This window comes from Ambystoma mexicanum, chromosome 12 (assembly GCF_040938575.1).
Source record: "Ambystoma mexicanum isolate Mex_15411 chromosome 12, UKY_AmexF1_1, whole genome shotgun sequence".
In the NCBI taxonomy this organism is placed as follows: domain Eukaryota; kingdom Metazoa; phylum Chordata; class Amphibia; order Caudata; family Ambystomatidae; genus Ambystoma; species Ambystoma mexicanum.
Genome location: NC_090936.1, coordinates 976,105,087 through 976,177,175, shown reverse-complemented (window position 1 = coordinate 976,177,175; position 72,089 = coordinate 976,105,087).

Sequence of the window (72,089 nt, the reverse complement as noted above, 5' to 3'; positions counted from 1 at the left end):
TATGCGAAATGACCCTCCTCCCCAAAATAAAATGATACAGTGCTTCGAAGATTGTGTGATTTTATTTATTTATGTATTGCTAATGTGTTTTATGGTGTTACAATTCAAGGGGGAAGGGATGACAAAACAAAAATGGTCCTACTAGGTTTAGTGACATTCGGATCGTGCAAGTGCAGCAACAAGAAGTGCGGTGGAGAGGGGAGGCGGGAAATGCCGGTCAGGGCATAAGGGTCTGTGGGTTAAGCGAGTGTCAGGGCAGGCCAGGTGGACAGAGTGAGGGGAAAGAAGAGAGTGGAGGGAAGATTGTCCACATGCTAAGTGCAAGAAAATGAGGCTGCGATGGCTCAAGGGGAGCAGGCCCGGCCAAGCTAGTGCAGGGGAAGAGAGCCTGTATGGGGATGTGCAGGTTGGGGGATCTGAGACCAAGTGCATGGGTGACTGGTCGAGTTGGGCCTGGTGCCCAGGAAGAAAAAGAATGAACCAGGCAGCCAGTGAAGAGGCAGAGGGGGATATTAGTTGGGGAGGGGGAGAGGGAACGAGTACGAGAAAAGGTGGGTCTTGAAAAGCTTCTGGTACTTAAAGAGCTCCGGCTCAAGTCTGAGAGGGTGGCAGAGCGGCTATTGCAGAGGGAGGCACCTGCGTAGGAGAGAAATCTGCCCCCACTCCCTGTTTGGAAAAGCGTCTGATCTGCAGAGAGTTGGAGCTAGAAGACTGAAGGGCTCTAGCGCATGGAGGTATTTAGGGGGAGAGAGTTGGGTATAGTGGGGTCCTAGGCCCCATAATGCCTTGTGGATGATGCAGGGGATCCTGAACATGATCCTCGCAGCAAGCAGGGGCCAGTGGAGAGATTTTAGGGCTGGAGATATGTGGTCCCTGGGCTTGAGGCCAAGGATAAGACTTGCAGCCCTTCTCTGGATTAGTTGAAAGGGGTGAAGGAAGAAGTTAGGCAGGTTGAGGAAAAGGCTGTTGCAGTAGTCCAGCCTGGGGAGGACCAGAACTCTTGAGACATTGAGTTTCTTGGGGGAGGTGAGGAAAGGGAGACTGCCTCTGAGGCTGTGCAGCTGAGGGTGGGCCTTCTTGGCAAGGTCTGTGATGTGAGGAGAAAAGGAGACAGATCAGTCGACATGACACCAATGATTTTAGCCACACAGGAGGGTGAGGAGAGGAGGGAGCTGGGGTCCCAATGAGAAGGATCTCAGTCTTACTGGCCCTAAGGCAGAAATGTATAGCAGTGCACCATTGCTGAATAGCAGGCAGATAGTCAGGAATTAGAGAGGAAGAGGAGGAAGAGGAGGGAATCTTGTAGAAGAGCTGTGTGCCAATCTGCATAGCACTGAAAGTTAGGAGAGATGGTGGAGATCAAATGGGATAGGGGGCAAGGTAGATGTTGAAAAGCCAAGGCGAGAGGATAGAGCCCTGAGTGACACCACAGGTGGAGAGTGAGATGGAGGAGAGAAAAAGGCCCAGTTGAAACTGGGCAGGTCGATCAGTGAGGAAGAAGGTCAGCTGGAAGATAGCCAGCTTCTCCAAGAGTTTGCCAAAGAAGGGGGTAATGGGGATAGAGTGGTAGTTAGCCAGACAGGAAGAGTCGGCATGAGTCTTTTTGAAGAGAGCAAGCACAAGGGAGTGCTTGAGGGGTAAAGTGAAGGATCTAGTGGCAAAGGAGTGATTACAGAAATACGCCAAAGGCTGGAGTAAGGCTGGAGCAAGGGAGACAATGTTGTCCTTGATAGTTCTGGAGGAGCAGTGGAGCACCTGTTTGGAAGAGACTTTCATAGAGGCAACGTCTTCTTTGGGATGGAAAGGTGGCTTCAATACCATAAATCAAGTTCAATACCATGATTGGCATGTTTATTTTATTTTAATGATTCTATAAAGCTACATTACCTTTGTGACGTTTAACCTACACTTTCTATCGGAAAATATAACTGGCAAAAAACCTTGCAGGGACTTCCTGTAATGCATTACACTTAGGTTTACCATATCACTCCATGTCACTTGGACCCATTTTTCCAGTCCTGGGATTTCCTTTTATAAATCATTATCAGTTGTTTTAGTTCAATTGTTTTACTTGGGGCAAACCACGACCACCACCCCTAGAATTCATTGTAAATCAACGTCCAAAACATTTGAAGGGTCCCGGCGTCGCGACTCATGTGACATTACATTCTCAGTATACAAAAGGTAAACTTGAACAATGATGTCAGAAGCTGCACTTTCTCATCTGCATTTTTGAGAATTTTGCATTGTTTCAGATCTGTGCACTATAAGGTAAGAAAGTGCAAGATGATAGATGCCACCTGACATCAAATAGAGCAATCACTCTCTACCGTATCCTAGGCACCGATATGGTTCTATGCGAAAATATCACATGCATCTACACAATAAAATCATCCTCATTTAGTCCTGTTGTAACACAAGAGCCCAGTAGCTGATCCAAACCATAACTTAAAAATGATCAAGGTCCTGGGTCTCACGTAATTAACGAATGAATGGATAGCTAAGTACCTAAACTGATTAATAAGTTAGATCATAATGTTTTCATTGCAAGGACTTCAATAATTAGCAAACACTATAATAATTGCAAACCTTCCACAATAACTGTAAATACATTATTAAGCCACACATGAAACATGTGTTGCACTGTTGAACAAAGAAAAACAAAGTTTGAAACACATTTAAAATGCAGGCAAAAAAATAATTGACTTTTGCTGACAGTGACACATGGAGAAACCTGTTCCTGTCTTTATGGTTATGTCAATGTAAAATAACCCCGCTTGAATCGAACAAATGACATTCATTAAAGTCCCCATCACATAGAAATATGGGGAGGGCAATATTGGTGAGAATTAAATTAAGAGATGAAATAGAGTGAACACAATACATTCCTTAATAGGATAATTAGTTAGAATGCACTGAAAATGTTGCATTACCATAATAAAGTAACTTCATTTAAATCTGGAAAGGGACATAGTACCACCAATATGCACTGAAACCTACAAGGTGAGATCTGGCGGAATCAGTCCAGCAACTGCAAATGAGTGTCAAATGTTGCGGGACCTTATTATCATTCCAACACCTGCCTGCTGGCACAGACTAGTTCACATGTGCTGAGCAGAAAAGCAGTTTCCCTTAACCCACAGGAACCATGGGAAAGACAGATATCAGCGGAAAGATTATATCCATGGGATACATATAGAAATGCTCACAGTTTTAATTCAACAGATAATTCAAAAACATTATTTTGTTAAAAAAAACAGCAGATGGACATATAGAGAGCTCATATTTATACAGTCAATAACAAACAATACATGGGGCATTCGAAAATGTCTCCAATCTGAACATACAGTACATATTATGAACAAATATTTCCAGTGGGCCTCATTACGAGGTTGGAGGTAGCCATGGCGCTATTAGCATCATGGCTGCCTCCAAACTCGTTCCGACTGCGCCCTGGTGAATGGAGCAATTACCGGTCCATTCCAAGGTTGGCGGGACCGGTAATTCCCCATTCACCAGGCCCCTTCCCCATTCCCATTTGAGACCCCATAGGGCTCAATGGGAATGGGGAAGGCGCTAATAACGGGTCTGCAAATTACGGTACGTTATTAGCTCCAGAGTCCCTTTGCGGGTCCTGTCCTTAACCCCTGGAAAAACCAGGCGTTAAGGGAGGACCCGCAAAGTGAACTCGTAGTAGGCCAGTAAGGGATTACCGGTACCAGTGCCCTTACCGGTGCCGGTAATCCCTTACCGCCCACCTCGTAATGAGGCCCAGTGTGTCAAAACATTGATAAAAACAAAATAGTCTATCAAAACCTGAAAGTGCTATAATGCAAATATTTAAGAACACACACCACACTTAAGTTAATGTCCACTACATTCAACAGCAGTCTCAATCGCCTCTAAAATTATAGAGTCGTCAAGAGATTATTTAAAAAGACTGATCGTTTTCAAACTCATCCGTGAAGTTTAATCTCGACTGCAGTTGTTTAAGAAAATGTATCGTTGTCATCATAATTGATAACATTTTATGTGAATACCGACAGGTTTCGACATGTATAGCTGAACATGCAGCGTGTATCCAGGACAGAGTGCCGTAAAAGACGCAATTAGTTCTGTTTTGGCACGCTGTCCTGGATACGTCCTGCCACACTAACATCCACATATGGGAGGTGTTTCCCAGTCAGTGAAAAACATGTACAGGGTATGGCACATGGCCCTGTTCCAAAGACCACCAATAAAGATGTTAAATTCGACCCTGACGATCAGCTACACACCTCGAAACCAGTTGGTGTTAATATAAAATGTTATCGATGATGGTGACAATTATATTTCCTCTCAAACAACTGGTGTCGATATTAAACTTCACAGATGATGTTGAAAATGATCATTCTTCTTAAATAGTACAAATATTTAAGAACACGCACCACACTTAAGTTAATGTCCACTACATTCAATTGCAGTCTCAATCGCCTCTACAATTCTAGAGTCTTCAAGAGATTATTTAAGAAGGCTGATCATATGTTGCTATTTAAGTGCATAAACTGGTCGTCCCAGCCCCTTCTGATAAAATTCAACAGCCTGTGCTATGCCCGTAACCTACAGGATTTGCCTGATAGCCTCTGTGCCATAAATGTAACCTAATGTGCCCGTAACCTACCAGATTTTCCTGAGGGCTTCTGTGCTATACATGTAACGTAATGTGCCCATAACCAACTCGATTTCCCTGACAGTCTCTGTGCTATACATGTAACCTAATTTTCCCGTAACCTACCAGATTTGACAGTTAGCCTCTCTGCTATATATGTAACCTAATGTGCCCGCAACCTACCGGACATGACTGTTAGCCTCTGTGCTATATGTAACCTAATGTGCACGCAACCTTCTGGATTTGCCTGATAGACTCTGTGCTATATAAACAACCTAATCTGTCGTAACCTACCAGATTTGCCTGATAATCTCTGTGTTATATATGTCACCTAATGTACTTGCAGCCTACCGGACTTGACTGATAGCCTCTGTGTTATATGTAACCTAATGTGCCCTTAACATACTGGATTTGCCTGATAGCCTCTGTGCTATATATGTAACCTAATGTGCCCACAACCAACTGGATTACCCTGATTGTCTCTGTGCTATAAATGTAACCTAATGTGCCTGTAACCTATCGGATATGCCTGATATCCTCTGTGCTATAGATGTAAACTAATGTGCCTGTAACCTACCGGATTTTCCTGTTAGTCTCTGTGCAAGATAAGTAACCTTATGTGCCCGCAACTAACTGGATTACCCTGATAGTCTCTGTGCAATATATGTAACCTAATGTGCTCGTAACCTACCAGAATTGACAGTTAGCCTCTGTGCTATATATGTAACCTAGTGTGCCCGCAACCTACCAGACATGACTGTTAGCCTCTGTGCTATATGTAACCTAATGTTCCCTTAACCTACTGGATTTGCCTGATAGACTCTATGCTATATAAACAACCTAATGTGCTGTGACCTACCAGATTTGCCTGATAGTCTCTTTGTTATATATGTCACCTAATGTACTTGCAATCTACAAGATCTGCCTGATAGCCTCTGTGCTATATATGTAACCTAATGTGCCCGCAACCTACCGGGTTTGCCTGATAGCCTCTGTGCTATGTATGTAACCTAATGTTCCCACAACCTACTTGATTTGCCTGTTTGCCTCTGTGCTATATAAGTAACCTAATGTGCCTGTAACCTACCGGATTTGCCTGATATCCTCTGTGCTATATAAGTAACCTAGTGTGCCTGTAGCCTACCAGATTTGCCTGATAGCATCTGTGCTATATATGTAACCTAATGTGCCAACAACCAACCGGATTACCCTGATAGTCTCTGTGCTATAAATGTAACCCAATGTGCCGGTAACCTACCAGATTTGACAGTTAGCCTCTGTGCTATATATGTAACCTAATGTGCCCGCAACCTACCGGACTTGACTGTTAGCTTCTGTGCTATATAAGTAACCTAATGTGCCCATAACCAACTGGATTTCCCTGATAGTCTCTGTGCTACATATGTAACCTAATGTGCCCATAACCAACTGGATTTCCCTGATAGTCTCTGTGCTACATATGTAACCTGATGTGCCCGTAACCTACCAGATTTGACAGTTAGCCTCTGTGCTATATTTGTAACCTAATGTGCCCGCAACCTACCGGACATGACTGTTAGCCTCTGTGCTATATGTAACTTAATGTGCCCTTAACCTACTGGATTTGCCTGATAGACTCTATGCAATATAAACAACCTAATGTGCCGTATCCTACCAGATTTACCTGATAATCTCTGTGTTATATATGTCACCTAATGTACTTGCAGCCAACCAGACTTGACTGATAGCCTCTGTGTTATATGAAACCTAATGTGCCCTTAACATACTGGATTTGCCTGATAGCCTCTGTGCTATATATGTAACCTAATGTGCCCGCAACCAAACGGATTACCCTGATAGTCTCTGTGCTATAAATGTAACCTACTGTGCATGTAACCTATCGGATTTGCCTGATATTCTCTGTGCTATATAAGTAACCTAATATTTTTGTAGCCTACCAGTTTTGCCTGATAGCCTCTGTGCTATATATGTAACCTATTGTGCCTGTAACCTTCCAGATTTGCCTCATAGTGTCTGTGCTATATATGTCACCTTATGTACTTGCAACCTACCGGTATTGACTGATAGCCTCTGTGCTATGTGTAACCTAATGTGCCCTTAGCATATAGTATTATCCTGATAGTCTCTGTGCTATATATGTAACCTAATGTGCCCGCAACCTACCGGATTTTCCTGATAGCCTCTGTGCTATATAAGTAACCTAATGTGCCTTTAACCTACCGGATTTGCCTGATAGTCTCTGTGCTAGATAAGTAAACTAATGCGCCCGTAACCTATTGGATTTGCCTGATAGCCTCTGTGCTATTTATGTAACCTAATGTGCCTGCAACGAACCGGATTTGACAGTTAGCCTCTGTGCTATATATGTAACCTAATGTGCCTTTAAGCTACCAGACTTGACTGTTAGCCTCTGTGCTATATGTACCTAATGTGCCCTTAACCTACTGGATTTGCCTCATAACCTCTTTGCTATATATGTAACCTAATGGGCCCGCAACCAACCAGATTAGCCTGATAGCCTCTGTGATATATAAGTACCCTAATGTGCCTGTAACCAACCAGATTACCTTGATAGCCTTTTTGCTATATATGTTACGTGCCTGTAACATACCGGATTTGCCTGATAGCCTCTGTGCTATATATTTAACCTAATGTGCCCTTAACTTACTGGATTTGCCTGATAGCCTCTGTGCCTTATATGTCACCTAATGTGCCCTTAAACTACCGGATTTGGCTGATAGCCTCTCTTCTAAATGTCACGGTTTATTACACAGCACACGCAAGCCAGGGAATTCCTTCCCCTACAATGAAGATGGCACAAATAAAACATTTATTTTTAGTAAACTACGGATTCTTTTGAGTAGGCCTCCCACCGTTCTCGCACCCAACCTCCACAAACACCATGTGTCACAATGGACCAATAACCTGGCCGGTGTTTATCAATAAGATATTTATTCATTCATTATTTAATGAACAAGGAAAATCAACCAATGGCACAGCCATCAATGTTGTGACAACACAAAATGCAATAATCTCTACAAAACAACCATGTTAAGATATAAAATCACAGTTACTTCCTTTTTTTAATGACAGGACAGAAAAATAATAATTTACCATAAAGTGACAGCACCTACAGTTTAGCACTCCCCCTGCAACACTCACCCCCAAACATCAATCAAACTTGATGGCTTTGAATGGAAGGCAGTGGCAAGGGGTAGGAATATAGGGGGGAAATCGGGTTTGGGGTGAAGCCCACCACCACAAGATGGGAAGCCAGCAAAGAAAAGGAAACCGTTTTTGGAGTAAAATGGAAGAATGTGGTTTTGAATATTTCTCACAACTGCTAGGGGACAGAATAGAAGGCAATTCATATTGCTTACACTTAGGAGATAGGTAAAGGTTTAGAGAATACTAATCAGCACACCAGGGCTGACTTCCCCATTTGTTGTCTGTCCTGAGTCCTAGTACAGTCCCCCTTATATAGCAGAAATGACATCACTAATTTTACAATCTAGGGTGAGAACTCTGTAATTATCCCTGCTGCTCGGATAGGACAGTTACCATCCCTCTCTCCGCCCCCAGTCAGGATTGGTTCAGGGAAGGAGAGCACCATCTGTCTTTTTCCATTTGTCATCATCCTTTTGTTCTGCTTACAACTTTTTGGCAAAAATTACTTATGTATCATAACTTCATACTTCCAGTAGACACTGCCATATAATACATATATTCGGCTTGACCTCATCATGAGGAATTAGATAAGCCAACCGCCAAATCTGTATGATCTAGCAAGTCCATGTATCACCTTTTTGTCATTTTCAGAACATTTACAACAGTTATGAACATGTAAGTTATCCAGCATGTTCCTAATTTCATTTTCCATCTTTTCACTAACTATCACAATTGTCACCTGTTTAGATCAGCCAGCAACCTAGTCTAACTGGCAATTACAGTTCACAGAGTCCCAAGTAAATGCAATGTATAACCCAAAAACACCCTGGAAATTACATAAACCATAGTATAAAAATAAAATCAATTCACACTATGGTTGCTGCGCAAAATCTCTAAAGTGAACATAGTCTTTTAAATCAATTGTGAGTGTTTCTGTTCATTAAATAGGAGGGTTTCTTCATCCCCCACAGCCATCTGTCTCCCTGGGCTCAGCCTGTGACCAGAGTTTTTTATGAGTTTGAAGTGGATGCAGCAAGGGCTCACACTTTTTTGGCATGCTCCAGCTAGGGATGTTTTGTCCTTGAAGTCTGTTGCTTTAACTGCCTCCAGGGACAGCCAGTCTGCAGAATATGGAATTTTGACTCCCCCAGCAGCATCACATTTTATTACAGGGTTGTTACTGGGAGTTGCGACATCCAGCTGTAAGTTGGACATTTCATGGTGAAGTTGGAACTCAGCCAGAACAGGGTTTTCCTGAAGTGTCTCTTCACAAGTTACAAGAGTTTTGTGGGTGAACCGTAATATACATTTTCTTTGGTCACCACACATATCATGTTTAGCTTTCCTGACATTTTTCTGTGAGCAGTGATATCTTTTTCTATTATGTCTTTTTAAACTCATATTTATTTGCAAACACATCTGCAGGCCGTTTTTGCTTTTAATGCTTAAAATTCCTGTTTTCCATGTCACAGGATTCTTTGATTCCTCCTTCTTGGGTGAATTACACTGCTGTTTGTCCATTGATGATGACAGGTAGGCCCCTTTCCTCATGGTTCTTTAATTTTACATGAACAAAACGAAAAAGCCAGGCCGTTTTTGTTTCAGTGTTTCAATTCTTGCCACTCATGTGAAATAAAAGCAAAAGCCAGGCCGTTTTTGGTTGCAGTGTTTAAATTCTTGCCACTCATGTGAAATGAAAGCAAAAGCCAGGCCGTTTTTGTTGCAGAGTTTACTTCCTGCCATTCATGTGACAGGGTAAACAAAAGCCAGGCCCTTTTTGGTTGCACTGTTTAAATGCTGCTGTTCAGGTGAAAGGGACTTCTGTTTGGGGCCTTTAGTATATATGGAACCTAATGTGCCCACAACCTTCTAGATTTGCCTGATAGCCTCTGTGCTATATATGTAACCATATGTGCCTGCAACCTACTGGATTTGACTGATAACATATGTGCTATATAAGTAACCTAATGTGCTTGTACCTACTCAATTTGCCTGATAGCCTCTGTCCTATATATGTAACCTAATGTGCCTGCAACATACTGGATTTGAATGATAGATCCGTGCTATATAGGTAAGCTAATGTACCTGTAACCTACTGGATTTGACTGATAGCATCTGTGCTATATATATAACCTAATGTGCCCTTAACCTACTGGATTTGCCTGATAGCCTCTGTGCTATATGTACCCTAATGTGTCTGTCACCTACTGGATTTGACTATTAGCCCCCGTGCTGTATATGTGACCTAATGTGCCAGCAACCTACCAGATTTGACTGATAGCCTTGTGTTGCTGATTTACCCAACTTTTCTGGAACCAACCTGATTTGACCTTCACCCAATGTAAGTAGCGCTGAAATGCCTGAGAGCTTTGTGAGCTGCTATAAATGTAAAAATAAATAAAGCACTGTGAATGACTTGGAGCTATTCGAAAATGCATGCTGTCCCTCTGTGTTGTTGCTATTCTAGGGAATGTGCTGTCCAGGGAGATTTCGAGTTAGAACTGGTGTATTCTGGTTCTACTTCCAGAAGTGTTGTGCTTCCTCGTAATTAGTAGTGTAATTGCGGAGTAAGTGCAAGGGTCTGTTAACGTTTCTTTCTGAGTGAGGCCTGGGATTTTGAGAGTTACACTTAGTATATCCAGGTTGGTACTATGGAGCCCTTTTGTACCCATTGTAGAGCTCTGAGCTTCATTGGCAAGTTGGCACACTTAGGGTAGGCCTTGAGAAAAAGCACTGATTACAGTTTTGTTCATGAAACAGAGACAGTGCTCCATGAGGCTGAGGTTCAGAGGTCATTTATTGCATGTTGTGGAACCGGCCGCACCAAACCTAATACCGCCACTCCACTTCTGCCTTTAATTCGGCATGCAAAGGAGACTCTTGTTGGCAGAGTTTGTGTTTCTTCAAGGTGGGTATGATATGTAATGATACTATAAACAAGTGTTTCAAGGTGCAACCTCTGGTCCATTGCAAAAGTAATTGGGTTGTCCCCGCCAATTCGCTTGGTGGAGCATACACAAGATTAAAGTAGACTATTTGAGGCAGCCGATGGAGGCTCTTCATCCCTGCATTCATAATGTCATCTTTTCAAGATGGAGAAAAATTGGGTTGTGCTTTTATGGACTGTTCAAATATTTCTTATGGTGCGTTTACTGACTCCCATGTCAGATGTCAAGTCTGGACAGGACGAGCACATAGACTTCCTTTTATGGAGAAATGTATTTATTTATTTATTTATTGTGCGTTACCATACACATTTGCACGTTTCACACATTCTCACAAATATAGATTTATGGAGAAATAGTTGGGTTCTGCACAAGCTAAAAACGTGGTAGGCAGCACACCCACCCACTACACTCGCTTTGGTCCCGAAAGTGAGCTTGGTATTAATGGGCAATCCCCATCACCAAGTGTGGGGTGGGGGGTGACCAGGATTGGAGGTCGGCCAGATTCAAATCTTCCTATACACATTGTCAGACCAGGCACCTGCGTTTTTGAAATATGTCATATGTTACCTTCAGAACTGACTATCAATGCTACATATATTGATCAAATTTCGTATTACAAGGGTGCAGTGAAATGCACCATAACACAAAATAAGTGTGAGGAGCGAATGCCCACAACTGCCCCTAGCCCGGGGGTTGTGGTGTTGGGTTTGCTGGCTACAATATTAGGGATGCCCACTAGCCCACCATGCTGACTCACAAATAAAGTCTGTTTATTTATTTAAGTTAAAGTGTGTTCCCAGAGGCATTGAATTCCTGGCTGCAACCCGTTCTCTCTCTCATGCATAGATGGTGCATTGATGACCCAGAGCAATTAAGTTAGCCTCTACTGCCCTCGGTATTCTCTCAGTCTAGTAATTCGCTCATTAACTTCGCCTCGGTTCATGGCTATTTAAATAAAAGGTGCTAAAATCCCTGAAAGAGCTTGTAGTTAGCTTCTGCTGCAAGGATGGTTCTAGAACAACAAGGCAAAGGTCAATACCACCTCGGCCCGCTTCCTCGGCACAACCCTTAACCCCTTAAGTGCCAAGGACGAGTATGGTAGTCCTTTTTGCATAGACTTGCATAAGAGCTTGGCAGTATGGCGTCCCCCTCCTCGAGACACGTGCCCAACCGCAGCGAAATTAACAAAAGAGAAACGTCTACTAACGCATTTCTGCCAATTGTGTTTTCTTTTCTAATTTAAATCCCTCAAAGGTGAGGGAGGACTACAGTAAAATAATAATTTTCAATTGGAAATGGCATATTGAGTGGCCAGCAAATATGGCTATGTGAGGGCCGCTGCTGTTCACCAGCGCTAGTAGTAGTTACACCTCAACAAGCCATTGACAGTGTGGCCATAAAATATCCAGAAATTAAGTTTGACTTTTATTTGAAGCCGCTATGAGTATGTCAAATGCATGTGTGACGTAACCTTGTCTCCGGTGCGATGTGTCACGCTGGACTCCAAAGGTAAGCTCTACAGGTGAATTTATTCCAGTTCCTTTACACTTGTAAATTGAGATGTAGTTCACACAACCACTGGCCCATCCACACACCAGACAGCTCTCTTCCATCTGTCAGTCTCAGAACACTCACTCAAAGCACCGACCAACATTCCACACTAACATTCCATTCACACATGCATTACCCTGGAAAGCACATTAGTACATCTCTCCCTTGTACATCAACACATGTATCATACAATTTATCATATTACCACCTCCCCTCCATACACACACAACCCACTACAATAAACCAAACAACCGCCAAGCCACAATAAACCAAACCCCCCAAGCACATGAAAACGAAATCACAACCAATACACAGCCACACAACTGGAAAATAGTGTGGTCCAAGCAACAACCAGCACACTGCACCCTGGGGCACGTGCACAAACCAGTCGCATGAAACACACACAAATGGTAAAACACACCAGCAAAAGGTCTTAAACTTTCAATAGACTCGAACCAGTCACCATTGATATGACCACTGTTACTGATCTCAACATAGTCAACCAAAACGTCTAAAACAAAATCTCCCTTTTTGCCACCGTACTGAACTTACCCACCATAATGAAACCCATGACACAACTGTTACACAGCCCTTTCCCATACTATGACTGTTCATGTCAACTGTGAAACACAGTTAACCAGCATGCATACTGAGCCGTTAACTCCGCATGGCAGCCTAACCACCGCCAAGTACCAAACCAAAGAAACCTGAGCAGACTGTAACCAACAGTCGCAACAATCTGAGCCCTAATGGCAACTTCACCAAGTGCCTTAAAACCCCAAAACTGTAACCAACAGTCATATCAACCTGAGTCACATGTCAACCTAGCCATGCACCGTAAAACCCCAACACTGTTATCAACAGTTACAACAACCTGAGCCCACATGGCAACCCCACCATGCACACAAAAAACCCAACACTGCAAGCAACAGTCACAACAGCAGAGCCCACATGGCAACCTCACCATGCACCCTAAAACACCAACACTGTAATCAACAGTCAGAATAACCAGAGCCCACAGGGCAACCTCAGCATGTACCCTAAATCCCCAAACTGTAACCAATAGTCATAACTAAATTAACCAGAGCCATAATACTCCACCAGACCACCTGAACCACCAGCAGCGCAAAACCATATGCTAACACCTCAACAAGCATACGCGCCCCTCTGAGTCCACCCCGCACTCAGAAAATTGAAAGGCCCACGCAGGCAGAATTGACAGTGTCCATGCTGCAATGTACAACCATCACCACCAACACCCTCCAAACATAAATAACAGCCACAACCATGACGCTCTGAGCCCGCCCAGCACTCAGAAAATGCCAGCTTCTAATACACGAACAACAATATAAAACAACACATAATACAAACTGACAAATGTGATGCTTCCGCACACCCACATGTCCCAACGCACATACAAGCAAAATCCAGTAAACAACTTGATGGCAGCGGACCTCTCCGCACCCTCAGGTTGAAACCGCTTAAAATGTACCAGATGCATCCTGCACCTCATGCCCCAAAAATCAAATCTTACATTCCTTGTGCTGTGTGATGCCCATCACAATCACTTCATGCCCCGGTTACCCAAAACTTAACCTAATTGCAATATCCTGACATGAGGCCAAGACACATACACAAACAGTTAAACTAACAGCCCTAAAATCACCCCCCCTCTGCCCCATAGGCAGAAAACAAAACCGAAATGATACAATTGAGGCCACCACAAATACAAATATCATAGGAAAACACATGCCTACTTAAAACACCTGACCATTATCATTCCTCCCGGATGGAAAAGTTGAGGATCAGTCTCCCTCAAAACTGTCACATAAAAACCACTGTCTGGCTGGTTGGCATGCCTCCTAACTCCAGCCAAACCCGATGCAATGCAATGCCTCTCGCTGGCCCCAAAACATGACCACTGCCATTACCAATCTCAAGCACTCCTCCTTTTACATGCTGCCACACATTGCTGCAATCTTTTCATATCTGGAGCATACACTTGCTCCGAATCCATGTTCCATGATCTGTGTCCAGATCCCTAGTCCGCAAGAAAACCTCCAAGAATGTATTATCCACATGCACGAAATGGCTCCGGGTCAATCGAAAGCACTATCCATATGCACCAAATAGCCCTGGGCCGATCCCAACTCACTATTGCTATGCAAAACCTGCTCTCTGTTGTGTCTACGCTTGAAATGCTGAAATACACTGCAGGGTGCTTTACTCGAGCAACGGTCCGCTGTCCGCTCCTCTTCTCTCGGCAGGCTGATTAGCACAGCCAATAGCTCCCTGCCGTGTGGAACCGATACTAGCCTGCACGTCTGCAGGCGCCAATGGACTCCTGGTGCCCCACGGCAATACTCCTCCTGGGCAGAAAACTCCTCACACCAGACCACCCCACTCTGCAGGCCACAACACTTAATTATTGACTAAACTGACCAAAACTGAGCCCGCCCTTTGTCTAATGTAAGGGTGTCGCGGATGGATGCTGACACACTGGTGTCATGGTGGTTGGTTAAGACTTTTATTTGTAGAATAAGAAACCCTCACTATCTCTTTCTTCTAAGAGCGGCTTCAATGCCTCAAACTAATTCTAAAAATGGGATGTCGGAATGTCCATCAAAATCAAACTTCACCGTCCTGTGTCAAAACCTACTTCTATCCCTTACACTACAACTAAAGAATTGGTCAACAGAAAAGTTTCTTCTCCAGGAGAATGACTCCCTTTTCCTGGTAGTTGAGTGAATGTTCTTCGGTAAAAAAGGATGCCAGGGGGAATGACTCCCTTGCCCCTGGCTTGTGGCTCCAACAAACCTTTATAACAGTCACCTTTTGGGACCAGGCAAATTCCTCCCTTCTCCTGGTATTGGTTCACTTCCTCCAATATAGTTCACTCAAATGTCAGGGGAAATGACTCCCTTCCACTGACGTCTCCTGTTCAAAAGGCCTCTCAGGTTCTCCAACTTTCAGAACCAGGAGAACATAGAGAGGTGGGGTGTTAGGGTAGTTTGGGGTGTGACTTGGAATAACATGCTAGACCCAAGGTGATCGTCCTTATCCCCAGAGAGGGAGTCCCTCCCAATGAGGTCCTCCCCATCTATCCACACCTAGAGGGACTATTGGGTAATGGCTTCACCTCCCTAGCCTCATGAGAAAGGGCTCCCCCTTAGGGAGAAGTGACGATACCTGGTGAATCGTCATACTATCACACCTCATCCTACAGCTGCTTGGCTGGGCTGTCCTACAGACTCAGCCCGCCCCACAGTTTACTCATGGAGTGCACCTTATTCTGAGCTGGCCTACCATGGTTGGTGCAGGCCCTCAGCACCCTTCTCCTTACTTGTTGGGTGTGGAAGGTAGGTCCCTAAGGCCAGCGGCTGTGCCGATGTTTGCCGATCTCCCACCACAGCTTCTTTGTCCTTTACCAGACAATCTCATCGCCAAATCAAGTAACCATGTTCCCGGAGAGTGATGGACCATGCTGTATTCCAAAGGTAGGTACAAAGGTGTATTGGTTCCAGTTCCTTTACACTTGTAAACCGAGATTTAGTTGACACAACCACTGGTTCATCCACACACCAGTCAGCTCTCTTCCAACTGACACTGTACTAATGTGCTTCCCGAGGTCTCCTGGATACAAAAGTTTTTTTTTAAAAATGGGGTAAAATGATATCTCAGCCTGAATTCGAACTCGAAACACACAGAGGAAACATCTTATACGTTTTCAATAATCAGGTTCATTTGTCAAAAAATAGTTTTGCCCTGATTCAAAATAACAGTTATATTGAGTACTTCATCATAAATCCCTTCTGCTTCAAAAGGCTACAATAAATGGTGCTATTATTGCCAAGTTTAAAGCTATGCAATTTATCACCAATGGAAAGGAGGAGCACTGAGGCAGTTCTCACAGGAATTCGAACCTGTGGCTGCAGATTGCACACATACATCTTGGTTGAGCACTTAACTCAGTAAGCCGTCTTCCCAGCTTATGGTGAAGTTTTTTCATCTTAATTAATGAATTAGTTAATCTATCTTTTATGCTCAGGACCCTAGATTCAAACCTGAGTTATCCTTCTGGCCCAAGGGGTATTTTCTGCCTTATGACAAATTCCATCTTGATGCTGACTCCCCTGCTAAATTCCAATGCCCCATGTGTGTGTGCCACTTCTTCCAGCCTTGAAAAACCCAATCAGTCCAGTCAACGCTTGGAACACTTTGGGGGTCTAATTTGCAATTGGAAACGATGGAAAAGGGGAATGGAGTCAATGGGCCTCATTACACGGACGGCGGTAAGGATTAACGGTCACCGTTAATGGTACCGGTGACCGTTAACCCTTACCGCCTTACTACGAGGTCCCTTTGCGGGTTGGAGAATTTAACGCCTGCTTTTTGCAGGCGTTAAAAACCAACCGTAAAGGGACCAGGGAGCTAATAATGGTACCGCAATTTGCGGTGCCGTAATTAGCACCTTCCCCATTCCCATTATGCCCTATGGGGCAAGAATGGGGAAGGGCAATGGGGGAGGGGGGAATTACCGCCCCACCAACCTTGGAAGAGGGCGGCAATTCCCCTTTCCTCCAAGGCGGTGCCAGTATTTTACCGGCATGGACCAAGGTGCTAGTAGCACCTTGATCCACCGCCGTCCGTGTAATGAGGCCCTATGTCTAAGTCATACAGAAAGTGTTGGACGGTAATATCCTGTGGGCAATGTAAAAGTCTCATGGGGCAATTGCCTGCGAGCAATGAGAAAGTGACATTAGCATCCTGGTAGGGGAAACCAACCAATTAGACTGCTCAGTGCACAGACGAGCTCATGTTCAATTGTGGAGTAAAGCCTTGAGTAATGCTGCAATGCCTGCTATTCACGCTACACCAGGCAGTCAATCATTTGTATGGCAGGGAGGACCGGCGGCAACGCAACTTGCGTTTCCCCTGCCTTCCTTCCCCTCGCCATACAAGTGATCCAGCATTTGCGCTGGCACATATTTTCATGCCGGCGCAAATGCTGGAGATCCCTATGGAGTCTGCCTGCTTTATGCACCATTGTGCTTTCATGGCAGGCAGTGTGTACAATTACGATTAAATGCTGTCCGACATGCTGGCATGTTGGTTCCTGCCGGTGTCCCCACTGTCCGTTCTGCGCCCACCCGGATGAACAGATTCCTACCATTACTGTTACCGATGTGGATGAAGAGGAAAATGACTTGGAGATGCCTGGGAAATGGCTTAAGAAAATAGTGGGTGACATTTTCTCACACCTTGGGTCAGTCTAAGATTGGAATCTGTAATTTCCTGTTACCCCATCTGCCTCAGAAGATGGGTCCAGCTGCTAAATTCTGCCACTTCATGCAGCACCGAAAACTATAATCAATCCAGTCAACACCTGGAACACTTAGGGGGCCTCCGTGATACAGGTGGGGAAAACCTTAACCAGTTCAGAGTGTCTGAGATCAACCAGTCGCTGTCACTCTCTCATGCCCCTCTACCCCGGCCTGCCCTGCAGTGGCTCTAGCTTTAGGGGTATCTTACATTTTGTGGGTTTGTGTCTCCATGGGCAAAGGTACACCTGAAACCTACTGTGCACCACCTCTTTGCATGTCGGGAGACTGTTTCAATGGACTACTTCTGATGGATCCCAGTTTCCAATGATATTCATCCCTTTTCCCAACTTGTGGCTTACCTCCCCCATCTAAGGAGTGTCGACCTCGGTGATTCTGACACATTGAGTGGGTCAATGAAAGCCATTGCCAAGTGTTGGGTGCAAACCTGGAGTAGTTACATATTCAGTGTCTTTTGCCCTGGGGGAATCCGTTACATGTTCCAACCAGAGTGAAACTTCTTTGATTGTGAAGGCATTGACATTAATTTCTCAGCACTGTAAGGGTTGCTCGATCCTAAAATGGACAGATAATACAGGTCATGTTCTATGTGAATGAACCCAGTCTAAGGGATCTGTACAGCCCTGTCTTGCTGATCGGTGGTCCTCCTGCACTTGTTCAGGGAACTCTTTACTCCTGGGGTGGTTTAGTGGTTACTCCATTTCCCTAAATTGCTCCCTTGCTCTTCCCTTTGGTCGAGATTTGCAAGAGGTTTGCAACGCCCCTCTCTCTGCAACCTTTGGCTCTTCCAATGTTTTGGACTAAAATTCCTACCATATCTAGCCAGCATATTCTGACGAGGGAGCATGGGAGGTGTAGTCCAAAACACCCGGAGAGCCAAATGTTGCAGCTCCATGATATAGGAGTATCCCATTGTTTCTTTGACAGATGAAATTACTCAGAAAATAACTGTGACGCAATCTCAATGCCTGCCCCCTTTTCGAATCCACCATACCTCGTTGGGTTCTTCAGAGCAGTTGCATGGCGTCGGGTCCTTCCATGCTGCTTCTTCCTTGTCACGTACTTCCTGAAATTGTGCGATTCACTTCCACAGTGTTGGGTCATCTGGCGGCCCGCAGGAAGAGAGCTTGTTGGTGGGCTTTTGCAAATGCTCCAAAAACATGGCAAGTGTAATCCGGGGGCCGGGGGATTATTGAAAGGATGGGTGCTGGATCAGTGTAATGGTGTGTCTGGGGGAGAGGTTACCGGTGGAAAATTGGGGGATTTCGCTTACTTTGTGTTTGTATGTAGTGCCTAGGGGAGGCGGGGTCTTTGACTGAACAGTTACAAGAGGAGAATGGGTCTGTCCGATAGTGGGGTAAGGCAGGGGTCCCTGGTGCAATCAAATACTAGGGGCTTTCATTTACTATGTTGCAGTGGGGTGGGGTGCTAAATATTTACATATGACTGCAGGACGGGCAAACCTACTTCTGTGGGGTTATCTAACCTTTTTACACATTCTAATGAAACTATTATGGCGCAGCTTCAATGTTACATGCAGTTAACATTTTCCCTCATGTTTGAAACCACACACTTAAGGCCTGCTGTGAGAAAGAGCTGTCTCTTGTCCCCAACCACCCTTTTAATTACTCCCCTGTCATGTAAGTACTAAAACTCCATCAGGATTTAAATTCCCTTAAAATGTATACATACGAATGCAGGTGCTAATGAAGAAACGCTGTGCATTAGTAATTGCTAGGCCCTGGTTAACTTTCCAGCCGCAGACACTGTTTAGTCTCTGTCCTGTTCTGTCTGGCCACAGCTTTGTAGGCCAGCTAGGTTAAATCAACATAACCCAACATTTTGTGGGGGATTAAAGGCCAATTGGCCCGCTAGCCACAGTGAACTTACACATTTCGAAGAAAGTGGAAACATTGAATCAAGACAGAACCGATCTAGGGAGAGTGTTCTTCACCCGCTCTTTTGCTCTGGGACCTGAGCTCCCCTTGCTTGGGTTTGGGATACCCTCTCGCTTGTGTGCCCCCATCTCACCTTCCTCCATTTACACTTATAGACTGGGTCCACCCCAAGATTAAGAAGAAGGTGTCCAGAACCTGAAAGCTTCCATATGGAAAATGAAGTAATAGTATACCCGCTTGCTCAGGAGGCTGTGGTTAGTACCACAATAGCCACCGCGATAGAGGTGGCCATCTCTGGAATTTCTGACATGCTACAACTTCATCTGGCTGTCTAGACTTTCACTGGAAAGGTATACAAGTTAGGTGCCTGTTCAGAGAAGTGGTGCTTTCATCATAGCTCTCCGGGACTCCTACAACATAGAGTTTGCTCTAGATCATGGGAATCCTTCTGTCTTTGGTAAGAGGAAAATGTCTCCTGTAAAGGCTGAGTCTGGCACTTTCTTTACTCTGCTTTCAGTTTGCAGCTACTACAGTTTTAGGGGACCTTCTAATGACATCACCCCTAATGCATTGTATGCCTCCAGAATTCTTGAACCTGTTATTGCCAGACCTAGGATTAGGTCTCCATTTTCTGTCATGGGATCTACATCCTGTTCTTTTGGCTCTTTTGCTCCCTTCTGTTCGAACCTGTGGAGAAACTGTGGAATGCATTCCAATTAAGATCCTTCCTGCCAAGTTTCCTCTTCTAGTGACCCTTAAGTGGGCTCGAAGATAATGCACACACTGGGTTAAAAGTTATGGATTGAAACACATTTGAGGGGGGTTTCTGATGGACAAGCTCTTGATCTGCACCATACTTCTGACTCATGGTATTTCATAGTTCAACCATAACCAAAATAGTGTTGCCCCTTGCTTAACCTTCCTGATCGATCCTGATTTGGAAGTCACACATTCTCCTCTATGTGAAGGGTTGCCGGAACAATCTCGATTGAACTAGGCTTTTCGAGACTTGTAAAACATATTCTGTATGTTTGTGTCCCTGTTTCCTAGAGTAAGAAACCCTCTGTGTGTACTGTCACATATGGCCTCATAAACATACAACTCTCAAAAATAGTTCAAAGTTCTTATTTGAGAATTTGCAAAAGGTCTTGCAAAGGGGCATCTCTCTCTCTCCCTCTCTCTCTGTCTTTCTCTTTCTCTCTCTCTCTCTCTCTCTCTCTCTCTCTCTCTCCCTCCCTCTCTCTCCCCCTCTCCCTCTCTCTCTCGCCCTAGTGTGGGTGGTTCCCTCCCTAACCCCAGGAATCCCTCAGCCCAGGATGGTCTCGTGAGACTGGTAACCCATACTGTATAAAATTATCTCTGTCTCGTGGTGATGGACTCTAGAAAAACTCCCTCCAGAAACAATCTAGATGATTCTCACCTAGGTCACATATACAGTATAACGTATGGATAGGTGCCTTCCAGACCCTTAGGCCCCACTTTATCTTTTTTTTCTCACCCTTGCACTCGCCTCCCTGATGTTCTAGCCTTCCTTTCCTTTCCTTTCCTTTCCTTTCCTTTCCTTTCCTTTCCTTTCCTTTCCTTTCCTTTCCTTCTACACTCCGCCTCGTTTTCCTCACACTCTCCTATGTCTCTCCCTCTCTACCACTCTTCGTCTCTTTCCTTTGATGTGTTCTGTCTACTATCCGCTCTACTTTTACTTCCCCACTCCACACTATTACTATATTCCCCTATCCACACTACTACTAATACTACACTCCCCTCTCCACACTACTACACTCCACTCCCCTTTCCACACTAGTATTCTCCCCTCTTTACACTACTAATACTACTACATCCCCTCTCCACACTACTACTACACTCCCCTCTCACATTACTACACTCCGCTCCCCTCTCCACACTAGTATTCTCCCCTCTTCACACTGCTACTACTACACCCGCTCTTCACACTATTATTACACTCCCCTCTCAAACTACTACACTATCCTCTACACGCTAAGACTATATTCCCTCTTCACACTACTACTATTACTACATGCCCCTCTCCACTCTACTACTAAACTCCCATTTTCACAACTACACTCCCCTCTCCACACTACTAATTCTACTACACTACCCACACCACATGAGTACTACAACACTCCCCTCGCCAATATACTGCCATTCCCCTTCAATGCACTCCACCCACACCTTCCCCTATACTTACTCACCTGCCAACCCCAGTCAACTACTCATTCACTCCCTACTTTCCCCCTATTAGCCCAACCCACACACCTTGCACACACACTCAAACCCAAGTGTCACTTTATCCCACCAACAAAACTTCACCTTACACACTCCTTCAGTGATCCTCCCCCAAATCCCCCTACACTGCCCTTTCGCCACTCAGTCTCTTGTTCTTCCTTCTCCACTCTTGACATCACCTGAATTACCCACACCGACCCTTTTTCCTGTGCCCCATTTTATCCTCCCCATTTCACATCCATTGGCTCTCTACCTCACCTGATCCCTCAGGCCAATTGCTGGTTCCCTTTTCACCACTCGAGGTGATCCAGTTAAGCAAACACATGATAGGGGTCTTCAGCACTGTCCTTTTCTCTTGCGTGGGTCAGCCAGCTCTGGCCAACGGCAGCCCGCTTCTATCACAGCCAATGTCCCCGTTTTTTACATTCCGAGTATTGTGATTGTTGTGGCGTCTTGTCGCAGGTGAACTGAATATCTATAGTGCATAGAACGGGGGAAGGGGTAGTTGCCTTGCGGCGTGGTCGGGTCTGCGGTCATGTTGCGGTTAAGTGAAACCCCTGCGATGCATAAGGTGCAAGGCTCTCATTGTGTTGCGCGGAACGCTCCGCGGCTTCATTGGTGAGATACTTGAAGTCTGTGTCGCAGAGAGTGGTGAAAGAGCTACTCTGTTGAACGGATGCTCCACCGGTTCCCCACCTCTGGCTGCCGCTCTGCGGGTCCGGTTGCTCTTTTCTGCCTCGCGGTTCCTTCTGAGGACTGGAGTTGAAGCCTGAGCAGAAAGAGACTGATCACCTGTGGATCATAGTCCCCCCCCACCCCTTTTATGAAGAAGATTATAAGCTAAAGTACATTTAGTGGAAAACACAATGAGCATAAGCACATTTGAATCACTTCCGAAAATAATGTGAAAAAATATGACCAAAACTAAAAATAATGAGTGCTAATATATGTCTTTGGGTGTGACCTGTCTGTTAGTGTGAATCAAATGTGATGACTGCACAGCAAACCAAAGGATGCTTCCAGATTCTCCCATTCACAAGGACAGAGTCAAACATTCCATGGCCCTCACGCATTCCATGGCCCTCACGCTATCCATGGCCCTCACGCATTCCATGGCCCTCACGCATTTCATGGCCCTCACGCATTCCATGGCCCTCACGCATTCCATGGCCCTCACGCTATCCATGGCCCTCACGCATTCCATGGCCTCACGCATTCCATGGCCCTCACGCATTCCATGGCCCTCACGCATTCCATGGCCCTCACGCTATCCATGGCCCTCACGCTATCCATGGCCCTCACGCATTTCATGGCCCTCACGCATTCCATGCCCCTCACGCATTCCATGGCCTCACGAGACGAATGTGGAAGGCCCAGTGGAAACGTGTGCACCCTTCTTTCTACCTTCAGTGCATCTCGGCCATCCTTCTTTGACCTGGAAGTTTATGGTTTGCGAAAATTATTTCAGCAAAAAGTGTTTTGCAGGAATATTTCTCCAAACCTTTCACACCTTCCTGACGTTTCACAGTTAAATTCACAAAATGTGTGGTGTGCCGCCACTTTGCGCACTCCTGGTTTCATAATGCCAGTGCTATACATTCTGTGTTGCTATGAATCCCTATTTCCAGCCACCCTGTAGCTTATCTGATGTGCAGGGCAGCCAGTAAATCGCCAGACCAGGGACTGCATGTTACCTGGGCCCTTAAATGGAGTGGTTATTTGATGTGCCAAAGGACCCTGCACTGCTGGACACATTAACTGGAGCTTTACTTGCATTCCGTCAGTCTCCATAAATCCCTTGCAATCCCACCAGACATTTTAATGAGAAAGCCCACTCCCGAAGACACTGGCCCTCATTACGACCCTGGCGGAGAGGGGTTTACGCCAGCGTAATGCATGGCGTACCTCTCCGCCAGATTAGGACTTTCCGTAGCGCCATGGCGATTTTTACGCCCGGATTTTCCGGGCGGAAAAATCCATGGCGCTACGGGTCCCCTCGTTAATTACGCCACCGTATTCTACGGTGGCGTAATTAACGCCTTCCCCACTCCCATTATACCCTATGGGGCAAAAATGGGAATGGGGAAGGGTAAATGGGGATTGGGGACTTACCGCCCCGCCAAGGTCGGAATGGGGCGGTAAGCCCGCCAACCCCCATGGCGGAGTTGGCAGCTCTGCGCCATGGTCCATGGTGCAAATTGCACCATGGACCTCCGCCAGGGTCGTAATGAGGGCCACTCTCATTATCAGTCTCTGCTGCCACTTTCTGCTCATGACCTTGGGTGTTCTGTGGTTTGTCTTGCATTGCAGCGCACACGACATACGAGTTCAGAACACGGCTTACTCTATAAATATCGAAGCCTTTCATGCGGCAAGAAGGCATTCCCAGCCGCCACGGACAATCTGAAAATAATGCCAAATAGCCAATAACAGGTTAGGAACTTAGAGCTGGATGGGCCTCATTACGACCTTTGCTCTCCCGGAATGAAGGGGGCCGGTACGGGACCGGCCCCCTTCATTACGGGTGCGCCGATTACGAGGTTCCCTTGGCGGGACCGTGGAAGGACGCCTGGTAAAACCAGGCATCCTTTCCGGGTCCCGCGAGGGGAAGAGGGAGGTAATAACGGGCCAGTTCTAATGTGCCCGTCATTACCTCCCTCCCCATTCCCATTGAGCTCTGTGGGGGCTCAAATGGGAATGGTTCCTGCAAGGAGGACTTACCGGGTCCTCCTATGTCAGAATGGCCCGGTAAATCCTCATTGCAGGAACCCGGTAATGGAGCCCGGTATGGAGGCAGCCATGGCGCTAATAGCACCATGGCTACCTCCATACTCGTAATGAGGCCCATGAATCTTTAGTGTGGAACTGGTGATAAGTCGCTTTGCACTGGTGCAGTCACTTTGCACTGCAAAAGTACATTTTGCTCCGCCTTGTGAATCAGGGTGTTTGTTGGCAGTGCACTGCAAAAGTACACTTTCCTCCGTTCTGTGAATCAGGGTGTTTGTTAGCAGTGCAAAGTGACTTTGTACTGCAAAAGTACACTTTGCTCACACTGCAAAAGTACACTTTGATCCGCTCTGTGAATCAGGGTGTTTGTTCACTTTGCACTGCAAAAGTCCACTCTGCTCCGCTCTATGCACCAGGGTGTTTGTTGGCAATGCACTGCAAAAGTACACTTTGCTCCTCTCTGTGAATCAGGGTGTTTGTTGGCAGTTCAAAGTTTGTACTACAAAAGTACACTTTGCTCCGTTCTATGAATCAGGGTGTTTGTTGGCAGTGCAAAAACACGTTGCACTGCAAAAGTCCACTCTGCTCCGCTCTATGAATCAGGGTGTTTGTTGACAATGCCCTGCAAAAGTACACTTTGCTCTGCTCTATAAATCAGGGTGTTTGTTGGCAATGCACTGCAAAAGTACACTTCGCTCCGCTCTGTGATTCAGGGTGTTTGTTGGCAGTGCAAAGTGACTTTGCACTGCAAAAGTCCACTCTGCTCTGCTCTATGCATCAGGGTGTTTGTTGGCAATGCACTGCAAAAGTACACTTTGCTCCGCTCTGTGAATTAGGGTGTTTGTTGGCAGTGTAAAGTCACTTTGCACTGCAAAAGTACACTTTGCTCCGCTCTGTGAATTAGGGTGTTTGTTGGAATTGCAAAGTGACTTTGCACTGCGCTAAAGTTTCCATGAATCAGGCCCTTAATATCTACAGACCAAACCTGATTCATGAAGCCTAAATACATAGCACATGGGGCGAGGCCTGGGAGCATCTCAGATTTGCACCTGACGCCTGATTGACAAACCCTAAAAGTGGAGCCAATCTGCAGATGCCTGATGCATCTTTGAGATGCTCACTTGCCAATGCAACTACAATTCACAAAGACTTGCTCATGGGCAGCTCAGAGATGTTATGTTTCAGCCATTTCCAAAGTGTCTGCAGTTTTAGGCTTTATAAGCCAGATTATCAAAACTTTGCACTGGTGCAAATAAGTGTTCAAATTAATTTAGCTCTGATTGTACTGCTTAGATCATTGGGAATGGAGCAAACAGATTTAATCCCAACATGAAAAGAAATGTATCAGTTTCTATTTATGATATACAGCAACCCTAGTAAAAACAGTATGATTTATTTTTGCCCCAGTGCAAATGTTTTTTAGATAATACTGATTGAGACAAAACCTATTTGCTCCATCCGATATTATCGAAGCATTTGCTCACTTTTTAGAACTCGTGCAAATGTTTAATAATCTGGCCCCAGGTACAAAAGAGCAGGTGCAAGTCTGACATCCTCACTGTCGCCTAATATATGCACCAATGCGAACCTCCGTAAAATCACACCAACTTTCGGTGGCTGATGTCTTTTCTTCTGTCAACTAACCATTAAGACCATGCAGCTGGTTGCCAGTGTATGCAGCCAGCATAATGGCACACCCCCACAGCATCCACATAGTCTTCGTCAGCTTCCCGCAGCGCTTGGTGTCCATTGGATCAGGATTAGGTCATTGCAGCCGGTACTGGGGCACAGACAGCGCAGTCTATTCCCTCCTTTCCTTGCTAGTGTATGGCTGCTCTACGCATGACGCCTGGCGGAGGCGACTTGTCATAGAAATGCCATAGGACAGGGGTCTGCAGTTCTCCAGATGTTTTGAAGTACAACTCCCATGGTCCCTCACCATTCACTCACCTGGCTACTAGGGCAGATAGGATCTGCAGTCCAAAACATCTGGCGAGCATGTGAAGATGAAGCAGTTTCCGTGGAGGGCTAGGTTCCCACTGGTAAACCTGCTGCCTCAGGAATCTCTGATGTTTTATTTTTTTCCAGTGATTCCAGATCCTTAGGACTTCCAGGGCCAAGCAATTAACATATCGAAGTCTTTCGCTGTATCTTGTAGGATGACTCTGCAACGTCTGTTTGATTCTAATGTCCTGGCGTGTTGCTACAGCCTGGCCTGTTAGATGAGATTTCCCGGTTGGTGCCGCACAAAGAAGGCTTTACAGTAAGTTCTGCAGTGCAGAGGAGACGCATTCCTGTCGTGTGGCTCGCACTAGTCATCTTGCTGTAATACATTTCAATATGTTTATAATCCTGGCAGAAAGACATAATGCGTTTGAATGCAATTTCTACACTTCATCTGTAAGTAACCTGAGCGAATCAGGCATGTGTACAATGCACTCAGTACAGATTAACTAAGTCTTAGGGACTGCAGTGGTGGCTAGCGAATTCTTCGGGGGAGGAGATGGCTAAATCTTGTGGTTAAATTGATGCAAGCAGGAACAAACCATTTAGGTGTGTTTGTGAGGTTTCATATACACTGGAATATTTATCAAATAATCGGTTGAAATGGTGCATTTTACAGTACAAAAGGCAGAACATTTTGGCAAAAGAACATATACTTTGCAATCGGTTTTGTCTGTGAACAAATGAGAAGTTTCAATAGATGCCAGGTCTTCAACAGTGCACAGAAGCAGTTTGTGACACTCTTTACTGCACAGATGTCAATGAAAATGGGTAAAAAATTCATAGGTCCTCATTACAAGCATGCCAGTCTGGGAATAGGGTTGCCGGTCGCTGCGTACCGGCACCTTTTTCCGGACCAGCATAGTCTGAGTTGCGATGCTGGTAACACCAAAACCGCAAGTGACCCACCGCATCCGGCAACTACCATGGCCGCAATCTACATAGAGACGCGTCAGCCATTAGTAAGTGCACATTCTGTGTTCCACATTCACAAATACCTGTATGGATATGCCGGTAGCACTGTGAAAACCATGCTGGAAACACTGCCATCATGGACTAGTTGTTTAGTAGACTCAGGTGTGTAGAAACATACCACAGGTGTCCAAATTCAGCACAGGTGGTCCCAATGAGCACTGCTACAGCACAAAAGGACCACTCCCACACCACACACCCCTTCCAACACTACCATGGCAGCAGTAGCAGTACTGGAGCTGGTGGCCCTGCCTGGAAGCCTATTACTTGAAGAGGCAGGAGGCAGAGGATGCAGCGGAGGCGCTTGAGGAGAAGCGCCACCATGGCCCAGCAAACCCCCAATGTCCAGCAGGTTGCAGCCCAAAGGCAGCCACCAATTCCACACATAAGGGCCACACCTTTCAACCTGAGCCAATGCCAGATCCACATCCTGTACCGGCTAGACAGGGACACCATCACTTCAATAGTGGACCTGATCCATGACGGCCTGGCCAGCCTTCTACATATCCGCAGAGACATCCCCCCCATTGCTCAAGGTAGTGTCTGTGCTACACTTCCTAGCCACGGGCACATACCAGCACACTGTGGGTGAACTGCATGAGATATCACAACCTTGTTTTTCTCGTGCCTGTTCCAGGTCATTGATGCACTCCTGTGTCACGTTGGAGACCATATCAGCCTACCCAGGACTGCTGACCAGGTCAATGACACAACAATTGTCTTCCATGCCCTTGTAGGCATGCCAAACGTGATTGGTGCATTGGACTGCACACATGTGGAGCAGGTGGCCATGCAAGTTGTGGAGGCAGTGTACCGGAACAGAAAACTGTATCACTCACTGAAAGTGCAGATGGTGTGTGATGCCCGCCACCTCATCACCCACTGCTGTGCCAGATTTCTCAGTTCAACCCACGACTCCATGGTTCTGCGCAACTCCACGCTGCCTGGGTACATGGCACGTCACAGTGGGCAACGTACCTGGCTGCTGGGTAAGTCTAACTACTAGGGCATGTGCACTGTTGAATTGGGGGCGGAGGGTCAGAAAACACCATAGCCTACCTGGCTGCTGTGTGAGTCTAACTGCAAGGGCATGTGCAGTGTTGAATAGGGGGGGGGGCAACACCATAGTCTACCTAACTGCTGTGTGAGTCTAAAACACCATAGCCTATATGGCTGCTGTGTGAGTCTAACTACAAGGGCATGTGCACTGTTGAATTGGGGGGGGGGGGAAACACCATAGCCTACCTGGCTGCTGTGTGAGTCTAAAAAAGCCTGTTCACTTTTGGATTATGGGCATGTATAACACCAATCAGCAGTGACTGTGCGCAGTGTATGCATTAATACTTTCGTTGTTCAGCTATTATGCGCTCATACAATAGCAAAACACCCTGAAAGCGCACAGAGGGCCGACAGGGTGGGTAAAGGGGAAGGTAGACCATAAATAAGAGCAATGATCAATAATTGCTACAATAATACAACTAATGATAAAAAAGGTAAGTGGAGACAAGCCTACTTTGGGTTGTGAATGCATTCAACGTGCAAGTGTACAGGGGGAAATCAAGGTGCAACACAGTAATTGTATGCCGGAGTGCAAGTCCTTGACAGGCGTGTCTCAATTGAAGAAAATGATCCTGTGCATGCATAACAACATCAATTCCGTACACCAATACGAAAAACACTACATGTACCAGAATGCCACACGCCAAAGTGACAAAAAGAAGCACAAACACAGTCAACAAAACCCACACCACCTTATGCACAGACAGAGAGGACTTATGCTCCCATCCACATACCAACATTGGCCTGCACACAAATTTGCCAGGTCCCCTGCCTGTTAGAAGTGCATAATCAGATATGCATTGGATTGCAATTAGAAATTATTTGCAGTACATATCTATGATTTAGTGTCAAGGACATACTAGTAGTATTGCTTTGTAACACAATAATAACACATACTCCAGTTCCATTTGTGTGAGTTGTACTCAAAGGGTTAGAGGTTATGTTGGCTGTGAATGGGCCATGTCAAAGCCACTGCACATCACACGCCCACCACACACTATCACAATGTGTGTTTCTAGTACACAATATAGGACATATTCTAGCTAACATGCATTTTGCATGTGCATTACTGTATTTTTATGGGGAACACTATGCAACCTGCAGCAACATGATATGGGCAGAAGTATGACATTTTACACTTTCTGTTGCACACGTGCAGGTGATGCTGGTTATACCCTGATGAGATGACTGATGACCCCAGTGAGGCAACCACACAGCCATCATGAGCAGGTATACAACCATGCCCATGTCCATACTCGGTGCACAATTGAACAGACATTTGGCCTGTTAAAAGCGAGGTTCCACTGCCTGAGCAGATAGGGGGGAGCACTAATGTACAGCCCTGTAAAGGTGGGAAAGATAGTGCTTGCCTGTGCCATGTTGCACACCATGTGTATCAGGTGCAACATCCCACTGCCCCCCAACATGGATATGCACCCACCAGAGGCGGAGGAGGACAGTGATGAGGAGCTGGCAATTGCACAGCGCCGTGATGGCCTGGATGGACGTGTAGCACGAGATACTTATACTTATACACCACTACTTCTGATCACCTGACACACACACGGCACAGGTCAGCTAGCGCACTGGGCACTGAACATTAATAAAATCGCTCACACTGAAAAATCAATGTGCAGTCATGATATGTTTGCAACACCAACTGTAATTTGTGCTATGAAAATATATACAAATGTGTAGTGGATTAACTGGCAATACTATCCCCCCAACTATCCCTCCCCACTCCCCCTGCCCAACTATCCCTCCCAACTCCCCCTCCCCAACTGTCTCTAGGCAACTCCTGTCATATTTGGCAATGTTCATTTACACAAGTCACAGACAGGACACACATGTGTCAATGGCCTATTTGCTTCCCCCTTTTGGGTCTGGTGTGCAGCTCTGTGCCGAGCAGGACAGCCACATGGAACGCTGCCATGGACTGCTCTGCACCGAACAAGCAGGTGTTGTGCTTGTTGTTGTTGCGGGAGGGAGTGCCATGGGCCGTCAGTCCAGGAATGTCTCGAGTAACATGGCCATTGTCTCTGCCGTGGATGACATCACACTGTTCCCCTCCCGTACCCTTCTTGACATCTTTACGATAGCACATGTAGAGCGACCAAGTGCAGGTGCTACGGCGCCCATTGCCCTGGACGCTCTCATGCATGAGCTGCGCCTCCTGAAGGTGCTGCTGCATCAGGGATGTCAGGGCATACTGGCGTTGTTCCATTTTGGTGAGTCGTCCATCAATATCCTTCACACTGGGGAAGGGGGTCCTTGTGGGATAATTGGGCCCACGGGCTGATAGCAAGGGCTCATCAATGCTGTGTTCGGTGGTATCTCCGGTTTCCACAGCACCATCGTCAGCTGTGTCCTCTACAATGCATGAATGTGCATGGCCTTGTGGCAGGGGTGTCGGTGGCAGCACTGCTGCAACTGGGGCTGCCGGGGTGGGTGCAGCTTGTGGGGCCTGAGGTGGCTGTGCTGGTTGCACCACTGGGGCCTGAGGTAGCTGTGCTGGTTGTGCCACTGGGGCCTGAGCTGGTTGGGCTTGTTGCACCACTGGGGCCTGAGGTGGGTGGGCTTGTTGCACCACTGGGGCCAGAAGGTGGTGGGCGTGTTGCACCACTGGGGCTTGAGGTTGCTCGAGGAATGCAGCTGAATTTGCAGTTGCAGTTGTGCCTGTTGAGGCTTTGGAGTCCTCGTTGAGGTGGTGGTGGTAGTGGTCATTTGGGTTCCTCAGCAGCGATGCCTGGTGTCCCCTGAGGTGCTGGGATGGGCATCCTCATTGCCAGATGATGTGCCTAAGGGAGTCAAAAAGGAAGGTCATCAGTGATGAGTGTTGATTGATGAGGCAGAGATTAATGCTTTGGCTTTTTAATGACAGAGCTGTGTCAAGGACATGGTGGGGGACATGGCATGGTGCACACATGCTTTTGTCATGCATACTGTGCGGGTGGATGTGTGATGTATGCACATGGTGTGTGGTATGCCGGAGATACTGTCATGGTGTACTGGCAATTGCTGGGTAGGGTGTTAGTGGTGTAGCACACACGCTGTGTAATGTCGTGTTGGGGGAGGGCTGTGCCATGGATGGGGTTGCCATGTGCCTGCTGCCTGTAGCACCTACAGGGATAGGTGACAATTTGTGTTCATGGGTCGACTAGCTGGGATGAGGGAGTCACATGTTTCCTTGGTGTGTGACGCTGGTCATCTGTGGGTGGTGAAGGTGCTTGGCACTGACGTGACTTTGTGCCAGGGCTATCACGGCGGACACACACCAATTTTGCTGTGGCAGGTTCAAAAGTCATTTTGAACTGCATGAATGACTATGCGCTGACTTTGAACAGACTTTGCACCCCAAAAATTCACTTTTCAGCAGTGCTAATTCACTTTGAACTGGGCAATTATTTAATGGATCGGGGCCCATGTGTATTTGTGGTATGAGTGGAGTTTTGAGTGAAGGCGTAAGTCATTGTGTGCACCCAGGTTGTAGGTCTCGGGGGGGGGGGTCTGGCATGGCTGTATTGGTATTGTGCACAACGCACGTGACATATTTTGCTGCTGTAGTGGGTGCAGGGTGGGCAGGGAGGTTCATGTGACATTGATATGATATGAAATGATAGGTTATTTATAACGCGCTTAATACCCAGAGATTTCTAAGTGCGAACCCTGGGATCGAACCTGTGGTGCTCCGTGTCATCTTGCTTCCAAGGCAAGCACTTTACCCCTGAGCTAGTCTCGCAATGCCATTGGGGATACGTGTACTCACCAGCCTCCTCAGATGTCATGCCTCCGGCCTCTGCAGCACCGATCCCTTCTATTGCCTCGATGTGCAGCACACTGCTGCACGTCTCATCCCAGGGCAGCAGGTGGATAGGGGATGTGCTGCTGCCACCTGTGGCCATACCCTGTCTGCGCTGGGCTGACAGTAGGATACACATCCTCAAGCGCAGGTCATCCCACCTCTTGTGGAAGTCACGCACAGTGCAGGGGGTTGTGCCCAGTGCTACGACTTTCTGGGCAACCTCCACCCAGATGGTCTTCTTACGCAGCTGGGCCTGCCTGCGCTGGTCAGTGGAGAAAAGTTAATCTGCATGTTGGACAATGTTATCCGTGAACATGTCGAGCTCTGCCTCGTTGAAGCGTGGGTTGCGCATCCGGGTTGCCCAGATTCGTGATGCCATGGTGATGTTTTTGATTCTGTGCTCAGGATTCTTGTCTATAGCTTGTGCTGTCAGGATTGCCATGGATTGTGTTTTACTAATGGTCACTGGGAGATTTCCTCTTTAGGTGAACAGTGTATTTCCAGTCACAGTAATTGCGGCACCATTGTTACCGGTGCCGGTGGCTCCGGGAGCGTGTTGCCAGAATCGGAGTCACTGACACCGGGGATGCCGGTGTTGGCATTTTGAGGGGCGAGTTGTTGGTATTACCAGCATGCCGGTGCTGCTGTTTCCGGCATGCCGGAATGCACATGCACACCAACACAGAAACATCCAGTGTTTCCGGCATTACAGGGTTGATGGACACGGTGGCACCGGCATGCCAGTAATTGGGATTTCTTACTGGCCACTTGTAATGAGGCCCATGCTAATTGCAGCCACTTCTGTAGGGCAACACATGAAAAACTCCAATAGTTACCAGATCAAAAACAGTACATGGGATCATTTTGCAACATCTTCTACTGCCCAAATGTCCAAGAAATTTGGTAAAGAGTGCCATACTAATTGCATGTTTTTCCATAGGTGAATGCTTGAAAAACTTCAAAAGATTCTACGTTACCAAAAGTATACAGAAGTGTTTTGCAAACGATATTCATGTTAGCTCTGTCCAACGGCTATCCTTGTGGAATTTATCCCAAAAAAATGGCAGCATTTTCACTTGAAACACAGTAGTGAACTGCAAGTGTTGAATATTTGCCAGTATTACCCCTGTTAAAACATATTGGTGCAGCCTGTGCATAATATATGCCAGCATGTCACTATGAAACATATATTCATGATGCCTGTGTTCAATATCAAATGTATTCTGGTATGCTACTAATGTGCCCAATATATGCCAAAATTGCCACTGTGAAACATACTCATGCAAGTCTCGCGTGAACATACTTTCATACTGTCTGTGCCCAATATAAGCCAGCATGCCATTGTAAAAACACATTTCATGCTGATTGTGCTCAAACATGCTAGCATTCTATGGTAAAACACGTGTTCGTGCTGGCTGCACCCTGCATGTGAAAGCTTGTACTGTAAAAACACACACATGCTGATTGTGTCCAATATATGCAAGCCTGTTACTGTAAAATGCATTTCCATGATTGCTGTGGCCAATATGTGCCAGTATTGCCACATTATAATTTAATTCCCAAGCTTTCTGTACCCAACATATGCCAGCAATGCCACTGTAGAAATGTTTCAATGCTGGCTATGCCGAATATATGCCAGAATTGCCCTGTAAAAGCAGTGGCCATGCAGCCAGTACCTACAATAGGCCAGGATTTCCCTAAAATCATTTTGGCATGCAGTCAGTGCCCAATATTCACCAGAATGGCTCTGTAACTACTTTGGCATACATTAATTGCCCAGTATGTACGGGGGCTGGCCTGTAAACATTTGGCATGCAGCTAGATCCTAGTTTATGCCAATAGTTCCCTGTTAACACAACTCAATCCACGAATGTGTTCAGGAAAAAGCTTAAGACTTTCTTGTTCAGATAGGCTCCCTACTATTCCAGTCGTGATAGCTCCCCTGAACTGTGTGTATTTTCGTTGTTTGTCTGACTTTGTCTGTTGGCGCCCGTCAGCCTCAGAGTCACGTAGAGTGCCTTATACATATATTGAGTAAAGTAAAGTTAACACTTTGTTGCCATTGAACAATCTATGCCAGGATTTCTCTGTACATGTCTTGCTTCCTTCCAGTGCTCCCTATCTGCCAGGTATGACATTGTGAAACACATTTTCAGTGCCTGCTCCCTGCATACACACCCATAAGTGTGCACACACGCGGAAACACAAACACACACGCATGAATGCCTGCAAATATTGACACACAGATACACACATTCATACTAGAATCACGCACCTAAATACATTTTTCTTTTAAACTTGACCTTTTTCCACTTGGTCCTCTGGCTCTAGCACGAGTGACTCTGTATAGAGCCTTTTCTCTGTGCGTTGTGCCCATAAAACAGGGAGGAAAGTTCCCTTCCTGTGTTCCGCCTTCACGTGGCCGATGGGAAGTTATGAAAGTGCCTATGGCTTCCTGTGGCCCGTCCTTCCCAGCCCCATCAGTAACAAGAAAAGGAGACATTAGAGCGACCAATTAAATAGAGCCAAAAACGTAACTGTCTCTTGATGCTTTTTTTTCATAGGTGATATTACCAGCCAGCTCAATAGTACTCATTGTATTGGCTCCAGAAGTACTGTAACGTGTGCGGCAAGGGTTAAACAAGTGATTCATTGATGCAAGAAGTGCGTGGGCTTATCTCTTATTTTCTTCGTTTTGTTGCATTTTTTAAGTATTGACTTGGAATGTGCACTGGTGTCCCCTTAAGTGGGGTGGGGGGAGGGGGTGATAGTGTACAAAGAGAAAGATCTAAAAGTGATGACTATTGACAACCTTTGCCAAAAATGCTGTCCTGACAATGTAAAAATATAATTTGCTTCTCCGCTCTGAAATCTTCTCCACAAAGAGTGTGCTCTAATCATCGGGTGCATTGTTTACAGCTGTTACCGGCACAATGCAGATATAGACATCATCGGAGAAGGCGCAGAGAGTGAGGGACAATGGGCCGCTCAATGGCCCTCATTAGAGAGATTCAAAGCGCTCATGTGACATTCCCGGCTGGGCTCAATGGAGCAAATGATGAGCATTCACTGATCGACTTTGAGAAGGGCAGAGGCTTTGCAAATTTGCAGGCACGTTGCCTAGTTTTTAGGACTTATGATGCACGTTTTTACAAACCTCTAACTTGAAAGGGGGAGGCTCTCTTCAGAAAGGCAGAGATTTTAGACCCTGCTTTTAAGGACTTGCCAGTTTATTGGTATTTAGCTCTTTCAACTTGACGTACAAAATCAAATTAACAGCCCCTCCAAATCCATCCAGTGGACTAGATCCCCTGTCGTGGAGACAAGCAGGCAGCATTATCTTGTTTAAGTTGTGGACTGCATTTGACTCCACTGATCATCATTATTGTGGATCCACTAGCAAATTTGATTGGATTGACTGGCACGACATTAATTGGATCGGGTCTTTCAGGACAGGTGGGGGAGGGGGTCCCTCGGTAAGCTTGGAGAAGCACCTGCCCAATTGTCCCTCATTCCCTGTAGTGGTCCCTTGAATTTCCCTATCGCTTACGTGTGGCCCCTGGAAGGTATGATCAAGGACTCAGTCTGGGTTCTCAAATGTATTTGGACCACACCCAGTTGCTCATCAACCCTAACGCAGCACCCACCTTATTCTCTTTTCGGTTCCATGTGTTTATAACAAATACATTAATAATGAAAACATTTTTAGTGGATTCAAAATAACGAAAAAAAGTCAAATTCTTTCATCTATTTTAATTTGGGGCTCCTCCCCAAAGCCCCCTGTTACCATAGTTTTATTACCTCAACCCCCCACCATTTTTTATCCCTTACCCTCCCCCATATATACTTTTAACCCAAAATTCACCATTTTTCTGTTATTTATTTTTCGTTATTAAAGTTTTTCGTTATTTGTAGTTTGTTATAATGACTGTATACATTTCTTTTCTTGAGACTGTTTTGTTAATCTCTCAGAGTGGAGGTGGGCAACAACATTTGTCTAATTGCAGCAAGAGAGCGGTCCTGCTCACAGGTTTTGGAGCTGTCACAGCTGACTTTCCATTCCCAGGCATAGCACACTGCAGTAGTTAGTGCGTGCCGGGAATGTTTTTTGAGTTTGTATAGTAACATTCCAGACGGCACACAGTTGGATTTTGATGCTGGGCTCGGTGGTGGCTGCTGCAGGGTCTGAATAAACTAGTTACTTACTTACCCTGTGTCTCCGCTTTCATCACTGGCAACGAGGCGTAGAAGTCAGATCCTGCATACCCCATGTGTGCTGGTGGTCACACCTGAGGGCTGCTGTCGAAAGGGGTGCTCCAGCATCGAGGAGGAGGTTTGCCTTTTCGGCAACCAAGGATCCGAGAAGGGGGTTTCTCTCTGATAGGAGGGTGCAGGCAGACGGGTGGCTGTCAACGTTTCTGAAACCCCTTCCTGCAAGTTTTCTCAGAAGTGTGGCTCAGCATAGCGTGACGGAGAAGGGGCACCGCTGATTTGGCCAAACCGAACTGAGGAAAGGACCTTGTGCTCCAGTGTCTGCGGTGGTTGGTGACGCCCCAGTACACTTCCGGGGCTGAGGACCACCCTATTGGTGTGCGGCAGGAGACCGGCGCCGCACATGTGGAGACACAGGCACACCGACACCACCTGTGCAACGGAAGGCGAGTGCCTTTTGAACCGCTGCTGCGCCTAAACCCCTCGAGTACCAGGTGAGGTGGGGTCTGCTAAATTGTGAGGGGGCAGCCTTGAGCGGGCAGTGGTTGGTGGTCCTAGCTTGAAGGATGGACAAGCAGTACATCTTTTGTGCCCGCAGTATATTTACATTGTTCTCGGAAGTGATACGTTTTGGATCAGGCATTTTGTGTCTTGTGACTTATTTTGCCGACAAGGTAGGGGGAGCCAATTTTTGGTCTAGATACTTTTGCATTTGTCTTCCGACATGCAACACTCTAGTGCCATGCCCCCTCCTTCCTTTTTGCCATCCCCTGGTGAGCCAGCAGCCCCTTGGGATCAATGGGTGGATGCTTTTAGGGTGTACCTAAGGGCTGCTGGTTGGGCAAAATATAGTGATGATGAAAAAGAGGCTGCACTTTTAAAATGCATCGACACAGAGGGTCTACACATTTTTAGGCACCTTCTTGGTGAGGACATTTATGTTCGGGGGGTGGTGAGGCGGACAGAGTGGTAAGCGCATACAAAACTGCCTTAAAGAAATTAAATGGTCGATTTGGATGGAGAATCAATGTGGTCTTGGAACGTTACAATTTTTTCTCAAGGGCCCAAGGCGTGGGGGAGTCCATTGATTCCTATGTCACTTTTCTGCGGACCTTGATGGCAACTTGCAAATTTACTGGGTTTCTGGATGAATATATATACGAGACCAGATTATGATGAAAACTAGTAATCCTGAGGTTTGGATTGAAAATGTCCCTTCATTGGATAAGGTAATGGAGATTGCCAGGGCCCAAGTCCAGCCATTTGACTAATGCAAGAAACTGTCCTGCAGTTGCTGTTGAATTCAGGAGGTACAAGGGGCATTACACCCAGATGTGCAGGGCCAGCGTGTGGATGAGAGGGGTGCTCAGGCAAGGAGCACTGTGGTAATGGTGGAGCCTGAAGGCAGCATGGTATGTCAGGATACCGGTGGATGTGACAAGCTCAATCAAGGTGTTGTTCTGCATGTTGAGGGTGCTGTGAGGAAAGGGCCATGGGAGATGGTGTCAGTAAATGGACAGTGCTTGCAGCTGTTGGTGGACTCTGGATCACAGTGTACCGTGATCTCGCATGATCTATACAGAGAGATGTATGGTAAGGATGTGGTTAACTTGTGTCCGCCTGACATCAACCCTAGTGCGTATGGGCAGTTACTTATTAAGGTGTTGGGATACGAGTGGGCTTGTATTGAGTTCAAGGGGCATTGCACAGAAGGGAAACTCTATGTCGCACACAAGAGGGCTAGTGTTTTAGGGTGGGACGAACAAGCAGCCCTTAACATTGAGATACGTCCAGGAAAGGAGGTGACGGTGTTGAGCGTTGAAGAAGGATCCGTTGTGGGGTTGTCAGCTCAGTTTTTGTGAGACCAGTATCCTGAGGTATTCACTGAAAAACTGGGGAAGTTGCGGGGGTTTGCACATCATATTGTGCTCAAGAAAGGAGCGGTGCCCAGGGTTCATAAGGTCAGGGGCATTCCTGTTTTGGCTAGGGAGGGGTTGAAGTGTGAGTTGAAAAAAATGAAAGCAGAGGGTGTTATTGAAGAAATAGAAAGTTCTGAGTGGTTATTCCTTGTGGTTTTGGGAAGAAAACATGACCGCGGATTGAGAATGTTCATTGATCTCAGGGAACTCAATACCAACATATGGGTGGATCGACATCCTTTACTGAATATTAATGAGTTGTTGTTGACACTAGGACAGGCGAAGTGGTTTTCAACGTTTGATTTGTAGTCGGCTTATCAGATCGATCTGCATGTGTAATCATGGCCCTTAACACTTTTATAACCCCTTTTGGCACCTTTAGATTTTGCTGTATGCCCTTTGGTTTGGCGTCAGCTTCTACTGTTTTCCAGCGACTTATGCAGGAGTTGTTTGCGGCATTGCTGGTGTTAGTTATTTTCAAGACGATATCTTGGTTTGGGGTAATGGTCGCAGGGAACATGATAAGAGGGTGCATAAGGTCATGAGGGTGTTGCGGCAGAAGTGGCTCACACTGAAGTTGTCAAAGTGCAGAGTTGGGGTGTCTAGAATGTCATGTCTGGGCCATACCTTAAGTGTTGAGGGTGTAAGTCCCAAAGCGGAGTTGGTTAAGGTCCTGAAAGAGGATCCTGCTCTGGTGAACAAGGAGCAGTTGAGGTTGTTCCTTGTTTGACGGAGTATTATGTAATGTTCATTCCCAATTATGCAGAGAAGACTGCATCTATCAGGAGTTTGTTGAAAAAGTGTGTTAGATTTGAGTGGGCTAGTGAGTTGTAGAAGGTATTTGAGTTGGTTAAGAAAGATGTGGACCAGGCTCCATGTCTGCAGTCTTTTGATCCTAGGCGCAAGGCAGTCCTCACTGTAGATGCTAGTGAAGTGGGTTTTGGGGCAGTTTTGGAAGAGTGGCGTGATGGTGTGTACAGACCTATCGCATTTGCTTCAAAGGCACTGCGTGATGCTGAAGAAGATATCCAGTCGTTGGGAGGGAGGATTTGGTGGCCACATGGGCTTCCAAGCACTTCAGGACATTTTTGTGGGGCATTCCTTATGTAATTAGAACTGATCACAAGCCGTTAGTGCATGTTCTCACTACGCGGGGTACAGCATCAGCGAAGAACAGGACCTGGATGTTGTGGGTGTGCAGGTTGCAAGTGTACTTCCCGCCATTGACATGGGTGAGTGGTAAGTGGAAGTGACAGTGATTTGGGACTTAATTGGATTAAGGAGGGTCTCCTCAAAGGTTGGGATGTGGTCAGAGGTAGGGAGGAAGGAAGGGGTTAGGCCCAAGTTCTTGATGAGTTAGCAGAAGGGCTGTGGGGTGTGTCTAGAGGTGAGAATTTGATTCCCCCCATGAGCATGAGGAACAAGTTGGTTGCCTTGACACATGAAGGTCATTTGGGAAGATCGTTAACTAAGAAAAGGTTGCATGAGGAATATTGGTGGCCCGCCATGGATCAAGATGTTGAAGAAGTGGTGAAGGACTTTAGTGCATGTGCTGTTAGCGACAAGAGCATGGTTATGTATCCACAGCCGATTTACCCTGTGGAAGTTCCTAAAGAAGTTTGGTCAAAGGTGGCATTAGATATTATGGGTCCCATGGACTGTTTGCAAGCAGAGTCGAGGTTTCTGCTGGTTTTAGTAGACTACACTTCGCGTTGGGTAGAGGTTGCTGCTTTTTGTAGAGTGACATCAGAGGCCCTTTTTAGTTTTCTCAAGAAGGTTTTTGACAGGGAGGGTGTCCCGGCGAGCATAGTTACGGACAATGGGGACAAGTTTGTGTCTAGGCAGATGCAGGAGTTTTTGGAGCATTTTGGCAACAAGCAACATCGAACTTCTCTGTATAACCCCCAGGCTAATGGTTTGGTGGAGAGGGTGAATGGCGTAATTAAGGGTGCAATTCAGCTTCATTTGGCGAATGGATTGAATAGGCAGGGTGTCATGACGGAGCATGTTTTTGCTTACAAGAGGACTCCCTATGTCATGACTGGGAAGACACCTTTTGAGTTGATGAGGGGCAGGAAGGTGGGGTTAAGGTTGAGGACAATGGCATTGTGAGGAGGGGGTCCTTGTGATATGGATCTTACCGGGGTGCAGCAGAGAGTGCAGTTGCGGCAAGAAGGGGGAAGGTTGAGTCAGAGCTGTAGAGAGGTTGTGGTAATGAGGGTGGGGGATGTAGTGTGTGTAAAGAACCCTAGGTTTGTGCCGAAGGGTAGAAGTATTTTCATTTCTCCTCAGGTGGTGGTGAAGTGTGGTTTAGAGTATTTGAAACTGGAGGATGGGTTGAGATGGAGCAAGAGGCATATTGTTGTTCTGGACAAGGGTGGTGTGCCTGTTGGTGATAATCCAGGTTATGGTTTTGATGATGTAGTGTATGATTTTCAGTTTCCCCTGCAGAGAGGTCAGGAGCCTATGGGGAGTTCGAGTGATGGAGAACTGGAGGACATTTCTGGAGCTGCAGGGAGTACGAGTGTTGAAGGGCCGTGTAGTGAAGTTGAGGGTGCTATCACAGGTCACTCCACAAGGAGATGTGGACCCCCGGTCAAGTTGAGGAACTATGGGCCTCATTATAAGTATGAAGGTAGCCATGCCACTATTTGCGGCATGGCTACCCCCATACCGGGTACCGGGTCCGGGTTCCTTGAATGGGGAAATACCATGCCATTCCGACCTTGGAGGTCCTGGTATTACCCCATTCAAGGAACCCGGACCCGGTACATCCCGATTCCCATTTGAGCCTCCATAGGGCTAAATGGGAATGGGGAGGATGCAAACAACGGGTCCGTTAATGACAGGCCTGTTGTTTGCATCCTGGTCTGCTAGCGGGTCCTGCGAAGGACGCCTGGTTTTACCAGGCGTCCTTAGCGGGTCCTACCAACAGACCTCGTAATAAGGCAGTAGAGAGTTAACGGGGCCGGCAGCTCTACCAGCCCCATTAACCTTCTACTGCCAAGGTCGTAATGAGGCCCTATGTGTGGTAGTTGGTGTGGTGACGGAATTTTACGTTTTAACTTTGTGATTGCTTATCTTGATTGTACTGGTTATTTTCTCATGTTCTCCATTATTTGTATGTAATGTTTTATTGCTATGTTTTCTTGCTGTGATGTCCATATTTTGTTTCGTTAAGGGGAGGAAGACGTGTCGTAGTTAGTGCATGCCTGGAATGTTGTTTGGGTTTGTATAGTAACATTCCAGACGGCACACAGTTGGATTTTGATGCTGAGCTCGGCGGTGGCTGCTGCGGGGTCTGAATAAACCAGTAACTTACTTACCCTGTGTCTCTGCTTTCATCACACACCTTGTACTGCCCCTGTGCAAGTCGTGGTAATGCAGTACCTGGGTGTCCTATTTGCAATCCCAGTCAAAGCTGCTGCGAAGGGCGCTCATGTCCAGCTTGGTTTATTTGCCAAGCTCTGCCTTGTACATCAGGCCCTGCTTATACAGCTTCTGGCTCTTTATATGCTCTTATATTGCGATATTGTGCACTGTGACATCACAAATGCACTGCTGGACAAACTGCAGATAGTCTTAAGTCGTGCCTTTAAAGTTCTCCGTAGCTTATGGGACTAGGATCACATGAAAACGGAGAGTTCTAAAATGGGCAGGTTATCCAGCTATCAGCAGTTAAAACTAAAGGAGTCAGACTTCTGTGGAAGGCTCCCATACTCCGATATCCTTCACATCAGTCAGAGCTAGCAAATGTTTGTAATGGACGCCATTGAAGATGTGAGACTCTAAACTGTAACCGACGGAGTTACGCGGCTCATGCAAAGCTGCAAGTGGTACAAACTTGCATATGTTTTGGGACTGTAGCAAAATTGGGGATTATTGGGATGATGTTATCAATTGAATGGAGACAGTGACAAATGGTAATATTCCTACGTCGCCAATGCTTGATGTTTTGGGTCAATTGTCATTGATTCCGAATGTGTTTTATGAGACAAAATACTGGTTGTACAGAGGTTTAATCATGTCCAGGAAAATTATGCTATGAAAATGGAAGAGTTCAGATAAGCCACTGCATGAAGAATGGAGGCATGGTGTGGTTTTATAGTCCGCAAAGGAAAATGTGTATTTCATATGGGAAACTAGATGCTTATAATGCAATATGGGGGCATTTAATGATTTATATGTGTAAACTTTTTTTTTTTTTTTACAATATTATGTGCATCTTTTGTTCCAGTTTGGCTCACTGTTTACCTTTATCCCTTCCCTTCTTTCCTCTGCTCTTTGCTCTATTTTTCTCCTGATTGTTTGTAACTCCTGTTTTTGCTATAGATGTGCTGTACATAATTAGCTTTTTTATGTTTATATCTTTATGTATTGCATCCCTAGTCCTTGGCCGTATATGAGACCATGGGCCTCATTACAAGTTTGGCGGTAACCTCGCTGGTAAAACTGGCAGGCTGCTGCCAAACTTGCAAATTTTTCTGGCGCCCAGGAATGGGCAATTACTGGGGTATTACAACCCCGGCGAACCCGGTAATTGTCCATTCCTGGGTGCCGGAAAAGATTCTTCCCCATTCCCATTTGAGACCCATAGGGCTTAATGGGAATGGGGAAGCCGGATGAACCCGCACCATTTGTGAATGGTTCCGGTGCATCTGACATGCTCTACTCACGGGTGCCGGTCTGCCCGCCAGGTCCGACCTGGGGGGCGAAAAGGCACCTGCAAGCAGAACACATAGTTTGCCGGTCCGGAACTAGCAAATTGTCCTATATATACCTTTAGCTTAGAATCTACCAGAAGGCTGGTGCCAGAGTAAAAGGAAACATGTGGTGGGGAATGTCTCCAAGCTTGGGGCATGTATGTATTGAGCTCTTCCACCCAGCCATTGCTTCTTCAATCTGCAAAATGATAATTCGGGCATTTATATAGTGCTTCATGTGAACCTGCTTCTAAGCGCTGTAGTAATCAGTGTCACTAATATTAGAGTACACATGGAGAATGAAGGTCGCGTCAGCCGAACCCGGATATTGAACCCATGTCACATGGCATTGTCTTGTTCCCAAGGCGACCGCATTGCACGTCAGCTATACGCCCATCTAAATGTTTTCATCGTGATCATAGCTAAGAACATTCTCCCTTGGCCTTGTCAGTAAACGTGTTCATGACTCCTGCATACACGGTCTATTTATGTTTCACCCTTTGTCGCTTGCTCTATATGATGCACCATGGAGCTTCCAGGTGGTTACTGAATACATTTTGATCAAGGAAATGAGATACATGATCTTGATGGATTCTCGAATATCAGAGGCGGAATCCGGAAGTCAGGGCATTGTTTGAGGGGACCTGCATTATGAAGGGTGCAGCCACGTTAAGCATATTACCCTCATTCTGGACGATATATCACCAGCACTAAATAGCCACCCACCCCAGATTACCCTTCGCTGGGCAGTAAAATCGGTGGGTTTTGTAATTCCGTATTACTGTTGGGTTATGACATGGGAGTGGGTGGTAAATTCTGTCAATGTTAAACAAAATTCACTGGAGGAATACATTTTCTGTCATTTCATGAACCTTAAAAGTATTGCAGGATGTCAAAATAAAACAGCAGGAGGATAATGTACAACTGGCTAAAAAATGTTCCATGCTGCCAAATACACCTTACTGCTATTTAATTTAGTAAGATGTTTTTTGCAGCATGGGCCAGTTAATGTAATGCAATGGGCCTCATTACACGGTAGGCGGTGAGCCATGGCGCTATTAGCGCCATGGCTCATGCCGGTAAAATACCGGCACCGCCTTGGTGGAAAGGGGATTTACCGCCCCATTCCAAGGTTGGAGGGGCGGTAAATCCCCCTTCCACCATTGCCCTTCCCCATTCCCATTTCTACCCCATAGGGCTCTATGGGAATGGGGAAGGCGCTAATTACGGCACCGCAATTTTGCGGTGCCGTAATTAGCTCCGAGGTCCCTTTACGGGTTGGATTTAAATGCCTGCAAAAAGCAGGCGTTAAATACCCCAACACGCAAAGGGACCTCGTAGTAAGGCGGTAAGGATTTACCGGTACCGGTATTTAACCGGTACCCGGTACCGGTAAATCCTTACCGCCATGTTGTAATGGAACCCGGGTGTGTTTACTCTTGCCACATTCTAAACTGTTGAGGGGTCTGGTGGCTGAGCGCCCATGGAGTCCGTTTCGCTACAATAAATCTTTGTGTTCACATACCTTCTGGTGCTGCTGCCTACCTTACTTCACTGGTGACGAGAAGGAAAATTAGGCGGACCATCGAGAAACATCCACGCGTGTGCCTGCTCTCCCTGCATCTTCATGGTTGCTGCCCAGCCAGGCGTACAGCCGGGGTTGCTCCAGTCCCACTTGACCAGCCCCTCCGGTAGCGCTACAGGCATAGGTGCTGATCTCCTCATGTGGACTTGAGGATTTGGGGTGGGGACTGTGGCATGAGCCCACCAGGGGTTGCAGGCTTTGGAGCGTGCCCACACCCTGACGCTTGGGGAGAGAACGAGAGATCTGAGCAAAGGACCCAATGACGTTATGGCACGTTGTGGCCATTTTGGGTTGCAGAGCAGCCACCTTCTGAATCAAGATGGCGCAATCGAATGTCTGGTTCGTTTGCTGCTAGATCCCGCAGCATTGCTAACAAGACTGCAAAGATTGCCCACAACCAAGCCAGCCCAAGGGTGCATGTTAGGAAGCACCGACCATGTACTGTCATATAATTTCTTCTGTTGAATGCAAAGTATGCTGATTTAGGATAGCAGAGCAGAGCACCAACAACTGTAAGCTAGCTCATAACCCAAGTTATATTGAGCACCATGCAGTGAGATAATGCCAGACTCCTCCCACATTCCTATCGGATCCAGGAGAGCCTCCTGTACTATGGGACCTCTGGGTAGACCCATTTAAGGTCTACTTAAGAGCAGCCAGCGGAGCTAAGTACACGGATGATGAGAGGAAAGCAGTGCTTTTGAATTGCTTGGGCATGGAAAGGCTGAGGGTGTTCAGACATTTACCTGGTGAGGAGGTACAAGTCCCCAGGGGTGGGGAAGGAGGAACTGGTGGAGGCAGAAGGAGGTGCCGACGGAATGGTGGGACATGTGAGCAGTGTGGTGCATGAATGGCATGGGCGTAATTTTAGGGGGGAAAGGGGTGTTTGTACCCCCAACTTTCATGTCACACTATTTTGTCCCCATTCATTTGAATGTGGCACCTTTTCTTCAAAGGTCCTGTCCCCCGCAACATTTTCAGCAAAGTTTCTCCACTGATGAAGGGGTTCTATTACATGTTGACGGGGCGGGAAAGAAAGGGCTGTGGGACATACTAACAGTAAATGAAGTGCCAATCGAAATGTTGGTAGATTTTGGATCATCATACACTATGATTCCAATGGATTTGTACCAGAAGAGTTATGGAAAGGAAGTGTCAAACCTCCAACTCCCTGACATGAACTCCAATGCATATGGACAGGTGACTATCAAAGTTCTGAGATATGAGTGGGGTCGTATAGCAGTCAAACGGTGCAAAACTGAAGGGAAGTTGTATGTAGCGCACAATGGCAAGTGGGCCCTGGGGTGGGACCTGCAAGCTGCTTTGGAAATAGAGATACACCCTGGGAAAGCTATTCCAGTACTGACTTTGAAGAATAGGGAGCAAATGCGATCAGAGGGAAAATGCGTCCGCGGATGACTTGAGATACTCTTATGCCACTGAGTTTTCAGTCAAATTTGACATGTTGAATGTTTTTTCTCATAAGATTGTATTGAAGAGAGGGGCAGTGCTTAATGATATGATATGATATGATATGATAAGATATGGCATTCATAACGCGCCTATACACAAGTGTTTCAAGGCGCGATGGGGCAAGGGAGGGGAAACAAAGGGAAGACAGACAACGATTTTACTAGGCCAGGTGTCAGTCAGATTCCACAAGTGCATGGGAAGGGGGAAGCGGAAAAGTGCGTAGGGGAAGGGTGGATGGGAAAGTGCGGTACATGGGATAGTAGAATAAATAAGATAAATAAAAAACGGCCAGCTGGTGGCAAGTGCAAGGTAAGTGCAGACATAAGCGCTGGTAGGGAGACTGTAGGGATACAGAAAACAGTCCCCAGGCGCAGGGGTTTCCAGGGAGGCAGTGCAGGTGTGCAACTGGTGGGGCCGGGGCCCAAGGTCAGAAAGGGTGGCCAGGTAACCAGTGCGTTTCAGCCAGGAATTCAGCAGGGGAGGGGGGAGAAAGCAGAAGCAAAGACGAAGGTTTTGAGGTGCTTCCGGAACCGGAGATGGTTCTCCACAGGTTTCAGAGAGGCAGGAAGGCTGTTCCAGAGGGAGGCCCCTGCTTCAGAGAGACATCTCCCCCCAGCTCGTTGCTTGGAGAAGCAGCTGACCATGAGGGAGTTGGAGGCGTATGAGCGAAGAGCTTGAGAAGGAAGATATTTGGGAAGAGAGAGTTGAAGGTATTTTGTCCCCAGTCCCCAGAAAGCCTAGTGGACAATGCAGAGGGTTTTGAACTTAATCCTCGCAGCCACTGGGATCCAGTGCAGAGATTTCAGTCCTGGAGAGATACGATCCCTGGGCTTGAGGCCAAGGACAAGTCTCGCAGTCCTGTTCTGGATAAGTTGCAGAGGGCGGAGAATGGAGGCAGGCAGATTTAGAAAGAGGCTGTTACAATAGATCAGACTAGAGAGAACCAGGGCTCTGGAGACAGTGAGCTTCTGGGGGAAAGAGAGGAAAGGAAGAATACCTCTGAGAAGGTGCAGCTGGTAGTGTGACTTCTTAGAGATGTCAGTGATGTGAGGAGAGAAGGAGAGTGTGGAGTCGAAGATGACCCCGAGGTTTTTAGCCTTGCAGACGGGAGCAGGAAGAGGGCCAAGAGAGGCCAGCCAGAGAGCTGCAGGGAAGGAGGGAGTGGGTGTGCTGATGAGTAGAATCTCAGTCTTACTGGCATTAAGGGAGAGGTCATTAGCAGCACACCACTCCTGGATAGCAGACAGACAGTCAGAGATGAGGGAAGGAGAAGAGGAGGCTGAGGGTAGCCTGAAAATGAGCTGGGTGAGCAGAGAGCGGCGATGCGGTGGCCAAGGAGTGCCAGGTATTGGTTGAACAGCCAGGGAGAAAGGTTAGATCCCTGGGGGACACCACAGGTAGAGAAAAAGATATCAGAGTGGAAGGACCCAAGTTGGACCTGGGAGGGTTGATCGTAGAGGAAAGAAGTCAGTCACACCAGAGCTTGACCAGCGATACCCAGGTTATCACGGAGATGGTTGAGCAGGATGGCATAGTTGACAGTGTCAAAGGCAGAAGAGAGATCAAGCAAGATGAGGATGCAGGGGGTGTTAGAGTCAAGGTGGGAGAGCAGGTCTTCACGGATGTTCAGGAAAGCAGTTTCCATGCTTCTGGCAGCTCTGAAGCCAGACTGATGGCCCATAAGGTTAGGAAGGTACCAGTGTTGGGCAGAGAAAGGCTAAAGTGTGAACTTGCAAAACTTAAGTAGGCAGGGGTAATAGAGGTGATTGAATCCTCAAATCCTCAGAGTGGTTGTCGCCTGTGGTCCTTGTGCGCAAGCAGGATGGTGGCCTTATGGAGTTCAATGCGAGCATCTGGGTCGACCGCCATCCTTTGCCTAACATATATGAACTTTTAGCGACCATAGGTCAAGCAGTGTGGTTCTCCACATTTGACTTCATGTGTCAGCTGGCTACGGCTGACTAAATCAAGCACAAACTGAAACTTTGAGAATATATATCTGGAATATTCTAACTCAATCTGTCAAAGCCCGTATCTGGGTGTGCTTTGAGGAGGGGTGAACGCAGCTTGCAACAATCCAAACAATAAGAGTGGTCATAAGCGCACAGGTACAATTTCAAACCCACTCACTGTATCATCAAATTAACCTGCATGAAGAGTCGCGTCCACTTATGTCATTTGTTACCCCATTCGGAGCATACAGATTTTGCTGTATGCCATTTGACTTGGCGTCCGGATCAGCTGTTTTCCAACGGCTGATGCAGACACTGATTGGGAGGGTACACAGTGTAAGCTACTTCCAGGACATTATTTTGGTCTGGGAAAGGCATCGGAGTGAACATGACGAGAGAGTGCTTCATGTCATACACATTTTACAGAAGAGTGGTTTTACTGTAAAGTTGTCAAAATGACAGGTGCGTGTTTCCAGTGATACTTATTTAGGACACACTTTGGACGTGAATGGTATATAACCTAGGGAAGGTTTTGGTTAAGGTGATTAGGGAAGCGCTTTCTCCTGTGAATAAGAAACAGCTGAGGTTCCTGGGAATGATTGAGTACTACATGAAATGCATCCCATGGTATGCAGAGAAAACCATGTGCATGCTTGAAATATTAAAGAAAAATGGCAGATTTGAGTGTCAACAGTGTTGTCAGGATGAGTTTGTCAAGTTGAAGGAGGATGTGGATAAGGCTCCCTCATTGAATTTGTTCAATCCGAAAAGTAAGATGGTACTTACTGGTGACGTAAGTGACGTTGGCCTAGGTGCGGTGTTAGAGCAGTGCAGGGCAGGGTGGGAGTTTCAGACCTATTGTGTTCTCCAGGATGTGGAGAGGCGTTATGCAATGATTGAGAGGTAGGCATTGGCGGCCACTTGGGCATCAAGACATTTCAGGACATTTCTGTGGGGTATTCCGTACGTAATGTGGACAGATGACAAACCCCTGACATATTTACTGATTTCCAAGGGCATGGTGTCTGTGTCTCCGAGTATAGCAAAGTGAATGGTAGATTTACAGAGTTCAACTTCAAAGGGGAATACATTACTTGTTCGAGGAATGTGGTTGCAGACTGTTTGTCCCAGTTGCCAGTGGTTGTTTCTGTTGAGGATGTAGAAGGTGAAACGAGCACTCAGGTTGCATGCATATTTCCTGCTGTTGACAAAAGTGAGTCGGAGAGGGAGAGTGCAGCTCACACAGAGTTGACATGAATCAAGGATGGCTTGCGGGTTGGCTGGGAGAACGTGAATGTCAAAGTAGAAGGGAAGGAATATATGTATAAACAGTTCAACAGTATATCTGCCTCCTCAGCCTACACAACAAAATTAATTAATGCCAGCAGATGTTTCCTGTGCATGGATAGCTGCCTTACCCTAGCCAGAGCCCTAATCCTCTTAAAACTTGACTAATGCAATGCCCTCTTTGCAGGAACATCCGCCAGTAATGTAAAAAAACTCCAAGTCATCCAAAATAAACGCTCCAGAGAAGCCTTGAACATCCAGAAAAATGATCACATCTCTGCCGCCAGAAGAAATGCCCAATGGCTTCCTAGCCGAGAGATAATCCACTTCAAAAGCCTCACCATCACACATAAATGCCTCCCAAATACCTCCCCACAAAATTCAAGAAAACCCAAGCAAACAAACCAACCAGGGCATCCCTGTCCAACATGCTCCCTACACCCAAATTCAAACTGCAAACACCTGGAGGACGCAGCTTTCCTCTAGTCGCAGCAAAACATTTGAACGCCCACCTGACACACCTGAAAGCTGACACCTCCTATTGGTCATTCCGTTAGAAACTCAAAACTTGGCTGTTTTCGATAGACAACTAACACCCATAGCATTTCCACCCAAAGACTATCCACCAAGAAGTGTAAACTTGCCACTGTAACTGAACTATGTTCTCTTTTTTTGCACTGTACTATTCCCAAAGTAACAAAAAACTGTCTATAAATGTAACCTGCCAATGTAACTGAACTTGTTTGCACTGCACCTTTCTAAAGTAACCAAAGATTGTCTATAACTGTCTGTAACAGCGCCCTGATGCCTACAGGATTGGTGCGCTATACATATATACAAATAAATACATAAATACATTTCTATCATTTTCTGTACCATTTACTGGATGGCAGCTCTTCTCAGGCCATCAATGGATTCTTTTTCCTGGGAGGGTTTTAACTTGCTGATAGTTGTTACTGTCTTCACCAGTGTTTTCAGAATTTTATTCCTGGGACTTTTCCAAAAAAGGGGTAGGGACCTTTCATCTGACCCTTCCTGAGATTCTCATGAGTTGTGTCCTTCCTTCTCATTGGGGCGTCCACAATGTTTCTTGATAATCCACCTGATTGATAGTCACGGCAGAGGTTTGTGGTTCTACTTTTCTGACTTTCTCCCTTTTGAGCTAATTGATGTGGTAAACTGGTTTTTCTCTTTTGGTGATCTGGTTGGTGTGTAGAAGGGCAAATACTAACCTCACTAACTAGCCCTACTAATAGCTTTCCAATATCCTGCATACGTACTGTCAAACATCAAACACACACCGCAGCAGAAACCTAAAACCACCAGAAAATGCACACACTGAGCAATTCCCAACTGAACACAACAGAAAACTAAATCAATTACACACAAATCATCCTACACAAACTCATACAACAAACACCACCTAACCCATACCAACTAAAACCAAACTCCATAGAGTTTTTTCAGAACTGAAGCTACCAACAGCACGTCAAATCTCTCTAGCGCTTTCCCTCTCTATCCCACTTACCAATCCCTCCCAGTCCTCCTTCCTTTTCAGATCCGTCAGAGCGCCTGGAGACCATGAAAATGGCAGTGGTGCGTAGTATACATCACAATAACATAACATAACATACTCTATTGTTCATGCTCCAACTGCACGTCATTCCAAAATATGGTCAAGGTCATTGGGCTAAGAACTTGTTTTCGTGTTTGTAAGACATTTTGCTTGTACCAAGTTTCCTGATTTGATTGTGTGTTCTGAGCAAATGAATGGAGTCGGTTGGGTCTTCCCAATCTTCTTAAACCTTATCAAGCACGCCTTGACGACTCCACCCATAGACAAGTTCAGACATTGGAAACTGGAAGACGTCTGTGGTGCCATTCAGATAGCAAACAGAACCCAAGGTAGTATTGTTTACCAGTCAGGCCTTTCCTGGCTGGCCCGATTCACCAGTGGATATTTCTGCATCTTCCGAAGCCTCTCAGTGAGGTTTTTGGTCTCTAGGTGGAATATGGGAGCCCTCAGAGTGTTTATCCCTAATGTATTTCTCAAATCTCCAATGACTGCAGACATGAAAGTGATGCCTTGGTTAGTCAGAATCCCCCCCAGGAAATCATAGCCTGGAGAACAAAGGGATTAAGATGCTTAAAATGTTGAAGGTGTTTGTGTAGTGTTGGCTTGTAAAAGAAACGCATCAGAATATCAGGTGGCATGATCCACTGTGACCAGCAAATATTTGAGCCCACGTTTAGACGAGTCAAGAGTCCACCACACCCACTGCAATCATCCCAAAATGAAGTTTGATAGCGGGCAGTGACTTCAGGGGAGCATTTGAAGAAGACTTTGAGCTGGTCTGTGTATGCTGGCCCAAAATAAATAGCTAAGTATGTGTTCTTGGGTTTCGTGATACCCAGATGAGTGTCTGTCAGTTCGGCATGGTAACAGTTCATTGCAGTTTGTCCCTCATCTTTGGATCAACTTGCGACAAATGGCTTTACATCATGCCTTCCTTATATATGTGGATTTTTCAAAGGCATGCTATACTAAGGAATTCCTTCATAGGACAGTGAAAGACAGTGACAAATTCGGAGATGGGACAAGCCTTTATAGCTACAGAGGTCGCTGGTCTTTTGTGAGAGTCTATTTTGGTAGACATAGGAACCGCTGGGTTTTCTGTGGGACCAAATACCCTTGTCCCCGTTTGAGTCGAATAGCGAGTTCTGCTTCTAGGATGGTAAGGCAGCAGAACTTTTGGACATAAATCAGCTGTGCAATCCATGTCCATCCTTACTGTGAGCTTGAGACCTGATCACCAAAATGTAAGAGTAAGACGAGTTATGTTCCCGCTGCAGTCTTCATTGATGATGCGGACACTGAGAGCAATGGATTATTTCAACGTCAGACCAGACTGAATTGCAATTGGGCCACAATACCTTGCAGTGGTGTGCATGTCCACGTTTGTGACATGACTGGAATTAAATATCCATAGGCACTATTTTTGTTTTTTTGTTTATTTGTTATGGTTTATTCTAAACCTTTACAAAGTTATCAAAAGAAATTTTACATAACAATTATAATTGTACATGCAACAGTTATTAAAAAAAGAGAGTACCTGATTTTTCCATACATGAAGAACTTTTACAAGACAGATGATCTATACACCCTTCATCTGACACTAACAGTTATTTCAGCTCAAATCGCAGATATTTTTCAAAAAAGCAATCACATGAATGTTTAAAACCGTTAAGTTGCCGTGCAACATTTGATGCCATAAGTGTTCTCTATTAACAGAGTAAATGGAATTAACACATTGTTCAAAATATAACATTCTTTGCCTGGAGAGAGCCCGACAAATAAGTGTAATATGTACAAGTGTTTCATCCACACCCTCTATTTTAAAAAACCTACACCATTTCGATGTTTCAGAGGACCCATTTCGAACATTATTTATATAGCTAGTTTGCAACATATGCATCCTACAACGTATGTAATCGTTACGTATTTTCCTGCTTGGATACTTCATCAGATAACCTTCCATGGCAGGAAACAAAATCCAAAAGGAATGAGCCTGGGAGTAGATTTTGGATTGTAAAATAGTAGTCTTATTGAGTTCCCAAACATTACCTCTAAAAAAAAAAATATCTTCATAGGATTATTAAATAATGTTTCAACAGGCATACCCAAATGTAGATCCTCGACTTCAATTTTCAATTTATTCATAAAAACACCTAACTTTTCAGCACCAGCAATAACATATAGGTCCTCCTCTCTACTCATTGTGCATTTCCTCCATAATTGTGCTCTTTCCATTTTTTCCCAAGATCAGTCTCGGCCATCTGCCTGCTCGGACTCAGAATCAGTTCACTCATAGGCACTATATATGCCAAGGCCCCCAGCTCAGTCAGGGTTGTTAAACTCCAGGCCTCAACGGTTGGAAACATGTAAGATTTTCAGGATACCCCTCATCAATATTCATGAGATCAATTTGCATACAATGATTCTAAATGTATGCACAATTGTGTCATGAATATTAATGAGGGATATCCTGAAAACCCATCAGGATTCCAGCCCTCAACGCCTCGAGGCGGGTAACAGTGCATGGCAGATAAGCTCTGTCAGTCATCTTGACTACTGTGAATGTTGGTTCTTATAATTGTATCATCTTTTCAGTAAGTCTCTGAATTCTGCGGGTCAGTCCTCTGTGGCCGGCCACTGGGGTATCCTACTTCTGGCTTCATCTATGACAGACTTGACAATAAACAAAGAAGACTGACTAGTTGCATGGAATAAACAGTGGCATTGTGTTCCTCCTCTCAACATTTAATTTTGTTTTTAAGGTAGGCTCTAGATTTGGGAGTTATGTCTTAGCCTTTATAGGTCTTGACATTGCCTTTCCCCACATGTGACATTGTTTGACAAAGTGCCATTCTGGCTTTGAGAATCTTTTGCCCAGCAGGCCCCTTGTTGACAAAAGACATGTTCTAGGCGTCTGGACTCCTTCCCAGCAAACAGCGATGTGTGACACAAAGCAGTTCATAGATTTTGGGTGGCTCTTTCCTAGCATGTTGCGTTGTTTGACTAAGACAGTGGGCCTCATTACGATTTTAAGGGCATGGCTGCCACCAAAACCGGGTCCGGGTTCCCTGAATGGGGAATTACCGGGCCATTCCAAGTTTGGAGGGCCCGGTAATTCCTCCTACAGGGAACCCGGGCCCGGACCTTCCCCATTCCCATTTGAGCCCCCATAGGGCTCAATGGGAATGGGTGCGGGAGCTAACAACGGGCCGATTACGACCGGCTCGTTGTTAGCTCCCTGGTTCCTTTGCGGGACCCGGTAAGGACGTCTGGTAAAACCAGATGTCCATATCGGGTCCCGCGAGGGAACCTCGTAATCTTGTGGAATGGGTTTAACGGGTCCGCCACCATTTGCGGCGCCCGTTAACCCATTCTGCAAAGGTTATAATTAGGCCCAGTCTCTTCTACTGTAGGGCTCACTTTCCCAGCAATGTACTATTTTGTGACTTCCAAACAAAGAAGAGGGCTTGTTCAGCTTGCTCTGGCATAATATGACACTCTCTTCTGGCAAGCATTGGTCTGGTCAAATATCAGTTTGAAGGTGATATTTCTTCTTTCTTCTGGGATGCCCCTTCCCAGCCTGCAGTGAGTAGATACACATCAGTTCAATCTTTGATACTTCTCAAGAATTACAGTTCTGTCAGTAAACCCACATCCAACGTGTGTTCTGTTGGTTCAGTGTGCTTCAGAGTCCTCATTCCAGTGGCTCAGCTTTACGTCTTTGAAACAAAATAAGCATCGCTGTTTCTCTCTCTATTTCTCTTTCTTTCTCTCGCTTCTTCTCGTTCTCTTTTTCTCTTTCTCTTTTGCTCTTTCTCTCTCTCTCTCTTTCGACTTTTCAAACGTAGCTTCCCAGCAGCCAGCGTTCACTGCACATAGCTTATCAACGTGGCACTGGGGTTAGTCAATGAGCTTTGGTCATCCCCAATCTTGGTTACCAGCTTTTACTCCCTTATTTGGGACTCAGTTTCCCAACATGCAGCATTCTCTGCACACAGTTTGTCAATATTATCTCGTGCTCGGCCGGACTAATGGGCTTCAGGCTTCTCTTCCTTGAACCTCGGGGGACTGTCTCACGCTCCCTTTGCCACAGGCATTGCAACTTCTTGTCAGTACTCATGGATGGACTCTCCAGTCCTGGTTGCTGTTGCACTTCCTGTTGGTTCTGTTGTAAGGTGGGATGGCTTGGCCCCTCCTTTCAGCATTCTCTCCCTCCAGGAAAATGCTTCCCTGCTTCCCACCTCCTCTGCTGCTGCGTGGTTCCACTTCCTGACGCATTACACATATGTTCAGCCAGTGAGCTCTGGTGTCGTCTCCACTTGGAAGAGCCTCCTTTTCTCCTCAGTGTCTGCCATCTTGAGAACACTTTCCTGCCCCCTCTGCTCACAGACTGTTTGGCTCCTCCACCAATGTTGCTGGCTTTGCTCTCTGGCCTCAGACAACCTTTTCTCCACAGCTGGACTTCTACACTGTCTTGCTACTCTGCAACTGACCATGTCTCCTATCCAGGAAAGCATTACACTTGCTTCCTATGGCCAGCAGGATACATTTTCGGTGAATGTGTATTACTCACAAATGACTCTTTGGGAAAAGTCTGACTTATCTATCCAGCCACATCTCCTGGCTACCGTACGAAGAACATTGAGATCTAATAATTTGGGCCTTCTTCAAACGCTGTGGGCTAAACTTGGCTTAGTGGCACAGGGATCTTTTCAGTTCTCGGCTCCAAGAATCTGGAATGCTCTTCCTCCGGACTTGAGATTGTGTCAAACCTTGGGTGTTTTTAAGGATGGACTTAAGAGACTTCTGTTCTGCTAAGGCCGGACTTTTTTCTGACCTGATGGGAGTTCGTCTTTCGGTGTTTGCTTCTTCTGATTTATGATGTTGGTGTTTTATGTCTTTTGTTTTTTGTACTGTATGTCTATGTTGGCGCCATTATGCCTCTGGGACTGTCTGCGGAGCCTTACAAATAAATATAAATAAATAAATAAACTGGGCTTTTTCAATTGGCTTTGGTACCACTTCTTGGTAGAGCGGCAGATAGCATCCAGCATCTCTCCTTTCAATCACCTTTTTGGCCCTTGTCGTTTTGCTTCCAAATTCCAGCATGAACTAGCCCTCTTTTCAATCACTTTTAGTTCTGGGAACTTTGCCTCAAGTTCCAGCATGGAGCCTTTATCTTCGTGGCCACTAAATCTCACCTGGACTTAACCTGGTGTTAGTTGCACGTCTCCCCTGTGGCCTTCTCTGTGCTTTTCTCTCTCATCGCTTCTGAACCTATATCACGCCCTAGTAGTTCATCTCCATGATTCTTCTGTCAAACCGGATATTAAATTATGCCTCCTATTATAACAATTTGTAAGTATATTGGCCTACGCCAAGTTGCTTAAAATTGTACGCGAATAACTCTCTACGGCAAGGTCTTGACCTTAGAAATTGATGTAAGCCGCCATCTTGAATCAAGCCTCCATTTTAGGTTAGAACCGCCATTTGGGGGTTTTTGTACAAAGTCACCCTGTAATCTAAAATGGCCGTCTCGGGTGCCCTTGTTCTTGCCTTAACCTCTCCAACCTCTGTAGGAGAGTTAATGTCCAACCTGCCTTCAGGCTACATGTTAGGGTCATGTAGACCTTGTCCTTTGTTGACCTCGGGAGCAGGGGAACTTCGGTGGCCAACCAATGGTAGTTTTGAAATCCCTCGTATAGAATATTTAAAGTCTTTATTAGTAAAGAAAAAGGCTAGACCTGCAGCATTTGACGCGTTGCACAGTTGGAAAACAGAAGCTTTGCAGCAACAAAAGAGTAGAGAGAAACACATGCGTAGACATGTGACAAGTGTCGAAAAGGCAACTTGGAGTCAGTTAGGAACACGGACAGTGCTTTTCAATTAGGCATTCAGAAAATCTACCCTTCAAAAGATTTTCATACGTCAGATGAATTGATTAATAAGCTTTTGCATGAACGAAGGCCCGATGCCTCCGCACCACCTCCGTACGTCCCTCCTCCTGGCACTTTGCCCCTTCCTGTTGTAGTTCCCCCTCCTATAGTTCCTTCGGTCCTCCCTGTTGTTCTTCCTGTTGTTCTTCCAGCCGTCGCCCCTTTGCCTGCCCCCTTGCCTTCACCTGTTGTTATTCAAAATGTGCCTACTCTTCCTCTTCCAAGTGATTCTGCATTGCTTATAGTAGACCAGGGAGCAAGACCAAGAGTTGTGACTCGTAATACTGTGTCCCCAGACAAAAGGAGTGAATTGACTGCTTGGGCTAAACATTGTATGGAGAAGGGTGAACAATCTGATGTTTTTTCCACACTCGAAAATGTATAAGATATTCCTGAGAAAAATGTTTTTATCAAAGGATTAGGGACTCATTTGAGCATAATGTGGAATAGACTAAATGATGTAGATTTCCCACAAGGGTTTCGGGATTTGAACGCCTTAGCATTTTCCAGAGATACTGCGGAGAAGGTATATGAGCATGTTGAGAGGATTTATTGAGTATAGGAAGGAGTTGGAAGAGTTACAGAATGAGGAAGCAGATGGTGGTAGTTTAGGTATTATGTACTTACAGAAACGGTTTTCTCCTCATCGAGAATTAAAAGGAGAGGAAGCGCGAATTTGTATAAAGGATGCAATAAGATGGATTTCGGAACTGTCGATAACTCCAGATGAAGTATATGACACATATAGTCATTATACGTTAGAAATGCAAAAGAAAGTGATACAGGTGATGGTAGAGCACCTGCAGAATGAGTGTGTAAGAAGAAAGATTTATTTTTCCGCAGAATTGTTGAGTGTTTATAAGAGAGCCTTTACGATTGATACTTCTTCAACTGCCTTAGCTCTTGATTTGGCTCTGTTGCTTAGTAAGCGTTCGGAGCTGCCTACTTCTCAGTTGCCTATGAGAGAGGTCCCTCCGACATTTGTCCCGAAAGTTGAGATTGTGGCCGATGCTGGACGAGGAATAGTAGCCGGAGAAATTCCTGCACATTACGTTTCACAGTTTGTTCACGTCCCGTTTTCAAGACAGGAAGTGAACACCATAAAGCAATCTATTCCCGATACAAGAAAGAATCCAACCGGATTCTATAAAGAAATAGAGTCGGTCTTACAGTCGTCGATATTCACTTTAAGTGATATTGACCTATTATTTCCCGTACTCCTGCCAGTTGATTTGTGGAAACAGATTAGGACTATAGATGACATACCTGGGTTGGGAGATACATGGGATAACATAGTTAGGCTAGACAGAGAAAAACCAGCTGGCGAACGACCACCTCAAGTGATATTAACCTTGCCTGATAGAATTATTGTAAAATTGAAAACTATGGTTCCAGAAAAAAGGATCATTTGGGACAAGCTTACGGCCTGTGTCCAAGGAAATTCCGCGGGTGCTACCGATTTCTTCAATCGGTTCGAGCAGGTATTCTCAGATTTCAGTGGACAAGACTTAGGCACAGAGTCAGAGAAAAGGTTGTTTGTCGACAAATTTGTACGTGGATTGCTGCCTGACATCCAGTTACAGATTATGTCTTCTGAAAGCGCTTGGCAGGCGAAGTCACAATCAGAAGTACTGCATATGGCTCAGTACTATGAAAATCGTGTAAATACTGATAAGGAAAAACTTGAGAAAAAAAAAGGGAAGTGCGCCCTTGGCTCCAGTAACCATTAACCAGTGTGCCTATTGCCGGCAGGAAGGCCACTGGCGCGCACAATGTCCACCTTGCAGCAAAGGTCATTTGGGAATATGGGTAGACGATCCAGAGGTCGCCCAGGTGCAGGGAGCCCTGGCAGAGGTCAGTTTACACCAGAATCACAGCAACCTCCTTCACAAGATAAGCAAGTTTCGAATGTGGATAATAGAAACATTTTTGATCACCCTTCTGCCGCGTACTTCTCTGAAGAGCTTCCTTTTGATAATATTCTGTTTCGCTAGGATTGCCCGAAGCAGGATTTGGAACCTACGCCTATTCCCGTTCATCAGAAAGGCCCCTACATTGAGATGGTGGTGGGAAATAGGAAGCATCTATTTTTAGTAGATACGGGAGCACAGAGATGTTCCATTGATCATTCACGGATTCCAAATATTCCCCTGTCAGGGCAGTCCAACATTTCCGTAGGGTTTTCAGCCACACCTGTAGTTTGTCCGGTCTCTTTGCCGGTACCGATAACACTGGGTCCCTTCACGGGACAGTGTCCATTTCTACTTACCACAAACTGTGGGGAGAACTTGCTGGGGCTAAATTTGTTGAAGGCATTGCATGCAGTAATACATTGTTCTAAATGCGTCGATGTCCAGCTAGGAAATTCTGTTCACTGCTCACATTGAACCCTGCTGGTGGTCTCTGTGATGTACTGACGGCCAAATAGCTATTTGTGTACGTTGTTGAATACTGTTCAGTTTTGCAATAAAGATTCTGGGAATCTTTACAAGCCCGTGTCGGTGTATTTTCCTTTGCTTGGTGTAACAGCCGTAATATTGATTCCACACTTCTGCCCCCCGGTTCAGCGGTGCCCGTGAGCTCTCTTGCGTGTTCTGGTTGGGAACTGAATGCCACCCCCCCCTACAGCTCTGACTTTTTGCCAGACACCCTCCGTCTCTACACTGCTTTGCTTGCCTCCAGGACGCTCTGCATCTTCTTCTCAGCACTGAGCTGCAGCTCTAGCAGAGCTCTCATTCCCTGTGTCTCTAGCCTTGCCCAGTGCCACTGTACTGCACCCCATATCACATGACCCTAGGTAGTGAACAGACTTAGGATTGTAATCGAAGTGTAATTTATATGTAGCTTGCCTTATTGTTGACACATCCTTCAACATCAATGGGGCTAGGGAGGTCCTAGTAGAAATAACTCCAATCCGGGTTTCTTTTTGTGTACCCCTAATTAATGTGTTCCATGGAGTCCCCCCATTTAAATGAGGGGATTATCTTTGCAGACATTTACGTTTTAATGGTAATGTTATCAGACATCTCCTAAACTGCCATGCCTCTCATTCACAGACTTGCTCACTCACTCACTCACCCACTCACTCACTCAGTATTTCTTTGGCTCACACACTCCCTCCCATCGTTCTCAATCTCTCCCTTTATTCATGCCCTTGCCTATGTCTCTGTCCCCCTCTCCTTATGTGTTTCTCAGTCTCACATCGATCTCCCCCACTCATTATTTCGCTCTCTCCAGAAATAGAAGTCAGGGCTGCTCAGGTGTGCCAGCCCATGTGTTTCCTATTAGGCGGGCACAGGGTTACAGCACACCTGAGATTGCAGAGAGCTTAACTCTGTACATGGACCGCACAACCCCCTTGCGCTGCTAGGGCCAGGCACCCACAATGCAGGCAATCGCCCAATGGCCAGCAATGTCTTTCGTTATTAATGTTAATATTATGACTTGATTATTCGTATTATGGGAACACCAGAGCTGGGATGAGACTCGTCGGCGGGTTCTGCGCATAGTTTAAACCTGCATAATGAGGGGATGCAGTAACAGGCCCTTGACGTGCACACTCTGTCATTAGCGCAGAGGTGACAGCTGAAGCCGAGAGAGGGCGCAGGCAGTGTGCAGCCAACACTCGGATCCTGAGCAGGGGGGCATACAGGGGCAATGGAGCAATTCCAGGGGCTCCGGGGCACAAGGGGAGCACTAAGGGCTGGAGTCGGAGAGGCATGAAGGTGTGGAGAGGGGAAAGAATGAGGAGTCAGGTACAGCTCCATCAGTGGTGCAAGAGTGGGGGAGGGGTGCTGCTATAAGTAGATAGAAAGTCTTGAAGGCTGGGGGAGTCGCTCAACACTTAAGAGGGGGTTGTCCGGACGTAAAGGTTAGAGAAGGTGAAGAAATAAGGGGAAATAGACAGGACTGTGTGAAAGGAGGAAAGCGAGAATACAAGGAAGGGGTTTCGGATGGAGGAGTCGAGGCACAAGGGGGCAGCTTGGGAATGGGGAAGGTGGTCAAGGTAAAATAATTGGGTTTAAGAAGAGTGACGCAGGAGGAGTTGGTGAAGGCACCATGGATGGGCTCAGACATGGTGTAGTTGGGGAACGGAAGGGATTCAATTAGGGGGCGTTAGTGGGGCCCCCAAGGCTGACCTCAAAGAAGAACCAGTGCATGATGGTACAAGGAAGGGTTCAAATGTGGGTTCGGATAGTTTAATAGTGAGGTTGCTTGTGATGACACTCGGGAGAATGTTTGCAATTAGATCAGCGAAGGGAGGGGTTTATGGGTAAACAAGATAGTGTGGCGAACCAGAAGAAGGAAACGGACTCAGGGATGCCATTTTGAATGGGTTTGTTTTAAACTAAAATAAAAATGCCTCGCTGTCCCTGTTGCTACGAGGGATTTCCCTACCTGTAAAGTGAATTTAAGGGTGCTTGCCAGTCCTAAAAAAAACAGTCCTCACTCTTTCTGCTTTCTAGCCGTACCACTATAATCAAAACAACAGAAAAATGAGCTCTTCAGGAAAAGTTGCAAGTCTCTGATTAAATTAAATGTCTCTAGTCCTTTACATTCAGGAATTATTTCCTTATCCCTTTTCCACCACCTTAGCCAATTTCTCTTCCTTGACTTTACATCATGACCCACTTGCGTGAACCCTCCAGGTCCCCTTCTCTTTGTGGTTTTGCAAATGTCTTTTATTTCTCTATGGCCCTACAGGCCCCTTTAGCCCCTTAACAAAAAAATATATATATTTTGATCTGGTTACCAGCTGTTTTGTGAGAGATAGGTGATTTTGCCCTTATATCCCAATTGGACATGCATGGACAGAATGGAAGAGGAGGGCAGGAACGCTGAATGGGAAGACAGAAAGGCATACATTTCGAAAAAGTAGACAAAATTCCAAGTTCAGGAAGCGGTGATTTGCATAGGTCAGGCAACTACTATGTAGGGAAAAATTCCATAGTTTGGAGAAACAATCGGGAAATGACAGAAAAAAAGGTATGTGGTGGACATGGTTGGCCCGGTACGGCAATGGCTTATGGGAATTTTGAGAAAAGCAATCCCACACTACATTCCCCTGACTCTTCCAGTTAGGAAATCACACATTTTTCATAATGTTTCACAAAAAAAGCACAAGCCAAAAACGGAGCCATGGTACACCGGCTATTTATGCTTACGTCCTAAACAGACATACTTAGCATGTGTAAGTAAAGAAAACAAATGTGGTGAGGAAGAGCACAGATACATTTTTTGAAAGAGCACAGGCAGACCTTTTGTAGGGTAGATGAATTGTGCAGGTTACAAAAGTATATAGTGCCTATATGTAGGTCGAATTTCGGAAATGAAAGGGCTGCGTGCCAAAGTCCAGCAGCAAATGTTCGAAAACGTTCTGAAAACCACGCAAACACAACAACTGTCCTACATTCCCACATTTCTACAGGTGTCCCGACAAAAACGGTACCTCACATGTATGGGTGCACCTACCTGGGCACAAAGGAAAAGGCTAAACCACTAGTAACCCCAAGTCTTTCGGCAGAGCAGATTTTGTGGGATTTTGCTTATGTGGACAACCTACAGATTTGGGCCTAGGGTGTCGAAGCCAGCAAGGAAAACAGGAAACCCCATGCATTTCCAAAAAAAGACACCAGTGGGAATCCACAGAGGTCTGACTTGCGCAAATCGCCCCAGAATATATTGCACACAATCCCTGGAAAAATAAAAACATTGGCAAAAAAACACATTTTTCAGACATTTCCCTCTGTACGCCATCCGAAACATGCTGCCAACAACACATGTCCTACCTTCCCGCGTTCCCACAGGTGTCACAACGAAAATGGTACCTCACATGTGCGAGTGCACCTACCTGGATGCAAAGCGAAAAGGCAAATCCACCGGTAACCCTGAGTCTTTCGGCAGAGCAGATTTTGAGGAATTTTGCTCTTGTGGACAACTTACAGATTTAGCTCTAGGGTGTTGCACCCACCAAGGAAAACAGGGAACCCCATGCACGCATTTCTGAAAATAAGACACCCGTGGGAATCCACAGAGGACTGACTTGCGTGAATGGCCTCAGAATTACCCACAATCCCCTGCAAAGTCCGTAATTTGGTGAATAAAACACAATTTTCAGACATTTCCATCTCCCCACCCACTGAAACCCGCCACCAACAACCCATGTCCTACCTTCCTGCGTTCCCACCTGTGTCCCAACGGAAATAGTACCTCACATGTGTGGGTGCACCAACCTGGGCACAAATGGAAAAGGCTAAACCACTGGTAACCCCTGTGTTTTGGCAGAGTAGATTTGGAGGAATTTTGCTCTTGTGGACAACCTACATATTTGGCCATAGGGTGTCACACTCACCAAGGAAAACAAGGAACTCCATGCATTTCCGAAAAGAAGACCTCCATGGGAATCCAGAGGTCTGACTTGCGTGAATTGCCCCAGAATGTATTACCCATAATCCTGGAAAAATCTGAAATTTGGCCAAAAAAAAAATGTTTTAAGACATTTCCCTCTGCCCACCCTCCGAAACACAGCGCCAACAACACATGTCCTACCTTCCTGCGTAGCGACAGGTGTCCCGATGGAAACAGTGCCTCACATGTGTGGGTGCACCTACCTGAGCGTAATGCGAAAAGGCTAAACCACTGGCAACCCCAAGTTTTTTCGTCAGAGCAGATTTTGAGGAATTTTGCTCTTGTGGACAGCCTACATATTTGGGGCTAGCGTATCGAAGCCACAAAGGAAAACAGGGAACCCCATGAATTTCTGAAAAGAAGACACCTGTGGGAATCCACAGAAGTGTGACTTGCACAAATCACCCCAGAATTTATAACTCACAATCCCTGGAACAATCAGAAATTTGGCAAAAAAAACTCTCATTTTTCAGATATTTCCCTCTGCCCAACCTCCGAAACATGCCGCTACAACACATGTCCTACGTTCCCGCGTTCCCACAGGTGTCCCGACAACAATAGTACCTCACATGTGTTGGTGCACCTACCTGGGCACAATGCAAAAACTTGGGTAACCCCAAGTTTTTCGGCAGAGCAGATTTTGAGGAATTTTGCTCTTGTGGACAACCTACAGATTTGGCTCTAGGGTGATGCCCCCACCAAGAAAAATAGGGATCCCCATGCATTTTCAAAAAGAAGACACCCGTAGGAATCGACAGAAGTCTGACTTGTGCGAATCGCCCCAGAATTTATTACCCAAAATCCCTGGTAAATCCGAAATTTGGCAAAAAAAACACAATTTTCAGACATTTCCTTCTGGCCATCCATCGACTCACACTGCCAACCACACATGTCTTACCTTCCCGCATTCCCACAGGTGTCCCGACAACAACAGTACCTCACATGTGTGGGTGCACCTACCTGCGTGCAAAGGGAAAAGGCTAAACCACTGCAATCCCCAATGGGTTTGGGGAGCCAACCTACTGATTTGGGCCTGAGGTGTCGCAGCCACCAAGGAAAATAGGGAACCCCATGCATTTCAGAAAAGAAGACTCCTCTGGGAATCCACAGAGGTATGACTTGCGCAAATCACCCCAGAATATATTGCCCACAATCCCCAGTAAAGTCTGAAGTTTGGTTGAAAAAAACACAATTGTCTGACATTTCTCACCTGGAAACTACTGAAACACGCCACCAACAACACGTATCCTACCTTCCCACATTCCCGCAGGTGTCCGGATGAAAACAGTACCTCACATGTGCGGGTGCACCTACATGGGCGGAAAAGAAAAAGTGTTGCCCATCCACAAGTCCAACGGCAGTCCCAGGGTACATTCCCCGGGGGAAATTCTGTAATGCTACAAAACCAATATTGACACCAAGCACTCCTAATTAAGTGTGTAATTAAGTGTGTTTTTGGGAGTATATATCTTTTTAAAGGTGGCTGTTTTTTATATTCATACAGACCAAAGTGAGCTATCCTTATGAAGGAGCAGCTGCTCTGGCCAGTACAGGTTATAAACACAATGTAAGACTTATTTTGAGGATTTGTACCAAGTATTCATTTATGACAAGTATCCCAAATCTGTAATTTGCAAAACTTTGGAATTGTCATTTGAATTTTGTATGTCATAAATGAATACTTGGTACAAAGCCTCAAAATAAGTCTTACATTGGGCCTCATTACAACCCAGGCGTTAAGGATTTAACGGCGCCATCGGCGCCGTTAACCCTTAACGCCTGATTACCATTTTAACGCCTGCTTTTAGCAGGCGTTAAAATGCAAGGCGCTAACCCGCCTTGGTGCTAATTACGGCACCGTAATTTACGGTGCCGTAATTAGCGCCTTCCCCACTCCCATTATACCCTATGGGGCAAAAATGGGAATGGGGAAGGGTAAATGGGGAATGAGGATTTACCGCCCCACTCACCTTGGAATGGGGCGGTAAATCCGCCATCCACCATGGTGTAAACGGAGTTTACACCATGGTGGTAAAGTAGGGAACTTACCGCCTGGGTTGTAATGAGGCCCATTGTGTTTATAACTCATACTGGCCAGAGCAGCTTCTCCTTCATAAGGATAGCTCACTCTGGTCTGTATGAATAAAGTGTTTGGCTACTTTAGGCCATAGACAGTGTGCAGGGGATGGGAGGTTCCTAGATTGGGAAGCCCATTTCTTTGGTTCACTAAATTCTGCAATGCTGCCCAGCCAGAGCTCCAGGATAGTCAGGGGGCCGGGGAGGGGTGGGGGGTTATGTCCCTGGCCTTGGGTGGCTATCTCCCATGTGGTTTGACCATCCCCAAGCCCAGCAGCTCCCACCCCCTTCAATAGACCTATGTCATGGGGCCTATAGTCTACAACGAGGTTGGCACTTTGTCTAAATCCTTGTCAAAATATTCTGGACCTTGTCGTACTACCATCATTTGCTGTGGGACGTCTCTTTTCTCTATCTTAATCCAATATGTAATATTCATTTCAAATACTAGCTCATCATATGTTGGATCGTCTTTAAACAGATCCTCATCTGTGACATCAGTCAGTCTATACCATTCCCCAATGGCAATGACAGTTCTACATGGCCTGCCCTTATCCCATCCTTCGAGCATAGCCAATTCTCCTTGTACCACAGCTGCAACTAATTCTAGAGGAATAACTCTCCCTTCCTCTTTGTCCCTCAGTATCTGTGTTCTGAACAGAAACTCATAATTTCCCTTAGCACGAAGCTAGCATGTTGGAAAAACCTGTTATAAGTGTTCTAAACTCTCTGATGCGCAGAGAGTTTTGACGTGTGTGAACATTCTTGGTAAATTGTTTGTTTTCTGCAGAGAGCTTTGGAGTCTTTAAACCGTGGGCTTGCAACATTTTGTCCAACATAGGCCTCTAGACTTCCCAGCAGAAAAACCCGCTGTTGAAGACCCACAAACCTGCAACTTTGTGTTAAGTCCATGTCTCAGAGCTTTGAGGGTCTCTCACTTGAAAATGACCTCTCTGATACCAGTGATTGAATGTAAACAGCAACTGGTGTGGAAAGCTTGTGGCAATGATATACATAGCTCTTAACTTAGTTGACAACAGATCTTTATTTTCATTAACAGAATGGTCAGTGCTAAGGTCAAATACCTAACAGGTACTATGAGAAACACTACAACTGAAGACAGACTTCTAATAACTGTCAGGATGGGCTGAAATTGATAGCGTTCCCTTAGTACTCATGTTCCCCTTGGGATCAAAAATAAAATCCTAAATCTGTTCTAACAAGCCCTCGCCCCTCCAGAGACACCCTAATCTACAAAGAAATTTGCAAATGATGTGGCCAACAGAAAATTCTCAATCCTAACCTTAATGAGTCTTTATCCTACCCTATGCTAATAACACAGAAGTTCTAAGGACTTGGGCAAGCACAAAACCTACTCTCCAAGGTTCAACCCATTCTAATGCAAAAACAAATTAGCATGTTCCTTAGATTTCTTGGGGTTTACAGTGGATCCCTCAGGACCTTAGATTAAAGAATTAATGACAGGTTCCTTCCAGACCTATAGTCCTCTGTCTACCCCTGTCTCCTTTGTATGTTGAGTCACAGGAAGTCACAGGAAGCCCCTCTCATAGGAGCTTGCATACAGGATTAGCACTAGGCCTCTCCTGTAGACTTCTTGGTGCAGCAATCACAACAGGCCTCTTTATTAGGCCTGTGGTTACAGGACTTACTGTAGGCCTCTCTCATAGACCGTGGGTTCAGCATGCACAGTAGGCCTTTCTTATAGTACTCACCTTTCCTGCCATGGTCTTGAAGCTCTAATCTTGCCCCAGAGTTTGTGGGTGGAAAGCACAAGGCTTTGGCTTTCTAGTTTCCCAAAGGAGTTGAGAGGGGCTGTGATGCCCTTAAGGTCATCCTTACTCTGCCAGGGCTTCCAGGGCTTATTAGCTCCTCTCATCTACGCCTTGTCTCTTCAGGCAAGTACTGCCTTCCTCCAGGCAGCAGCCCTGCCAGCAGTCCTCCTTCCAGCAGCCTCCACTTGTATCAAGGGGGCACCAGCAGATACATCTGCCTCCTCTGGGTTCAAAACCCTTAATGACTTTGCCCATAGCCTTTGATGCCCAAGGGGGCTCTGGTGCAATGGACTCTGATTAGTTACTTCCTAAACTTCATCTCCCTTTCTGAGATTAGTTATACCTGGTAGTGATTTAATTTCCTCTTACTAGCTCTTTAATTATTGATTTTTGGTGTTGCCCAATGGGTGCATTGATGTCCTTCCATCTGTCCAGCAACCAAGAGATTTCTAAGGCATCTATGGTCCGCAGTACCACCTTGGAAATCCCTCTGGCCATGACAGGGGTTCCAAAGCAGTTTGCATAGCTTCATGATTCACCTCCTCTTAAGCTGGAAAAATATTCAGCATTATTGGGGCAGGATAATAATATATCTATCTTCTGGACCATTCATATTTTGTTGGAAAACACTATACTGGGTAAAGCTTTACCTCGACTGCAGCCCATATCCTTACAGATGACGGATACTGAAGCATGCTGATATTTGTAGTTTCAGTTCCATCTTTCGGAAAATGGCCCAGTGGGTAGAACTACGGAACTACCGTTACATGCCTAAGGGTTCCTACCTTAACCAGCCCCATCACTAGCCCGTCACTAGCCCATATGTTATCAAGGTGAATCTGGTGAATTCATGACACAGGATAATCACTACCACTGTTTCATGAAATATAATTACCGATAGTGGAAGCAAATGGTTCTTTTTAATGTTTGAGATGGGTCTGCCTACAAAGCTTCAGACGCTCGCTGTCAAGGGAGTTCAATGCCTCTGGCCCACGTGGCCCTATTAGGGAACTGGGGAGGGTCACAATCACCTGTAGAGAAGAGGCGCTAGTTGTCCCCTGCCCTGTGATGCAGACCAAGGAGGCATAACCAGGGGAATATCCTTACAGGTGGCTGTTGTGGAGTCATGCTGATACTTGTAGTTTAAGCTCCTTCAATAAGGTAAGGGTCCAGTGGGTGGAGCCAGGGAACAACCGTGCCTCTTGGGGAGTAACGAGCCAATGGGATCCAAACTTGTCCACCCTCAGGGATGCACATGAGATATGGGCTGGCCCATCCCCATCGCTAGTGGCCTGCTACCCCCCCCCCCATAGGTTATCACAGTGAATCTGGTGAAGTCGCTACACAGGATAAAAACTACTACTGCATGAAATATAATTAACGATGGTGGAAGCAAGTGGTTTGTTTTCAATGTTAGGGCTTTGGATCTGCCTAGATTTAGCTTTGGATCCTCGGTTGGCAAGGAAGACCAATGCATCTGTTGCACATCGCCCTATTAGGGAAGGAGCAAAGGGTTACGCAGGAGAAGACCGATGGCGGCACAAGTCCAAAAAGGGGAACAGCCGGGAGACACAGAGAGAGAACCTTGAGTTTCAAAAGGGTTTGAGCATTAAATCCAGGGGAGCAAAGCAGAGACAAGACACACCACTTCCTGCAATTGTGTGAGAGCAGGAATTACCCGATGTGCTTTAGTTGGTAGCGAGAGAGCCTGCAGAGGTGGAGATGGATGTGTAGCATCCTAGGATAGAGAGCGAATGAGAAAGAGTCCAGGAGTGGTGGCATAACCACAGGATGATCATGGTGGAGCGAGGGTCCTCACAACAACGCTGATACCATTCTGCCATGTCAGACATGGGGCCTGCTGGTATATTATATACAGTCCAGTCATCCAAGACATCTTGACAGAGAGAAGCTGGCAAAAAGCCACGAGACGCCAAGATAGAGGAAGCGCAAGCCAATCTGTGGCATCTATCAACTCGGCTGAACTCTTTAAAATCTGCAAGGAACTAACCAGTCCTTCCGCAGTCTCTACCTCCCCTGTCCCTTCCCAGGCCCTCTTCACGACCCTGGCTTCTCATTTACTCTCTAAAACTCAGGACATCCTGTCCTCTCTATGCTCCGCTCCCCTTGCTCTCTGCTCTTCCTCTTGCCCCTCTTCGGCCTCCTCTCCTCCTTCCTTCTCTGCCTTTCCCCTTTTCTCCACAGACAAGGTTTCTAGACAAGTCCGATCTATGAAAGTCTCATCAAAACAGGTTCACCCCTGTTCCTCCAAAACCATCAAATACCACATTGACTCCCTGGCTCCTGCCCAGGCCGACTTCTGCAACCACTCCTTCTCCACTGGAGTCTTCCCTTCCCCACTGAAGCACACTCTTGTGCACCCTCTTCTTAAGAAACCCTCTGCCGACCCATCCTGCCCGGCTAACTATCGCCCAATATCCATCACCCCTTTTCTGGGCAAACTCTTGGAAAAGTTGGCCATCTCCCAACTCAATCTCCACACTGAATCCGTTGGTTGTCTCCATCATCACCAGTCTGGCTTCAGAGCTGCCAGAAGCACGGAAACTTCTCTCCTGAACATCCGAGAAGACCTGCTCTCCAACCTTGATTCCAACACCCCATGTGTCTTCATCTAACTTGATCTCTCTTTTGCTTTTGACACTGTTACCATGCCATCCTGCTCAACCGTCTCTGCGATAACCTGGGGATCACTTGTCAGGCCCTGGCGTGGCTGACTTCTTTCCTCTCTGATCGACCCTCCCAGATTCAACATGGGTCCTTCCCCTCCTCTATCTCTATCTCTACCTGTGGTGTTCCCCAAGGGTCTAACCTATCTCCCTGGCTATTCAATCTATACCTGGCACTTCTTGCCCACCGCATTGCAACACTCTGCCCCAACTTCCAGTGCTATTCGGATGACACTCAGCTCATTTTAGCCTGCCCTCAGCCACCTCTTCTTCCTCTCTCATCTCTGACTGTCTGTCCGCCATCCAGGAGTGGTGTGCTGCCAACGATCTCTGCCTTAATGCCAGTAAAACCGAGATTCTCCTCATCGGCACACCCGCTCCCTTCTTTCTTGTCACTCTCTGGCCTGCCTCTCTTGGCCCTCCTCCTGCTCCCACCTGTGAGGCAAAAAAATCTCAGGGTCATCTTCGACTCCACACTCTCCTTCCCTCCCCACATATCTGATGTCTCTAAGAAGTCACACTACCAGCTGCACCTTCTCAGAGGTATTCTTCCTTTCCTCTCCTTCCCCCAGAAGCTCACTGTCTCCAGAGCTCTGGTTCTCTCTAGGCTTGACTATTGCAACAGCCTCTTTCTAAATCTGCCTGCTTCTACCCTCCGCCCTTTGCAACTCATCCACAACTGAACTACGAGACTTGTCCTTGGCCTTAATTATTTGATACAAATGTTGGAAGTAGAGAATCTTACCTGTAACAATAATCTGCCACTTAATTGCAGTTGAAGGAAAAGAGGGGGGTTATCTGTAAGTAAATAGGAGAATGGTGGTAGTCTATACACTACTAATCAAGGTAATGTATCATACAACGATACGAGTTGTAAAAATCTTACCAAAGTCCATTCCACAAGGTCACCCTAGTCGGTATATGGTCATCCACCCAATAGTTTTCCAGTATATAATCAAGAATCCCTAAAATGTTAAAATGGCCAAGGTTCAATAGGTAGTAAAGTTAAATGACTATCATTAATAGTCCAACATGATGCTACCCCAAATGGTCCTGTGAGTCCTGAGGCACCAAGATGAGGTAATGGTGAACACTTTAAGGTAATGTTGACCACTCAAAGGTATTCTTCCTTTCCTCTCCTTCCCCCAGAAGATCACTGTCTCCAGAGCAATGGTTCTCTTTAGGCTGGGCTACTGCAATAGCTTCTTTCTAAATCTACCTGCCTCTACTCTCCACCTTCTGCAACTCATCCAGAACAGGACTGCAAGACTTGTGCTGGGGCTGAAGCCTAGGGATCGTATCTCTCCAGGACTGAAATCTCTGTACTGGCTCCCAGTGGCTGTGTGGATTAAGTTCAAAACCACCCTCTGCATTGTCCATAATGCCTTCTGGGGCCTGGGGCCTCTATACCTTCATCTCTCTCTTCCTAAATATCTTCATTCTCAAGCTCTTCGCTCATCTGCCTCCAACTCCCTCAGGGTTAGTTGCTTCTCCAAGCAACGAGTTGGAGGTAGATCTCTTTCTTCGACTGTGGCCTCCCTTTGGAACAGCCTCCCTGCCTCTCTTAAACTTGAGGAGAACCATTTCCGTTCCGGAAGCACCTCAAGACCTTCCTCTTTGCTTCTGCCTTCTCTCTTCCTCCCCCTGCTGATTTCCTGTCTGATACTGCACTGGTTACCTGGCTACCCTCTGATTTCAGACCCAGGTCCCTGCCCACCCAATTGCACACCTGCACTGCCTCTCGGCAACCCTTGCACTTGAGGCTGTATCTAAAAACTTACAGTCCGGCAACCCGCCCTTTTGGACACCTGCTGTTTGCACTTACTCTTGCTCCTGGCACCTGATGGCTGCACTTCCTCTTATTGTTTTGATCCTATGTACAGCACTGCCCCCTCCCCTTACCCCTGGCCCTTTTCCCTTCCAACCTTCCCTGCACTTACGCAATCTCAATATCACATGGCCTAGTAAGATTGTTGTCTCTGTTCTCCCTTTGTTACTCATCCCTTGCCGCATCGCGCCTTGAAACACTTGTGTATAGTTGCATTATAAATGCCATATCATAGCATATCATAGCGACATGAGTGGGCAATAAAATATATATGAAGAGGAAAGAAGAGAG